The sequence below is a fragment of the Balaenoptera acutorostrata genome, chromosome 1 (assembly GCF_949987535.1).
Source record: "Balaenoptera acutorostrata chromosome 1, mBalAcu1.1, whole genome shotgun sequence".
Lineage (NCBI taxonomy): Eukaryota > Metazoa > Chordata > Mammalia > Artiodactyla > Balaenopteridae > Balaenoptera > Balaenoptera acutorostrata.
The window spans coordinates 116,853,089-116,925,177 of NC_080064.1; the positions used below are offsets into that span (position 1 = coordinate 116,853,089).

Sequence of the window (72,089 nt, forward strand, 5' to 3'; positions counted from 1 at the left end):
AAACACCACCCAGATCCCCAAACCCCACAAGGAAAGCATTTATTCCTCCAGGAGTATTGGCTGCTGACAGCTGAGTTTGTCTCCTGGGATTGCTCAATGCTGAAGGAAGCTGCCTTGCCCAAGGTTACACTCTCGTATGGACAGGTTCAAAGTTCCAGCCCTCCTGCCTCAGTTAGGGACCACTAGAAGCCATCCCAACTCTAAAGTAACAGAAGGATTGGCTGCATCCCCATTACAATTGCACTGCGGTTCAACTTCTTCCTCTGCCCAAGCTGCTTCCCTCTCTCCTTTCAAGTGTTTCCAAGAGCATCCTCTAATAAGTCTCTCACAGGCAAATCTTGGAGTCTGTTTCTCAGGCAACCAACCTAAGATAATACTCAACTCTTAACTTGAATTATATTCACACATACTGTCACTTTAAATAAGGTGCAGGAGTGCAGTGTAAAGATATATATCAGAAAAGCACATGGATATAAAGTTCAGAAACATACCAGAAAGTAAAAGTCATATATGAATTAGGGATCAATCAATCAGTCCTCATATGCTGCTAGAGTATGTGACCACTTCACATTTCATAACTTTGAAATTGCCATCATGCCACTTGAATTCCTTGTCCTTCAGTTTTTTAATCTCTAAATAAAAGGATGTGATTAAGTGTTTTCTATGGTCACTTCAGACCAAGTCCAAAACTTTACCTTAAAACTTCATAGTGAAAACTCTTACAATCTTTCCTACAAGGTTGTGTTTGAAGGTTATTTGTTTGTTTTTGTTTTGACCTTGAGCTCTTCATCTGCTGTTTTGATATGGTGATTAGGGATACAGGTCTTTTCCATCAGCATCAGCATCAAACATGTGTAAGGCATGGTTCAACTCTAGGAAACCTTGGGACAGTAATTGTTGATTCCTCTTTGGGGTAAAGTTCTCTTTTAAGTTGATGCTAAAATTTTTCTTCTAGGAAGAAACTCACTCTATCCACATAAGCATGAAGTGTCTCATTCTCAAAGACTCAAGCTCAAATCCCTCCTGGGATCCCTCTTATTCAGTAACTTCCTATTGACCTTCTTTCCCTTTTAGTTTCTTCTTTGAATGGAGACATGGGAATAAAGGTACAGACTGTCATCAGGAAAGATGAATGACTGTTAAATGAGAAAACTCAATCCCAATGTTAAACTTATGAAACATAGTTTGCATGGTCCTAAGGAAATGTTGAATTTAGGAAGACAGTACAAAATAATTAATACAAGATAAAGTAACTTAAATAACACAGCTAGAGAAAAGAATGATGAGATAGAGGTTAAAGTTTCTATATTCAGACATTCTTGATCTCACAGGTGTAGAGGACAGAAAAGTTTTTCTTCAATCAAATTAATACCACGTGTTGTTATGACCCCTAAAAAAAGCAGGGCAGAATCAGTCCACAGTGACACTTTTGTCATGGTGTGCCTTGGCAGGTTCTGTCTTTCCTTTTTTATATTATAGGCTGGGTCCCTTTTCATTATTCCCATCAAGGAAGAAGAGGAGGAACTCCTGTGAGCCTTAAAGATTCACAAGTTACAAGACCGTCCTATATGCCTGAGGGTGGACACCATGAATAAAATTATATACTTATAAAACACAATCGTTATATCACTAATCATTAGAGAAATGCAAATCAAAACTACAGTGAGATATCAATGTCACCTCACACCAGTCAGAATGGCCATCATCAAAAATCTACAAATAATAAATGCTGGAGAGGGTGTGGAGAAGAGGGAACCTCTTGCACTGTTGGTGGGAATGTAAATTGATACAGCCACTATGGAGAACAGTATGGAGGTTCCTTAAAAAACTAAAAATAGAACTACCATACGACCCAGCAATCCCACTACTGGGCATATACCCTGAGAAAACCATAATTCAAAAAGAGTCATGTACCACAATGTTCATTGCATCTCTATTTACAATAGTCAGGACATGGAAGCAACCTAAGTGTCCATCGAGAGATGAATGGATAAAGAAGATGTGGCACATATATACAATGGAATATTACTCAGCCATAAAAAGAAACAAAATTGAGTTATTTGTAGTGAGGTGGATGGACCTAGAGTCTATCATACAGAGTGAAGTAAGTCAGAAAGAGAAAAACAAATACCGTATGCTAACACATATATATGGAATCTAAAAAAAAAAAAAAAAAAAAAAAAAAAAAACGGGTTCTCAAGAACCTAGGGGCAGGACAGGAATAAAGATGCAGACGTAGAGAATGGACTTGAGGGGACACGGGGAGGGGGAAGGGTAAGCTGGGACGAAGTAAGAGAGTGGCATGGACTTATATACACTACCAAATGTAAAATAGATAGCTAGTGGGAAGCAGTCGCATAGCACAGGGAGATCAACTCGGTGCTTTGTGACCACCTAGAGGTGTGGGATAGGGAGGGTGGGAGGGAGACACAAGAGGGAGGGGATATGGGGATATGTGTATATGTATAGCTGATTCACTTTGTTATAAAGTAGCAACTAACAAACCATTGTAAAGCAATTATACTCCAATAAAGCTGTTAAACAAACAACAACAACAAACACTATCATTACATATATCCTCATTATCTCTGTTTTGGGAGCAATCTGGATGGCTTGAACCAAAGCAGCCAGCTCAAGGTCTTCCTCTCCAGATGCCCTTTTATTTGGAAAATAACTTAGGAGGCTGAAGTATAAGAGAGGTACCAATAAATGATGTGCAAGTGTGTGCATATCTGTGTATGTGTGTTTGTGTATATGTTCATCAAATGCCAGTAATTGCCAAAGTAAAACTGCCTTTGTCCCCCTCTGTTGAAAAGGTCCTCTTTAAGAGGTGACCATTTAAACTGGTGTCACCTCTAAAAGTGTTCTGTCATGGAGGGGCTTCAAGGACACATAGAATAAAAAATGAATGGCATCCCTGAAGTTATGCAGTGTAACAGGAAGCAGTGAGGGTGATTTGTCCACAGACACATACCCTAAAGATAGCTCTATTTCCTTCGTTCAAATTAAGGAAGGAAATGATCAAAAAGTGAAATCCTTAGGTCAGTCTGGATCTTATAGTGAATTAAAGATTCTTCACAAAAGAGAGCAAATAATTATCATCTAGCAATCCACCTCCTGGTATTTACCTTAAGAAATAAAGATGTGAACTCAGATTTAAAGAAATGGCTATTCATCCTAACGCAATTTTAACAGTAAAATACAAAAATATTTTCTGAACAAAACTAAGAATGGTATTGAAGAATATGACGCAGGAAATGGTTCACCATGTTGCGTTATTTGAAAACGGTAAGTTACCACATAATATATACAATAAGTCCCAAATTTCATGAATATATGTTCAGCTGGAGTTTGTGATGGCATATAACCGTTTTAGCCCTAATTAGGCAGAGCATAAGTTAAACCCCACCAAACATGCCCCATAATTATACGGATTAGAGACTGGCTCCCATTCTCTGCCCACCTTACATTATCAGACTGAAGCAGTCCGAAGCTCTAATCTTCTGGGGGAGGGGTAAAACATGGTGAAGCAGGAGGAGGGGTGGGAACACTGCCCCATGCAGGCAGCTGAGAGAGGGGGAGAATGTATCCTCATGTCCCTGTATTCTCCAGGCCCAACCACAACTTAAGGATAGGAGCAATCACAGTGTCTATGCTCAGAGTGAGACACTGGGGTGTGAAGAGGTTAGGTTCCTTGCCTGACGTTACAAAGGTATAAGTAGAGGGTAAGAATTTGATCCCAGGTAATTATTCTCTAGAGCCTAAAATTTTAACCAAATACCAATCTGCTTCTGCATAAATAAATTACTGGAAAGACATTAACACACACTCACACACACACACACACATACACACACACAGCTCCATGACATTTACAAATGGAAGGGGGTATTAGTGATGGCATATATAATTCTACAAGGTCTAGCATATTATTTCAATTTACCTCCCTGGCTATACAATATTAAAAGGCATCTGAATTTCCTGAGGGTCAGTGGAGGGATGTAGCCAGACACATTAGATTCTGGAGTGGCGGGGTGGGAGGGGGGAATGTATTTAATATTTGCTACAGATAACCTAGAAAAAATAAGTTGATGATATTGATTAGTGAATTTGTAGCTGCTTTAAAAGGTACATCTCTAGAGTTTTGATTTGTGAATAGAATTCAGCTTGGAAGAACAATCTGGAGAGGCATGCCACAGGATTCTGTTCTGATGGAGCTTTTTCATCATTCACTCAGAAGCAAAGAAAACACCAGATTTGTTGAAAACACAAAGATTCAAGGGAAAGCTTATATCTATTGGTTAACACAATAGATATCTCAAATAGCCTAAAAGGATCAGAAAAATATGCACAATAAATTTGCAAAATCAATTTTCATAAATTTAAGTTTTGGAATATAGAAAGAAAACATCAAATGTATAAATGTATAATTGACAGGAAAGAACTATATTAATAGTCATTCTCATAGTTCCATATGAAATGAAAAAACATTACACATAAATCAGCTTCAAGTGGATTGAAAACTGAGAAAGAAAATACCATAACACTTTAAATTTATTTATTTATTTATTTATGGCTGTGTTGGGTCTTCGTTTCTGTGCGAGGGCTTTCTCTAGTTGCGGCAAGTGGGGGCCACTCTTCATCGCGGTGTGCGGGCCTCTCACTATCGTGGCCTCTCTTGTTGCGGAGCACAGGCTCCAGATGCGCAGGCTCAGTAATTGTGGCTCACGGGCCCAGTTGCTCCGTGGCATGTGGGATCTTCCCAGACCAGGGCTCGAACCCGTGTCCCCTGCATTGGCAGGCAGATTCTCAACCACTGCACCACCAGGGAAGCCCCTATAACACTTTTAGAAGAACACAAATAACAATAAATTCATGACAGAGGAGTTGTAAAGGGTACAGAATGAAAATCATGAAGGAAAAGTTGATAAGATAAATTAGATTAAAATTGGGACCTTCTGTTGACTAAAACATCAGAGAAAGTGGAAAAACAATCTAAAAATTGGGAGAAGATATGTGAAGGCCCATACAACTGACAGAGGTTTAGTATCCAGAATATACAGAGAAGTCCCATAAATCTATAAGAAAAAGACAAACAACCCAATAGTTACATGAGCAGAAGATCAGAGCAGCACTTTACCTGTGAAGAAACACAACTGGCAAACTAATATGTGAAAAGGCGCTTAAACTCATCAATGGTAACCAGGGAAATGAAAATTTAAACCACAGTGAGATGCCACTTAACCACCACCAGAAAAGCAAGTATTAAAATTTGACAAATCCAAATATTGGTGAGGACATGGATAATTGGAAATTAGTCTTTTTTTAATTAATTAATTTTTTTTTTAAATTTTTTTGCCATGCAGCGCAGCATGTGGGCTCTTAGTCCCTGACCAGGGATCAAACCCATGCCCCCTGCATTGGAGGCACGAGTTTTAACCACTGGGCCACCAGGAAAGTCCCCCAGAAAGTAGTCTTATCCACTGCAGAAGTATAAGGAAGTATAAATTGTTTGGATCATAATGTGGCGTTATCAATTAATTTTGAACATACACATATCCTATGATACAGCACTCCCCATGCTAGAAAAACTTCTTAGCAGCCCTGTTTGTTAAAGCAAAAAAAAAAAAAAAAAGAAATAAAGAAATAAAAAGTAACCAACCAGGGGCTTCCCTGGTGGCTCAGTGGTTAAGAATCCGCCTGCCAATTCAGAGGACACGGGTTCGAGCCCTGGTCCAGGAAGACCCCACATTGCCGTGGAGCAACTAAGCCCATGCGCCACAGCTACTGAGCCTGTGCTCTAGAGGCTGCGAGCTACAACTACTGAGCCCATGTGCCACAACTACTGAAGCCCACACACCTAGAGCCCGTGTTCTGCAACAAGAGAAGCCACTGCAATGAGAAGTCCGTGTACCACAACGAAGAGTAACCCCCGCTCGCTGCAACTAGAGAAAGCACGCGTGCAGCAACAAAGACCCAATGCAGCCAAAAATAAATAAATAAATTTATTAAAAAAAATAATAAAGTGACAAACCATAAAATGGACAAATAAATTGTGATATATTCATGTAGTGGAAAATTACACAACTGCAAAAGTGAACTACAGTTAAAATAACAACGTGAATGAATCTTAGCAAGTTGCAGAATATATATAATATGATTTCATGTATTTAAGGTATAAAATGTACAAATTAAACAATATATTATTTACTGATACAAAACTTAAAAGAAAAGCAAAGGGATAAAACCTCCAAATTCAGAAAAGTAGTTACTTCAGGGGAGTGGGAAGTGAATGGGACTGGAGAGGCACATGGGGCTTTGGAGCTAATGATCATATTCTATTTCATAAATTAATTGGGTGGTGGGTACACAGGTATTTGTTGTGCTTTTATAAGTCTGCATCTTAAACATGTGCTTATAAATATTATTTTGTGTATCTATGCAGTAGTTAACAATTTTAAGACATCAAATATTCTCAGTGAGGCTTTTTTTTTCTTTTTTTAGTATGGGTAACTCGGCACACCATGAAGCTCTTTTACAATTATTTATGATGGTTTACATTTTTTAAATAATTTTTCCAAAATTGAGGATTTTGTTCTACTTTTTCATTTTGTGTGTCTAATGTATGTTCAGTGTTATTCTCGCTCTAGGCTGCTTGTGCTAGCAAAAAGGGTAAAACAACCTGACTATCAAAAAATATACATTTTACTATTTCTTTCATTAAGCCCAGGTTTTTTTTCTTTTTGTGCTGTGACAGAACAATGTAAATCATTACTGAAAATCAGAAAATGTAGCCAAACAAAAGTAGACAAAAAAACACAATACTCATAACCCCATAGAGGCGAGCACTCCTGACACTTCTGGGAAAATCCTTTCAGATCAATTTCCTTGCTGGCTATGAGTTAATAAAAAAATGGAAAGAGTAGTACTTTGTTATACATGTTTTATAATCAACCATCATTTAGTCAATCTACATCAGAGAGCAGAAAACCCTGAATCTGCCCTCTCTCTTTTCCGCTGTATCCTAAGGGATTTATAAAATAATTCAATCCTTCCCTCAAGGCAGCACAAAACAAAGAGGTTGGATGGAGAATAGTGTTCATTATGAATGTCAACTCCGATCAGTTGGTGGCAGTTGCGTGAGCTCTGTTTTGAGACACTTTCTGAGAATGCAGCTGAGCAGTGAACTCTGACTGTGCCAAGAGCTTGGGAAGAGAGAGGGAAGAAGCACCCATGCCCAGTGTCTGCCATCGCAGCCTACAGGGCTTCTTTGTTTACATGACAGCTTCCTTGGTGATCTCTATTTTCCCAACTAAGTTCTCTAGAATACTCTCTACTATATTCTGCACCTTTCTTTGTCTTCCTCCTTTACAGACTATGTTGAAAGGTACCTAGTTTACTCTAATATCAAAAATGTATGTAACTTGAGATCTTTAAGGTACCACGCTTGCTTTGAAGTGGAAAGAGCTACACCTAAAATATCATAATGGATGCATGGAAATCTATAATGGCTAGAAGCATTTAAAGTTTAAGTAACTTAATTGGCATATTGTACATTGTATACTACCAAGAATTCCCTACGAAGGAGGTAGGAACACTGAAAAGGAAAACATTACAGCTTCAATTTGTACTTTATACTGATGACCATAGGTGTTCATTTTCAAGTCAAAGCTATTATGATGATACGAGGGGACTAAATTGAGAAGAATTTGCAGAGCATATGGAATTGGACCAGCATCTCATTTATTAAATCTCAATAAAATTGAGCCATCATATCACACCAGCCCACTTTTATAAACTCTCCCCCGTTACAATAAACTAGATTGTAATGTGTCTTGGTAGAGTAGGTCTGGGCTCTAAGAAGGCTCTTCTACCAAAGGAAAGGGGCTAGTTCCTGATACAACATAAGCTTTCTTTTGAAACTAATGCACAACTGTGATGATATCCATCCACAGTGTTACTACTCGCTGAAAAGGTCCTCCTTTAACTAGTTTTTAACTTTAGCCCCCACCCACACCTTCTCATTTGAGATTTAAGAGAGGCAACTTGGTGTAGTGGAAAGGGCAGGAACTTTAAATTTTTTTCACGTCTTCATTTCTTGGTTTCTCTCATTCACTAGCCAATGACCTTGGGCATGTTACTTAGCCTCTCTGAGTCCTATCTGCCAAATAAAGATATAATGTCCTCCTTGCAGGGATGTTGTGAAGAGAAATAGGATAATATGTCAGTATGACCTATTGCAATGGCTAGTTCATGGTATGAGCTTAATCAGTGTCAGTTGTGCCATGTATATCAGGGAAATAATAATCTAGGATCTAATAAATAAATTGCCATTTATTTTTAATTTCAAAAAATTTTAATGGCTTCTGATGCTACTTATCCACAGTCTCCTTTTCCAGCTTTAAGAGATATTTTAAAACTGGTTTCCTGGGCTTCCCTGGTGGCGCAGTGGTTGAGAGTCTGCCTGCCAATGCAGGGGACACGGGTTTGAGCCCTGGTCTGAGAAGATCCCACATGCCGCGGAGCAACTAGGCCCGTGAGCCACAATTACTGAGCCTGCGCGTCTGGAGCCTGTGCTCCGCAACAAGAGATGCTGCGATAATGAGAGGCCCGTGCACCGCGATGAAGAGTGGCCCCCACTTGCCGCAACTAGAGAAAAAGCCCTCGCACAGAAACGAAGACCCAACACAGCCATAAATTAATTAATTAATTTAAAAACAAAAACAAAAACAAAAACTATGGCTTCCTAAGGCAACCTCTCTGAACTTTTCCTAACTTCTATGGCCTACTAGTGCCTCCTTGAAGTATGATCACAACCAGAACCGCAAGTGGTACTCTCAGGCAGACAGACCGTGGCAACAGAGCGCTACTCACTAAAGAGTTGGAGCTGGAACCAGCCAAGAATGCATGTAACTCTTTGTAGGTGTTAGCAGCCACGAGAGCAGAGGTATATATAAATGGGCTGCTTGAAGATTTTGTCTCCTGGAGGGGCTACAAGGGGACTGCATTGGCCTTTAGTCATACACACACACACACACACACACCCCACCACCACCACCACCACCACCACCACCACCACCACCACTTCCCTTCATCCTTTAACCCCTTTCCTGCTTGTGATCTGGGTGATTTCCAAGACATTAGGTTGTTCTGGGATTGAAGCAACTCTAAGACACAGAAAATCCAAAATTGCAAGAAAGCCCTCAAGCCTCTCTTTCACCCTCCAAGAGGATGAACCCTTCAACTGCACGATATAGAAAAGTGAGAATTCTCCCCAAATCTTAGGCAAACCACTAAGTCCTGTAGCTGTATTATCTCTGAGATCTGGCATTCCTTAAAGGTCACTGTGCCAATGTTTTATATTCTTAGGCACCCACCCTGACGGAGCCTTTTACACTTTATAAAGCCCTTTCAAATACATAGTACATGTAATTTTAATAACCAAATGAGGTGAGTAACATTTCCCAAAACTCCATAAGTGAGAACACAGTAGCTTCTAATCCCAAGGTGAATTCTTTTCCACTGGCCCATGGTTACATCACCCCAGGCCTTGTGCATTCCGGTCCCCTAACGTCCCAGGCTGCAACACAGAACTACCTTCTTCAGGAAACACTCACCACACATGCACACACAAATTTCACAGCCATAGCAAACCTGTTTAGAGTTATGAGAAGTATAGAGAGACACAAGTGATTATACAAGAGGCAATACCAGTGAAAGTGGATTTTGAACCAGAGCGCCTGGGTTCAAATCCTCCTTTCCCCACTGAACTGAGTAACACTGGGCAAGTCACTAATCCTATGCTTTAATTTTCTTATCTCTATAGTGGAGATAATAGTAGTACTTGAGAATCACATAAATCAATGCATAGAAAACACTTAGATTAGTGCTTGTTATGTGGCACAAACTAAGTGTTAGCTCACATCACTAAACTGGCAAATCAATTCTCTTAACTCAAGAATCGCAGGCACTACAACCACACATCCATAAAAGAGAAATAAAAGAAATACTCACTTCATCCTGGTAGTATTTCATTCCCAGGAGGGGTCCCCTTCATTTTCCTGATTTTGTAGATCTTCAGACAATTTATGAAAATACATTTTTTAAAATTTCTATGACATAGTCGAGAGCTGAGACAGAAGAAGAATTTCTATCACAAATTCAGCTACCTGAAGCTTAGCCATTGTCGCTAGCTTACATTTGAAGACCTTTCACACACACAGTAATATGAATTTAATCTCTTAAAATCATCAGCACAAATATCCAACCCTTTTTGAAACAGAATTTTCTCACATTCCACCTCCTTCTCACCATAGAAGGCATCAACCTCTAAGTGACACAAAATCTACAGATTATATGCCCTTTTTATTGGATGTCATATGCCAGGCACTGTGCTGGTCCTGAAAAATACAACAGAAAACCAGACACAGTCCCTCACCTCACAGAGCTTAAAATTTAGAGTTGCATGTGCTCTCCAACATGGTTACCATGAACAATGTTTGGCTATTTAAATTTAAAATTAATTAATTAAATTAATTAAAATCAAATAAAAGTAAAAGTGTATTTCCTCAGTCACACTAGCCACATTTTTTTTTTTTTTTTTTTTTTTTTTGGCCGTGCCGCACGGCTTGTGGGATCTTAGTTCCCTGACCAGGGATTGAACTCAGGCCCTCAGCAGTGAAAGCACAGAGTCATAACCACTGGACTGCCAGGGAAGTCCTTAGCTACTTTTTAAATGTTCAATAGTCACATGTGCCTAGTAGCTACTGCATTGGACAGCACAGATATAGAATATTCCCAGCCTTGTGAAAAGTCCTACTGGAGGGTGCTGATGCAGAGAAAGATAAAGGTAAGTAAACAGGCAATGGGAATATGGCACAGAAAATGCTATGACAGAGAAACAGGATGCTAAGGGAAAAATCCCTAACTCAAACTTGATAGGAGACAGGAATTCTGGAACAATTCCTAGAGACAGTGACATCCAAGCTGAGGCTTGTTCATTTGTTTAACAAGCATCTATCATGCACCAGGCACTGGGAGTAGAGGAGCATATAATATAAACAAAGGTTCTTTTTCACAGAGCCGCAGTGGAGGAAGACAATCAATAAACAAATACACTCCCCAAATAATTTCTGTTAGTGACACATGCTATGGAGGAAAACAATGGCATAATGAGGAGAGGCTACTTCAGTTTGCTGAGAAGTGAAAACCCAGCTGAGTTTGGGAATCTTAAATATATACTATTGATACTACGTATAAAATAGATAACTAATGAGAATATACTGTATAGCACAGGGAACTCTACTCAATGCTCTGTGGTGACCTGAATGGAAAGGAAGTCCAAAAGGGAGGGGATATATGTATATGCATGGCTGATTCATTTTGCTGTACAGTAGAAACTAACACAACACTGTTAAGCAATTATACTCCAATAAAAATTAATTTAAAAAATAGATATAATGACACAAGCTTCATGTTATGTGATTTTTTTTTCACCAGTGCTCAGTAACCCCAAAGTAGGTTCAAAAAAGGCAGACAGTTAGGATCTTGCAGCAGAGGATGGTTGAACAATAGAATTAAGGATAAGGGGAAGAGTTAATGAAGTTCTGGGCCATGCAATTCAAGTTTCATAGAAAAATCAGTGAAGACAGGTGGGGCTAATAGGCACTGAGAAAATAGGTCCAAAACTAGAGATCCAGATGAAGCAGAAGGAGACAAAGGGCAGGGACAACTGGGTGATAGAACTGGAAGGATAGAGAGACATGAAGGTGTGGTCAGAAGACAATGTGCAAATTTTATTATTCAGAGAAAAAAAGTTCCTATAGGAGTGGCGAAAGGACTAGATGGATACAGTGAAATAGAGGTGAAAGCTGATGTAGGTGAAATACCTAGGATCTGAAACTCTGACTCACCTCTATAATGTACAGCTCACAACCATGTTCCACAAGGTTTTCATAGACCTGTTTTGTTTTGTTTTTTTCTCCCATAGACCTACCATATCACTCTGTGTCTGATTATATTAACGACTTTTCTTTTTTCATATCACTTGCTTGAATCAAGAGCAGGTACACAACCACAACTTCCTGGTGCACTAGGTCCTCACTGGCATGTCCTACACTGACTTTCCTTAGTAAAGGACTTCCTACAGCTCTGCGCTCCTCCCATGTTCCTTAGAAAAGCCAAAGGATCACTTAATCTTACCCTTGTGTGCCTGAAGTAGAATTCTAACCTGGCAACAGGTAAGCACAACCTTAGAAACAAGGTTAGGTTAAACTAAGGGAGACTGATTTGAGAAATGGCAAGGAGTACACTGGCTTCAAGTGATACACCCACCAGTGTTTACATTTACACATTGGCCTTAATAATTTCCTTCTTTGGGGATATAAAACAAGAGCAGAGTGTAATTCTTACTCCCAGTCTTAACCATTTATTTTGGTTTCTACCATGGAAATCGTCTATGTTTCAACCAGGGACCCACACTCTGCCATCAAATTATGAACCCTTAGGACATGTCCACAATACATAAAAAGTGAATTGGTAGATAAAACCTAGTAAAAGTCAGAATGCATCACTATCGGTAAACTCTTTACAGAAACACGGACTGCCCTTTCTCTACCTTATAATGTCTGAGATACTCCAACTCACCCCTCCAGACCCCATTCATTTGACTCTCCATGTTCATGAAGCCTTTCCAAACCTTCCCACATCTTCCCCCCATAAAACATTCTCACCTCTGGGCCACCACTGTTTGTCTCTACTGCAATTTGTTTTTTAATCTGTTTCCCATTATAAACCACATATTTCTTGAAACAAAGAACAATATTTTATTCATCTTTGTTTTCCTGATTTTTATGTATTAGGTAGTGCCTAATACATAGAATATGCTTAATGAATGTTTGAGGGAGGGAAGAAGAAAAGGGAAATAGGGAGGAAGGAAAGAAGGAATATGTGAATTAGGAAGGAGTGACATTCAGGCTACAGATAACTTGATAAAATCCTGCATGTTCCTATTACAAAAGGGGAAAGCAGGGATAAGCAGAAATGTGACTATAAGACCCTTCCTGAAGCTAAGCTTGTGTTTATGCCTAAGCACTAGATCAGTCCAGAATGTTCCTCTACAACAATGAATCAGGATACATGCATTCTTCTTCATACCTTTTAGCCATAGATGAGACAGCATGCTTAGTGAAGAGGGGGCCGAAGTCAATGACCTGGTTCTTGGCTCTGTGGCCCTGCATGAGCTCCCTAACCTGTCTGAATCTGAGTCCTATCTGTAACACCGGGCTATTAACATCTGCTCTATGACCTATGCTCAACTGAGATAACTGAGCTGAAAATCTTCATAAAATCTAAAGGGCACTGTCCATGGATGAGATCACCGTCATTGGATCTAGCTCCACTTGGTTTCCAGACCTACCCTCCCCCAGGCCAAAGTGTATTCCAGCTGTTGTAGGCTGTCTCATCCACATGTAGCACAGGGAGTATACTCGCTTTCATCATATGTTAGCTGGATGATATCACATATGCTCACCGTTTTACCACATTATATTTTCCCTGTCTACTGTGCTGGGCTTATGATAATCATCAGCTTAGTGTTCATCTCAGAGAGACTGTCAGTCACTGCAGCAAAGCTTGCCTGGGTCAATCTGGAGAGAGAGTCATCTCTCTACCTCACCAAGTTTAGAATTGGAGAAGATAAGATGGAGGTAGGTTTGCTTAGTCCTCGATTCATAACTTCGTGGTCCTGGGACGGGCATAGATGAGTAAGGTGGCTGGACCAATCATTTTCTAGAGTCCCGAGTTAGTGTCTACCACTGATTGAAATGTGAGAGAAGATGAACTCGCTCCTAAACCATCCTCTTTCGGTTGCTGTACAGATACTTTTCTTCTCTTGGCTGCAAAGAGGCAACAACGCCTTCCCTGAAGATCAGATCTAAAACATGAAAGGAAATTCTAGGTGTAGCTTTCAATTCCTTACCAATCATCTCCCTCTCCCAAATTCGCCCACACCAATACCAAGAGGATGCGAAGGAGCTATTCTGGAACCCAATTAAGCAATGGGGGTTTGACATGAAATCTATTCTGGCTAGTATTTCCTCCCACAGTTGGTAACAGATAGCCCTACCTCATCCTGAATTTTCTTATATATTAAGCAGAGCTAACAGAGAAAACTTACATGTTCTTTTTGTTTCATGAAGTTTCTCACCTTTCCCCAAGTAGGATATAGGATCTGCGTCATTCAGGGCATTTGAATGTCAATGTTGAGTACGAAGATGAAGATTATGGGCTGAATGTCAGAAGATCTGAAAGGCTCATGAGGAGAAGATGGAAAGAAACTACCGCAGTGACAGGAGCATTTCCCCTCTGGCAAAAAAGGAGAGTGGTTTTGGGTTTGGGTTTTTTTTTTTTTTTTTTTTTAATTTGAGAGAATAATTTCTTGTTATAATAACAAAGGATTTCACTGAAACTGGAACAGTTGACAGAATATGGTTGAACTTAATTAATCCTTCAAGGGGGAATAAGAAGAAGGTCAAGCAAAGTCAATGAATGGAGAAGCCCAAGATTGGTCTGGAATTAAATAAGATAGTAAGATTGAGAGAGCTCTATAAAGTACAGAGTATTGTGCCAATGTCAATTCCTTTTTACTTTTAGAAACATTACTGCAGGCTTAGCCTTTCTCTTAGATAAAACAGATAGTTGCTTCTGTGGGATTATGTCTAAGGATCCTGAAGACCTACCTGTCTTCCAAATTGCCCCTAAACTGATTTGTAATAAAATGGTCAAATCCTATGCCACACAAAGTTCCAATACTACTTTGGGAAATAAAAATGAAAAATATCTAGTTTAGGAATAAATGAATGAGTCATAAAACCATCAGCTATTAACACCATGGCTCTTTATAGCTAGCCAGTCACCCTGCAAGGTTTTGAGGAAATGGGCCACAGATCACGTAACTTTTCACTTATTGTTTCTCTCATTCATTCAGCAAACATATATGGAGTGTCTATTATGTGTGAGGCATTACGGGCTCTTCTACTACATGGTAGAACAAAAAAGACAAGGTCCCTGCCCTGGAGAAGTTCATATTCTAGCTGGGGGAGAGGAGCAATAAACATAATAGATATGTAATTGAGATAGTATAAATATCAAATATATGTAAGTGAGATAGTATACTTATAAGAAATGCCAGGGCAGAATAAAGGGGGTCAGGGATCCAGGGGAAGTGAGTGATGGCAATTTTAAATTGGGTGGGCAGTCTATGTCTCCTTGAGAAGGTAAAATTTAAGCAAAGACCTGAAGGAGTTGATTATGCAGATATCTGGGGAAGAGCATTCCAGAAAGAGAAAACTCATGTGAAGGTTCTAGGGCAGTAGCACACCCATGAGTTCAAGAATCAGTGAGGAGCGCAGAGTGATCACAGCAGAGCAAGAAGCAGGGAGATAATACAAGGTGAGGTCAGAGAAGTATGTTGAGAGAGGGGTAGACAGATCATGTAGGGCCTTACAGGTAGAAGGGCCATATAATTTATTGTCCAGATTGGAATCCATGTAAGGATAAAAGAGGTGTTACTAATAATTACACTGGGGCAATAATCTTAAAGCAGGCAAACCCGGATGTTTGGTGGCCCTACTGATAAGCCACTATCTGGCCTCTGGTTTTTACTTTGAAGCAAATGGGAAGTCACAATATATACACTACCAAATGTAAAATAGATAGCTAGTGGGAAGCAGCCACATAGCACAGGGAGATCAGCTCGGTGCTTTGTGACCACCTAGAGGGGTGGGATAGGGAGGGTGAGAGGCAGACGCAAGAGGGAGGAGATATGGGAACATATGTATATGTATAGCTGATTCACTCTGTTATAAAGCAGAAACTAACACACCATTGTAAAGCAATTATACTCCAATAAAGATGTTAAACATAAATAAATAAATAATAAAAGGTGGGGGGGGCGGGGGGTGGGGGGGAGAAAGCAGTGTGCCCTGAGGTTGAAACTGGAAGATAATTTGTAATTTAGATGAAAAAAAGTCATCAAAAACTTAACACTTCAGGCAATTCCAACCCCAAAAGCCTCTACTTTTCCTATCAATACTGACTGTATGCCAGGTTTTCTGTAGATGTGAGTGGGAAGAATCTGCTTGACCCAATTGGCAAGATGACTCCTTAGAGCAGGAGGGGTGAGCCTGCAGGCCACAGCAGACATCAAAGAAGGCAATGTTACTAGTCAGTCCTTTAAAAGAGGGACAGAAGGGGACCATGGATGGGCAGAGGGAATCTTTGTTTACTCTCCCTCAGAGTATTTCACCCCTACTACCACGGTTAATCCACCCCAGACAAAGAACCACATCTTATTACATTTTAGGTCCTCTACTTCCTTCCTACCCAGAGAAGTTTACAACTCTCCCCCAGTCTAATGGCTATCACTCTTGTTGCATATTTTTACTGTGATAAAATATATATGACATAATATTTATCATTTTAACCATTTGTAAGTCTACAATTCAGTAGCATTAAATACATTCACAGTGATGTGTAAGCATCCCCACTGTTTATAATCAAAACATTTTCATCACCTGAACTCCTGTCGCTTTTTAATGTTTATTCTAAACCCAATGATTACCTCTCACTCAAACCTCCACGGTGATGAAGACCACATGGCTGACAAATTCACATTTCTGAAGGCAAAGTGTTCAGGTTCTGAGGCAGCTCAATGTTACTGAATGTTACACAGTGTTAAATCTTCACTCTTCCTTTCTAAAATTATCCCATGTGGTCTCAATGTGTCCAGTTTACAAGCAAGCAAAGAGAGAGAAAAACACTACAAAACAGCTCTCACCTTCCCCAGCCTCCCTGATGCATAGGGAGGGCCACATGACACAGTGTTAACTCAGCAAAAGTTGTGGGGAGGATCTCACAGCAAAGCTTGTGAAGGAGTGGGAGGGGAGGCGCAGACAAGCCCTTTGCCCATCCACTTCTACTGCTTCGAATAGGACACTAACATGGAATCGAAAGAGCTATTTTGTGGCCATAAGATGACAAGCACACCCTATGTGTGACTAAGTGGAAAAAAAGAAGTATCCTGAGTCCCAGATGGCTTTGCAAAGCTGCTACACCAGCCCTAGGTGGTTGACTACCAGACATAAAAATAAGGCTTTGGATTAAATGTCTGTTAAATCAATGGTTTTTTTGTTTGTCCGTTTGTTCATTCAAGTCTCTGTTTCTTTCAATTGAATACAAATCAAAAAAACTTCTCTGTCATGGGATCATCGTCGCTTTAATATGGTCTGTGCCAACCAATAGCAAAGTTGTCCAAACTCTCCAATTGTGTCCTGACCATTTCTAACAGGCAGTATTAAATTTTTACAAAAAATGTATACTGATAAAGATGTTAATCACACCTCTGGACTTAAAAATGAGTAGACGAGCCACATAAAATAAATTATCTTCCTTTTAAAAAAGCCATTTCAAGAGATTTTCTTCAATAGCATAAAATATTTTCATGGATAAGGGAGCTTGCAAACACACATGTACCTTTGGACAAGATTATTTCCTCACCTCCACCCCTTACTCCCACATGCAGGTGGAGGTGAGATTGGAGAAATGAATACAGGAGATGGAAGAGATGGGGAAAAGGTTGATACAAAGAACGGACTATAACACTGCGTTTGGTTACACTGCTGTGTCCCAGCAGAACTGCCAGGGGTTCCCTTCAGCCTAGCTTCCCACCAGCACCCCTGCAGACGCACCAACATGCTCAGCTGCTTTGCTTCCAAACCTCTGGTCCTCAGTCAGGTTCTTCTACCTTCTCTAGAAACCTCCCTAGCCCTTTTCTCTTTTGGAAAATGTTAAAGTCTCTAGAACTGGCTAGGGACCTGAAGAGAGGCATGATTTAGGGGTGAAAAGAAAAATCATCAAAATTTCTTCATATGCAGGCTTCAAGGAAAAGATGAGATACGTGAAAGAAAAATGAGAAAATGGCATAAATAAGTACCCATTTGTTTTATTTTTCCCCTTGATACTGAGCAGGGCCCTGGGGGGCTCCTGGGCACAAAAGCCTTTCTGTGTCCCCCATATCTCTGATTACAGGAAATAGGCTTCATTCAGCCTCCATGACCTTCCCTGAGTTCCAACGGGCAGATTCAAGAAGTTGCTAATTAGGGAAGGGAGGGGATGCCAGACCAGGGAGAAACAAACAGTCAAGAGAAACCATAGTGCAGCCTTGGGGCAAGGTCCTGGCTCCTCATCAAGGGATACACACAGCAATATCTTTGAGCTGTTTTGCACAGACTGAAAGCCCCACCACGTGGGAGAAATTAATGGGTAACATACGAAGGAATGCTGCCGGCAAGCAAGTAGACCCCAGACCAGTTGGAACCAGAAGGTTGATGATGCTGACTCCCACTTTCCTCACCACCAACCAATCAGAAGAATGTTCATGAACTGATCACGCCCTCTTTGAACAATTATTATAAAACTCCTCACTACCCCCTCCAGGGTGGGTCACACAGTTCTGAGGACATTAGACTGCTACGGCCCCCTTTGCCTGGCAAAGCAATAAAGCTATTCTTTTCTACTTCACCCAAAACTCTGTCTCCGAGATTTAATTTGGTGACAGCATACAGAGGCCGGATTCGGCTTCACCCTTAACCCACAGTTTTTCTTTAATAGGAAGTAATACTTCACTTCCTCCTCTATGATGGATTAAGGGTACATTACAGGAAGTATAGAAACTTTATCAAAGAAATTGAAATTAATTAATTACTACCATTTTATGCCTATTAAATTAGTGAAGTTAAAAACTACAGATATATTTATGGAGACTCTGATAACTTGACGGACATCCTAGAAAGCAATTTATTAATACATATCGAGTCAAAAAATAGTTACGACTTTGACTTAACCATTGCACTTGTGATGTATCTTGTGAAATAACTCGAAAGAAGATTCCACATCAGAGTTACACACAATGAAAATTTGAAGATGCTCACTTCAGAGTTACTTAAGATAGCAAAAGAAGAAAAAGGAAACAATCCTAATGCAATAAATATTAATGACAATGTGCCAGGCTGTGTGCTAAGCAATGGAGATACAATTCAAAAAGACAAACAAACCCCATGCCCAAACGGGGCTTATATTCTAGTGGAAGAAACAAATAAAAACATGTGTCAAGTAGTGATCACATCAAAAAAAACTAAATGAAGCAAAGAAAATCATTGAGCTTCTAAATGATGGAGCCAGAAATTAAACACAGGTCATGTGAGTTATGCTCTTCTCAATGCTTTACCAACTTACCTCAAAGCAGACCCAGGAAATTCATTCAGATCTGCTGCTCTAAATTCCCCCATGGAGAACAAGAAAGGAAACCATATTACAGAAGCTATGAAGAAGAGAGAATTTCAGGACCCCAAGTTGTTTTTCCTCCCAGGAGGGCAGGTGACTTTGTGAAGCCATGGGAGTGACCAGCTCACAGGACATAGGCCAAGGCAGTGAGTGGGGTTTCCCTTCAGCTTCTTCCCTGATCTCTGAGTGTGGCTGAGACCAAGACCATGGCCCTACTTCCAAATAAAACTTGCTTCAGGAGTCATTTTACAACATCTTATTCAATGGAAGCTCTGAGAACCAGAGTCTGAAGTGTCACCAAATTGGGGAGCACCATTTATGCACAAAAGACCCAAATTCTATGTTTCTTTAGACCCTCTTGCTCTGCCCTTGGTATACAAGGGCCTATGGATCTCAAAATGTCATTAAAAAAAAAAAAAACTATGATGATTTTCCGATGCAGCTATTCCCAACTTTCCAGCAAATTATCTGTGAAGACAAAGATAGATGTGAAGATTTGCAAAGAAAAATCTTACACCATCAGTCAACCTATTGCCAGAATGTGAGAAACTGATGGTAATGACTTGATAAGTGCAACCAGTAGCCTTAATATACTTTACTACCCAAAACCAAAATCAAAAAGTATGGAGACATTTTGTCCCTCCCCGCAATTGCTGCACCTCCAGATTAGAGAAATTGAGTCTGTGCCAAGTAGAACTGAGATCAAACCCTTCTTTGCATGAATATTGATATTTTAGTGGCCAAAGTGTCACCTGTTCTCATCCTCCTTCTTTCTACATACATTCATGAATTACAATGTCTAGAAAACATCAGGGAAAATTTGGGGTGAGGGTGGAGGTGCTGGATCCTGGCAACACATTCCATTAGTGGTCCAGGGAATTATACATCCTCACTATAACATGTTGTAGGTGGGGTAGAGTCAGGTAGAGCTCTAGTAACAACTCGTACTGGGGATTGTGGTTTTCTTGTAATCCAGTGTTCAGCATCTATAATAAACAGTCAGTACACCTGAAACTAATATAATATGTCAATTATATCTGAATTTTTTAAAAAAGCAAAACATAAATGAATAAAATAAACAGTAGGACAAGACTCTTATCAATTAGAAGAAGCCACACAGTACTAGCTCGTAACAACAACCACAGTGAGATCAGGTAGAACTGGGCACATTCATCTGCATTTTTGACCTCAGATTAGACTGATGATTATTCTAATAGCAGAGTAGACAGGGAATGAGGCCTAGGTCAGTCCACATCTCCTTTGGGAGATGCTGGGGATGTATAGAACTCTTCTTTATCAAGAAAATTAAAACAACCTGGCATGAGGCCTAATAAAACACCTTATAGAGCAAAGCAAAAGAGATCTTGTTATATTTTGGAACTAGATAGAATAGTGCTTGCACAACACCGTGAACGTTGTAAAAGCCGCAGAATTGTTCACTTTAAAATGGTTAATTCTATGTTATGTGAATTTCACCTCCATTTTAAAAAAGGGGTGAGAAAACATGTGGTAGCAATTTACTTGGACTCTAAGAAAATGACTTGTCCCCACAGAATTAATGACATAGGACTTATGAAACAAGAAGCAAGTGAAATATATAAATATTGATCCTAAAAAAAAAGATGTTTAAAAAGGAGAAAGCAAACATAGAAGAAGTATAATATGAAAATAAAGCTAATCACACCAAATCCAAATATATCAATTATCTCAATACATGTAAATTAAACTTGTCAGTTAGAATGTCAGATTGGATTACAACACAATCCAACTTCTGTGCTACTTACAAAAGACACATCTACAGCATGAAAATAATGAAAAGGTGAAAAGAATGAGAAGAGATACATCAGCCAAATACTAACCAAAAGACAGCCAGTATAGATATAGCAATATCAGCCAAAGAAGACTTTAAGACAAATAGCATCATTAAGGACAGAGTTCCTATGCAATGAATAAAGATTAAAGTCACTAAAGCAATGTAACAATTCTAAACATGTACGCACATTATTAAATAGACTCAATAGATTTAAACAAAAATTGAAAGACCTGCAAAAATAAATTGACAAATCACCATGATGGTGGGAGATTATAGCATGTCTTTTTTCAATCAATTATGATTCAAGCAGCCAAAACAGTTCAGCAAAAATATAGAAGAGCTGAATAACACAATTAACAACTTCATCTGATGGAACATTTAGAAGTATTTATTATGTATTTAATAGGGCTATAAAAGATGTCTCAACCAATTTCAAAGAATAGTTGTCACATGAATCTAATTGGTTCCTCAAACTCTAGGAATTTAGCCATAACTGTGGGAAAAATGGAGTTCAACCTTAAATGAACAGAAATAAATTTTCTGCCATGTAATACTATAAGAAATAGAAATTAAAATGTGTAATAGAAAAAAAGTTTAAAAGCTATATTTCTTGCCCTTCTGAATCTGTGAAGAGTTTTATCTGCTAGGTATTTTTTTAATTTCAAGAATAATGTATAATACAGTTTTGTACTCTGCTGCTTTTAGCCTAATATTACATCATAGGCATTTTGTCATGCCATTGTTCTTGTCTTTTTCTTAGAAACTGATCCCCAGCCCTAAAGTTTTTCCCTCCTTCAGCCAGAAGTCAAAAGCCTCTAAAAATAAACTCACATCAATAAGACACCTGCAGACCAACACATCTAGAAAATCAGAATTCCTTTTAAACTCAGTCTGGATCAACCTCCTGCACAATATATTCTAATTCCTGCCACAGCCAAATGCATTTCCTTTTGTTAAAGTCTCAGTTGTGGTGAAATAAAAGCTAACTTCTATTCCCTCAGTCAACTGAAGATTTAGAATCAGACTACCCACAGCTTTTCCTTTTCTGGAATATAGTCAGTGCCACTCCTTTTTCCCACCACAGAAACCCACAGCTATTGTTTCTTTCTAATTTTTCAATGAGCAAATGGTTCCCCAGAGCTTTTTCTGGAAAAATTCCCACAGGCTTTACCTCACTGGAATTTCATTCCACAGCAAACTAGTCCTTGACTCAATGCTGCAGGGATGACTACTAGTCTTCTTAGGGCAGAAAGATAAATCAGGTAAAGCTCTTCATTAGTTAACAGTGGGACATGATAAGAAGAGGATTTGAAAGGTAACAAGGAAAAAGTGCCCCTGGCTAGTTTCACTTGGAAACTGGAGCGGTCCTTGCTGTTACCTGGGTGCTAAGCCCTGGAAAAGAAAAGGCACAATTATTACAGGATTTTAAGACTCCTCCCACCTAATTCTTAGTTTCCTGTTTCCTTTTCCAGTCAAGTCTGAACAGTTTTTTTCTATTCATTTGAGAACTCAGCCAAAGATATTTCAGGTAGAGGGAAATGAAAGCAAGGAGGTCTTCCTTTATTTTGTTTCCCAAATTTCAAGGGAATTCACATCTGGAGTAGTGGGTCTCAAAGTGTGGCCGCTGGAGTGGCAACATCTGCATCACCTGGAAACTTGTGAGAAATGCAAATTCTTGGGCCTGACACCAGACAAAATAAATCTGAAACTCTGGGGGTGGCACCAGCAGGCTGTGTCTGAACAAGCTCTTCAGGGTGATTCTGATGACAGTGAATTTTGAAAACCACTACTCAGAACATTCCTGTCTAACTGTCTGCCAGCTGAGCCAATAAGTTCTTATAGCCTTGGGTGAAGTTCAGGTTGCAAGTTTAACCAGATTGCCAAGCAGAGAGTTGAGTGAGCAAACAAATCCTGCCAGAAAATCAGGGCAGTGGAAGTGGCTGAAAGAGATATTGGTTAGAATAATGATCACAATAGTACCACACTGAGGCTCTTAGAGCAGGCATGGGCAGGTCTACTATGGAATCCAGATAATCTCCCAGCTCCAGGGCTGGGAGCAAATAAAGTAATATCTCGGTTCTCCTAGGACCACTCCCAACAACAATTGTTGAGCCTTCATGCAATGATGTCCAACATGGTATCAGCTCAGATATAAGGTACAAGAAGATGTGACAGACCATATGAGGGATAGGAAATTAGCATTAGGGGCTCACCAGACTGACACCTGATAGAAGCATAAGACCTACGTATCAACTCTTATTCATTCATTCATCTTTGCAATCATTCAACAGATATTTGTTGAGCACCTATGTGGTCAGACACATTTTTTAAGTAGCTAAACTGCTATAGCATTTGCATACAGCCATTTTTTGTCATACAGCCATTTTTTAAAAAAAAAATTAAGTAGTGAACTGCTATAGTGACCTCTCCATTCTTCAGAAATTTCTTGGAGGTACTTATGGTTCTTTCAGAGAGTGCTGAACTAAGCATTTTTAACCTTGCTTTGAGTGAGTTCTATCAACTCTAATGAATACAATAGGGTTGAAAGCTGGGTTATGCCCCTGGACATTGAGGACTAATACTTGGATTGTCATACCACTATGGATCTGGACATTTGGGCCACCTGGTATGCACATCATCTGGAATTCAAATCCCTATAAGAAAATAACTCATCACATCTGGCAGGAACTGAACTTTTCTTGACCACTACCGTGATCATGCCTCAGGGTTAGGAATGCAGGCCCCTCAAAGTAGAGTCTCTATGCAAACTTAAAAGTAAGCAGTTATTTTTCCCATCCTAGGTAGATGACCTTGGCAAAACCAAATGAACAAGTAGGTTTGAGGGTAGAGCTTTCCCAGATGGCATTTTCTTGAAATAGGATGGTACCCATTTTATAGTGTGATATCTGTCTTTAAGAATTAGAGGGACTTCCCTGGTGGCGCAGTGGTTAAGAATCCACCTGCCAACGCAGGGAACACGGGTTTGATCCCTGGTCTGGGAAGATGCCACATGCTGCGAAGCAACTAAGCCCGTGTGCCACAACTACTGAAGCCCGTGGGTCTAGAGCCCGTGCTCCACAACAAGAGAAGCCACCGCAATGAGAAGCCCGTGCACCGCAATGAAGAATAGCCTCTGCTCACCACAACTAGAGAAAGCCCGCATGCAGCAACGAAGACCCAACACAGCCAAAAATAAATAAATAAATAAATTTATTAAAAGAAAAAAAAAAGCATTAGAGAGGACATGATGTACTGGGTTAGGTTAAGATTTGGGCAAGGAAGACTTCCTGAAAAAGAAGAAAAAAAAAAAATGCTGGTGCTGTAGCCAAGTTTCAGGGAAAGGTGATCTTTCTTAAGGAAACTGGAAAATGGACAATAAGGTGGTTAATGGGATACGATCTTCTGGTAGTGCCTTCAAACCCCCAAATGGGCTATATTCCTTTTAGTCTTGGGGGCTTACCATTAAATATAGAGGATATCTTGTCTTATATTACGGAGGTAAACCTGTTTGGAGAACATATCATCATCATCCAGAAGTGAGGCGTCTAAGCTCTCACGCATGTATTGTGTGTGTGTTGCACTAGTTGGCCCAGGTCCAAACACACCAAGGACTGTTGTGAGTGAGGAACAGTGTGGGGAGTTTTTGATAGATCTTCTGGATAGCAGTCACTCTCACTCACTGGATTATGAAGAATCACATTTATTGACTGCTGAGATACTAAAGTTGTATCCTGAAAAGAACGCAATTCCTTAATATTTCTGTGTCCCTAAGAGTGTCTGGAAGGCTTTTCCTATACCACTATCCCCTTTTTGAGTGGTTATTTCCCCCAGCCCCAAGACCGAGCTTTGTGAATACTCCAGCCTCACAGCTGTAAAAATTTCAATGAGTGAGAATGGATAGTGGGCATGTACTGACATAAGGCTCTAGCCATACTGTCAGAGTTTGAATTTCCATCCTTCTTCAAGAGGAGGGCAGAGAACCCAACAGGATTAACTGAGGCACAGGAACCTGTTTTAGGACTAAACATTCTTATCTATATAATCCCAGAAGAGCTCTTCTTCTGATTCCAAGAGTAAATACTGCATATAATGAAAGGCACAGCCACATTCTAATGTGAAGGTAAGTCTGCAACCTGTTGTGAAAAGACCTTTCCCTTGATCGACTATACGATTTGTTAACACCCAGATACAGGCAAAACAAGTAGGGAGGCTGCCTGTGACAGTAGGCAATACTGGTGAGAGTATAGGTGTGCTGGGGATGACCGCAGCATAGGATTCCAGCCAGGATGTCCAAGTGCAGAAGGAAGCCATATCATAGATGAAAGGTCATCCACACAGAGTGTTACGGGCGTGACGTCATAGGGATGGTTCCTGTAGTGTGTGCATGGGCTCAGTAGGTGGCTGGGGCCACTGAACAGGCCAGATATAGAAAGTATTCCCAATGGCTTGAAACTCAACTTCACATGGAATCTATAGTTATGAACCAGTATCCAAGGCCGTGGTCTTAAGAAAGTTGAAAAGCGGGATGAGTAGACCTGAATCTGACCATTTATCTCATTCCTTCTCAAGAACAGAGCATTTCTTCCCTGGGATGTGCTTCATGGAGCCACCAGGCTCTCCAGGGGCACAGACTCTAGGACTGAGGCTACTATTTGATGAGCATCAAAGGGAAATTCCTTCCCCACTCCTCCACAACTTTCACTGATTCTCTATTCCCTTCCTCTGGAGCCATCCCTGCTAGGAGCCCAGGTGAAGCTGTCTGGAAGGTGTGGCCTTGACCAGTATTATAAATCCAGGTTAGTGGGACAAAGATGGTTTTCACCAGCTCACAGTATTAGCCCAACTGACCTGCATGGCTCCTGAGACTGTTTATTCACATTTCCCTAGGGGCGCGTACAATCTCATGTCAAATCTTAGAAGAGCAGACATAAATCACTCTCATACAAGATGCCTGATCATTCTCCTCCAGTGGATCCTGAGAATGGCTGTGGCCCACGTGGACCATGTCTGACTGGGAAAGTGGCTTCGTAAAGACCACATGAGGCAGCCAGGGATCCTGCATAGTTTGCCCTTTTAATCCAGCTTCTTGTGCAGTGGTATAACACACTTTTCAGTCTCCTCTTTTAGGCAGGATAACAGAAATGCCATTTTTAAGCCTCTCCTCAAAATGTGAGTGTCTGTACCTCCACTGATATTTAAAGCTGAATTAGGAATCATATCTTTTTCCTAGGATTGTAGAAGTTGGGTCTGTAGGCACAAGATAAACAACTCTATCCCTGACCTTTGAATTGGCTACAAAGCCACCAACCAGACACAGAAGCCCAAAGAACTACGTTTATTAGGCAAAACTGCTGTTGTGCATGATTACCTTTTATCAGAAAGGTGGGTGTCCATTATACTCGGCCCCATGTGATATTCTGGGAACCTGAATGCAATGCAAGAGTGAAACCGTGGACTTCAGGATGTTATGAATGAATCTGAAACAGAGAGACCCAAGAGACAGTATAACAGGATAAGCTCAAATCAAAGCTAAGAAAACATCACAGATAGTCAGGATGAAGGACTACACGGAGAAGCAGCCCAGGCATAAGGCAACAGAATGGCAATAGAGGGAAAACACACATGAGCACAAAGGGTTTAAAGTGGAAAGAGGAAAACTGAGCCTGGAAGAAGAGAGCGGCCTGAGTTCATAGAACCCCTGTGGCCTTGGGTTTGATAGGAAAGGGTCCAATGAAGTGACCAGTCCAGCTTGGAAAAGTCCTGTGCACCTCAGGTCTTCCATAGTCACTTGGCAGCTTCTGAAACTGTAGTAAGGAATCTGGATGCTGCAGAGAAAAAAAACTTAAGATGGAAGAGGTACTGAGAATTTTTTTTAAAGAAATTGTAGAGAAAGAAATGCAGATGAGTACAGAAAATTGAAAAATTGGTTTCCACTCTCAAGTTGCTTTTTTGTGTTACTTCAGCAACAGTTGTTTCAGAAATGAATGAGAATAATGAATAAGTAGCTAGGGATGGCAATAGCTTTTATAGACAGTAGCTAACAGAAATTTTGCCGCCAAGGGAAGAACAGAAATAGGTCAATCCATCTTGGGAGGCTTAGTAGATAGCAGAAAAATAAACTATGCTTTATATGGAGGTGACAGGTGTGTGTGTGTGTGTGTGTGTTAGGCTGAAGGCCAAGTGTCAAAAGAAATTTCATGAAAGAGTGAGAGTAACAGAAGATCAGATCAGGGTCCCAAAGGCATCAGGAAAGGATGTGCCCTGCAGCAAAGGTGACATTAACTATAAAGAAGAAGAGAAATGCTTCATCCTATGAGGCAGAAGAGCTGCGAATATGGGAAAAATAATAACACACCAAGTTCGTGCATTTTGTATATAAATGCTTATTTCAAACTGAGAAGCACTGGGTTATCCAGTAAAATATGGTTTCTCCAGGTGGGTCCTAAGTCAAGTAAAGTGTGGTTATTGATCTTCTTCCCTAAATCAATGGATGGTTCTTTGTACAAGGGAAAAAAATGGAGGATGCCGAAGGTCAACAGCAGTGGTTCAGGCTCAGAACCCCTAAAATAAAATGGCTCAGAAGCAAGTAAAAGAAAACAAATCGAGGTCACATTTATCTTGCTAGACTTCTGGATCAGGATGACATTTTGAGCACAGATTTGAATTCCACCCTCAGGTCTTTGATGTGAAAAATTTTATATAAAACATTTCAAATATAAATTTGAAAGAATAAGATCATGAACACTTGTATACCCATCACTTCGATTCAAGAAATGTTAACAATTTGCCTGAATGGTAAACATTATGTTGGTGTTTATCTGTATAAATTTACTGCTGAACCATTTGAAACTGGGTTAGATATCATGATATTTAGCCACTAAATACTTCAGCATACATCTCCTATAGGAAAAAAGTCTTCTATAGAGCCTCAATACCTTTATCACCACCTAGGAATATTATCAAAAACACCCTGTCATCAAGCAACTACTGGGCCATATGGTCAAATCTCCCAAACAGATGAACAATTGCTTTTATAGTGAGTTTTTTCACACTAGAATCCAATCAAAGGCTTAGGCACTACATTTGTTTTATATCTTTTGTTATTTTTAAACCAGAACAGCCACCCACACACACATATTTTTTTTAATACCCGTGACATGGGGATTTTGAAGAAATTCTAACAATCACCTTATAAAATTACCATATTCCTGATGCATTGTCTCTTGCAGCATTGTTTAACATGCTCCTGTGTCTCCTGTATTCCCTATATATTGGAACTCTGGACTAAAATCTTGATTAAATACAGATGAAACATTTTAGGCAAGGGCATTTCAAAGGCAATGCTGTTGCTTCACATTGCATCACACCAAGAGGCACACAATGTCAGGTGGTCCACTATCAGTGAGGTAGTTTGATGCCAACAGCCCTCTATATTTTAAAGGTACACTTAACCCTTTGCAAACAGGAAGTAATATATAGGATGATACTTAGCATCATACAAACATTCTATTTCCTAACAAACTTTCACCTAATGGTTCCAAATTCACTGATAATAACTGCTGGAATTAATTTATTTCAGGATGGCAAAATGGTGATTTCTAGTGGCATCATTCCTTCCATATTTATTAGCAGGCAATCTGCAATACTCACATCACTTCCTCCTTTAAAAGGCAATGCAGTGGTCATTTGGGTTACCCACCAATATTCCATTTTTTTCTTCCTTCTGAGTAGAAGGAAGAAATACTTAGAAGGAAGGACTAATCCACGATGGGTGGATTAGTCAGCTTTTGCTTCAGTAACAAACAATCCAAAATCTTACTGGCTTATAACAACAAACATTTCTTGCTCACAAGTCTGTGATTTGCCTGTGGCTCAGCTGTAGCTCTTCTGGGCTTTGCTCCAGGCTCCAGATCAGTGTAATGTGTCTCTCAAACCAGGAGTCTGAAAAAGAAGCAATGGCTCCTGGGGGCCTGCTCTTCTCTTGCTGGATGGCATGAGCTCTAAAGAGAGAGTAAAAGCCTGAGATGCCTTGTAAAGCATCTGCTCCAGGCCAGTGTGCTGTCACTTCCACCCACATGGCATCAACCAAAACAAGTCACAAAATCAGTAGAGGGAGGAAGTTTACTCTGTTCCTGGGGAAAAGGGGAGAAGAAGGTTATTTCCTAAAAAAATTATACAATCTGCCATCGTGGGATTGAACTTTTCTACCCTCCTAAATTGGGACATGACCATATAAATTGCTTGGGCCATGGAAATATGAACAGACATGTGGTGTATTTTCCAGCACCTTCCTTTCCACTGCCACAGCAGCATTCTAAATTATTGAATCTCTGTCACTTTGCGTCCCTAAGTGAGGATGACATAGATCAGAACACCTGCTAACCCAAGATAGACATGTAGTGAAAGTGAAAAATAAACTCTCTTGTTTCAAGCCACTAAGATTTTGAGGTTGTGGCATAACCTACCTATCCAGACTAATACAAAGTAAAGCTTAATTATTTTTTAATTACTAATTTTCAGAATAAGGAGTTGGTGTACTAAGAATCTCCACTGTAGCAAATAAGCTTTTTATTTCCCCCTTTCTCTTTTTTATGTTTTTCCTTTTCTTTTCTTATCTTTTTTTTGAATATCATTATGGACTCATTTTGATTGATATGATCAATCATAAGTTTTATTCTTTCGAGGCTCATATTGTCCCAAACTTGGCCAGTGAGAGTTCTGTCATTTTAACAAGACGATTAATCTTCAGAATTTCCTTCTATTCTGACAGAGTAAGACATCTTAAGCTCACTTTAAATTTTCCCTGCTTCACACCTAGAACTTGCCATTTCTCTAAGGAGCCTTGGTTCTTTCTAGTGAGAATCGTATTTCAGAAAACAATACCTGAATGCCAGGTGCGCTCATTGCTACTGGAGTATATTGATTTCTAAGCTCTTTCATTGAACAGAGCATATTCTCACATTTTCTTTCTCTCCCTGTCCCTCTCAACACACACATATATGTATATGTGTACAGATAGAGATAGAGATATATAATAGACTTACAGATTATACGCAGATAAATATAAATTACACAGATTATATTGTATACATGCTATATTTTATATAGACTACATGTAGATGATATTATATATAACCTTGTGCTCTTATTGATATTTCCAACTCAGATTTTATATTATAGGGTTCTCCCCATTACCTTCTTTGTTTCTTTTTTTTTTTTTTTCTTTTCTCAGACACTGAAAAACTTGAATCCTAACACCAAGAACAGTTTTGCTTATTTGCTTTTTGTTTGTTTGTTTTCAGGCCACGCCATGTGTCTTGTGGAATTTTACTGCCCTGACCAGGAATCGAACCCAGGTGCTCGGCAGTGAAAGCACAGAGTCCTAACCACTGGACTGCCAGGGAATTCCCTGCTTATTTGCTTTATTCTACGACACGCATACAATAATTTCAAAATTATAACATCAACAATAAAACAACTGAGTGAAGTTTAGGATTCCCTTGAGTTCTTTTTGTCCTTAGAAAACCTGCCACCAAAAGATGGATTCTGTGAGTCAGAGTCTTGTGTGCAAAAGACATTTGAAATATTTCCTTTTACTGTATAGTTACATGTTATCTATTAAATATGCAATTTGGTTAACTGGTTACAGTTTTTAGTTGAGCAGACAAGATATGTGCAACTTGTCTTGCACAAGGATCCTGGAGCAGCTTGCTCTGCCACCTCTTCCCGTCTTTCTGATCACCTGTGTCATTATCACAGCTACTGGCCTGTCTTTTGTTTCTAAACTAAACTGTCCTCCCCTGCCAAGGAGCTGGCTGTGAAAAATGTTAGGTATTTAGTATCCCTACACCAATTTCAAAGAAAATCCTTCTTTGTTATAACTCTTGGGCCAGATGTGGAAGACTGGGCTGGCATGTGTAGAACTGCCAGGGAGGAGGACATGATTGCAGGGAAGACAGAGAGAATCAATGAGGAGAAGATGAAGGGAGAGAGTGACAGCTCAAGAGAGAAGGAGGGAACTAGCTGTGACTTGGAAGGGAAAGGCTGGTCATGGACACTAGTGCTGTGAGGATCCTCCAAATAAGGCTGAAGGAACCTGAGTCAGAACCTTAATATCTGCAGGCAACTGATTCTTTTTTAGCAGGTACTGTTCTAATGACTTACTCCTATTGGCTCATTTAATCCCTCTGGCAACTAGATGGTAGGGTGTATGATTATCCCCATTTTACTGATGAGGGAAATGAGGCAGAGAGAGGTTTTGTAATTCACCCAGAGTCATAGAGATATTGAGTGGCAGAGTCAGGATTCAAACAACAGAGCCTGGTCCAAACTCCAGCACATCATAAGAAGCTCTTCCTCCAAGAGCCAGGTAACCGGCTCTTAGAAAGTTAAAGGATTATTCAAGACCGGTGAGATTCCCTACTGCCTGCATAAACTGGTGATAGAAACTGTAAACGGAGCCCTCCAACCATGTTATCATTCCAGTGAAGCCCCTTAATCCCTAAGTGACTGTGGAGTAATTTTCTTGTTTAGAAACCACAATCTTACCCAACACCATGACTCAAATAACAGGCTGTGACAACCATTTTAAGTATAAACTCTGCTTGATTGTATTGTGGGGGGACCTGTGAGCACAATCTGTATACGTGGGAAAATTATGAGATCTCAGACACTAGTTTGGTGTGATTCTGTAAGCTCCTATTTTTGTTTGTTTTTGTTTTCTAGGTTTTTGTTTACTTGCTTTGCATGTGTAACGTTATTCTCCTTCAACACATGGGCTCTCAGTTTTTCTTCTATTCAAGTATATTTAAACCTGGGCTCCAGGCTCACAACATGGTTTTAGGTTTTAAACAACTCTCTGATCTCCCTGTGCTGGTTTTATAAACCAGATAATGACCATAGGGTACTTACTCCACTGACAAATCTTATATTTCAAGGGCACTCTGCCACATGGGAAGTAAGAAATAATAATGAAGCAAATTCCATGGATGTAAAGTGGTGAGAAAGCACTCTTCCTTTGGAGTCTGAATTTAAAATCATGTCATTGAAACTTATGGTCTTTACTGTTTATACATTTTTTTATATCCAGGACAAGAGTTTAAGCCAAGAGCCTACATACATCCGTCTTTGGCTCCCATCCAACACCTGGGCTACTATCATGCAGTTGAGTCAAGCAGAGAAAAAAAACAGGAATGAATGCGTGCATGAATGAAATAAACATTGTTCTTCTATTCTCCTTGCTCTTTGTTGATGTTATTATTCATCTGAAGACATAATGGCAGGAAAGGTAGAAAGGACCTAGGGAGAAAAGAGAAAGGGCTACAGATCAAGAGAAGAGGCTAGCTGATCACAATTTGTAGAGAACAGAATAGTCTGAGAAGGTTTGCTAATATCAGCAGCTGTATTCATCCAAGTGATACCAGAAAACCCGGAAGTCCCAGTGGATTATTTGCTCACATTCCAGTCTGATGTAAGTGTTCCTGGTGGGGTAGCTTTCCTCCAAGCAGTGACTCAGATGTCCAGTTTCCTTCCATTTTTGTGGCAGTTCCATCCTCAAGACTTGGTTTCCAGTATCACCACTGGTATTAATATCCAGTAAGCAGACAAGAAAAAAAGAGAGTGGAGAAAGAGCATTTGCCTCTCGACCACCTCATCCTATAAGACATTCACATTACATCCACACACGTGCCACTGGCACCCAGTCCCTTCTAGATACAAGGCAGTCTGGAAAGGTGGCCCCTGGAAGGGGGAGCATGAATTCTTGGTGGGATGTTAGCTGTCTATGCCATAACTCTAGGAGCGTTAGTCAGGATCCTGTCCTGAGAACACTTGTTTAGGAAAAAAAAAAATGACACTGGGAAGGAATTCAAAGGAAAAAGGATCACAAGCTGCCATCTCTCAAAAAACCTAGACATGGGCAGAACAAACTAGCCTAAGTCAGTCAAAACTGTGAAGTCGGGCTTCCCTGGTGGCGCAGTGGTTGAGAATCTGCCTACCAATGCAGGGGACACGGGTTCGAGCCCTGGTCTGGGAAGATCCCACATGCCGCGGAGCAACTGGGCCCGTGAGCCACAATTACTGAGCCTGCGCGTCTGGAGCCTGTGCTCCGCAACAAGAGAGGCCGCGATGGTGAGAGGCCCGCGCACTGCGATGAAGAGTGGTCCCCACTTGCCGCAACTAGAGAAAGCCCTCGCACAGAAAGGAAGACTCAACACAGTCATAAATAAATAAATAAATAAATAAAAGAACGTGAATTTCTTTAAAAAAAAAAAAAAAACAAAACTGTGAAGTCAGTTGCAGAAGACCATTCCTCTCTTCCTTAATGCCTTGCTCTCCTCTGATGTTCAGACAGGCATTCATTCAGTGCTCTCATGGTGACCCCAAGCTCTTTGGACCCTTCTATTTAATGGTAATTCTGCCCCATTCTCTCAAGACATTGCTAGAAGACCAGCTAATCAAGAGCTAAGATGTACACAACTGAATTGATCCTGTCTTTAATATATCTGCATTTTTACTATTCTTTATTTTCATAACCTAAAGACTGTAGAAACCTTGGACCCCCACAAAGGTGATTAACTCATGTTATCACAGTCCAATTTAGGAGAAATTTGACAGGCAGCTAGTCCTTTGGAAGCCCCTCAATCATAGTACACAGCCTGCTCTATGAGTGAAGTCAACCCACTAATAAAATAGTAATAAATAATAATAAAATACTAAAACTCATAAAATGTCTGTCATTATCATAGTTCCTAATATTTTACAAAGGCCTTTAATATGTATGTACAAATCAAAACAGCAGTATGAAATAAGAAAAACATATGATCTCCATTTTACTGATGAAGAAACTAAGACTCAGATAAGCTAAATGACTTTCCTAAAGTCACATAATCAGTACAGAGCAGACTAAAAACTAAAGCCAAGATGTTTTGATTCCTACTTCAGTGCTCTTTCATAATTCTGAGGCAATGGGCCCTTTCTTGTGATGTTCAGTATTTCTTGGGTATTTAGAAGTCTCTGCCTTTCAAATGATCTTCCAGCAAAAATTAGCCTGTTTACCTGTCTTCCAGCCTGGTCTTACATTTGAGATACTTTTCCTTATTTTCTCTTCAACATGTATTACCTCTACATTCATTTTCTAATTGTGCTCTTTCTCCACCTTCAATATTTTCTTATGGTCAATTATCTGGGGGGAAAAAAGGTTCGTATTTTGATTAAAGTGCCATGACATATTCCTGCACTTATTTCCCAATCCACAGAAAACTTTCCACGACTGCCATCCTTCACAATCACCCTTGCCAATCTACTCTCCGTGGCAGTAATGCACTCTTTCCCTCCTTTTTTTTCTTTTTAATCATGAAAGCTGATTGAACAAGCACTAAACTAACAGTGTTGGATTGTGGCAGGAAAGCAAGTAAAGACCTATGACCCGACCCATATGGTTAAAAGAAGATTGTAGTGATAAGCCACAAGATGGGAGTAAATTCCTCCTTAAATCCCCATGCAAATCCAGTCTGTTACACAACAGGGCTTGTGTGTATTTGCCAGTAACTATGCTTAGGAGAAAATCTGCCTTGTTTACTCCATTTTCCCAGACTCTACTTGATTCAAGATACTCTCCGTTCAATTTTCATCCTATATCCTTGCCTTTTTTCCACATTTCTAATTCCTTTAAATAATTTTCTCACAATCTCTGTTCTTCCCTCCCTTTACTTTCTTTTGTTCATTTTGTTTTCCAGATTATTTCCTAATTAGTCACACTTGATCTTAATATTTCTGCTCATTGCTTCCTCCCAAAATATATCATATTAAGTCTCCAGAAGTTTTTTCTCTATTATCCAGCTGCTCTAAAATTGAAGATGAGCTTATAGGACTGCAGTTGGCAAACTACAGGCCAAATCTAGCCTGTGGTCCATTTTTGTAAGGCTCCTAAGCTAAGAATGGTTTTTACATGTTTAAAGGATTGTAAATCCAAACAGAGACAGACAGGCCCACAAAGCCTAAAATATTTACTATCTGCCCTTCTACAGAAAAAGTTTGCCAGCCCCTATTCCAGACTATGAAAAACTTCTGGTCTCTCATCCATTGCTATCCTCAGTAATCTTGATGATTCTTTGAGATTCTCTGCCCAGTTTTCAAGTAGAGGACACAGGATAACAAGGCAACCAACTGCAAAAAGGAACCATAACCCAAGGCCCCTAATATTTTTCTTCATGTGGCATGACCATTATTAGAAGGGTGTAGAATTTCTTTTTATCTCAATTTATTGTCTTAGGGGTAGAGTATTTTGGGTCATAGAGAACAACTCAGATCATGGCCTTCACATTCCCACTGTATCAGGGCTACAGTGGAGAACCAGCATCCTTCTCTCCAACCAGGAGAGTAAGAGAGAAGCAGGGGAGGTGGACCAGCATGCAAGGCAGCAGGGAGGTTGTCCAGGAGAAAGGTCTGAATCATTTAGCCTCCCGGTGCATCCTAGGTGGTGGCGACTGGGTCTCCCCCCAGCCACACCAAGATAGAGACTGATTTGAATCTTTCCCGCATTTGTATTACAACTCCTGGCTCTGCTTCTGATATCCTGTTAGCAGGTTGAGGTGCCACTAGAGAAGTAAAGAGCCTGGGAGGTCGTGATAGCAGTGTCCCCGGGGTATTGATGGGTGTGCTGGTTGTGCTGACAAGCCTGACTGCTTCTCTGATGCCAGAGCTAAGGTGTGTGTGAGTTTGTAACAGCAGATCTCAGGAAAGCCTCCACTAAAAACCCTAACCGTCATGAGGGGAAACGCTCTCTGCCCGCAAAATAGGATGAAAGCAAAATAACAGACAACCAGCAACACACTGGAGCAAGCTTTATAACCAAAACCTACCTAATTGTAGGCACACACCAGCTGTAGAACAAGCTAAACTCACATGTTTAGATCCAGGCTGTGAGAGTAGATTTAGGAGACACATATAAAAACAATAACAACAATACCAATAATAAGGTAGAAAGGAGAAAGACCTTTTGCTGGCCCAGAACGTTACTCTTACTAGAATGTAAGATGTTCATAGGGTGATTTTCATTTTTTAATAAATGTTTATTAAGCCTATATGAACTGCTAATTTTTGATCTAGAGCTCAGACAGGAGAAGACACTCATTCAGGACCACATGGTTATAAAAAACAAGACAGAAAATAGAAGAACAGGGAAAGCACAGGGAGGAAGAGCACAGATGAAATTAAACAGATGTGACTTCAACTCTCAAGTCTATCACTTAGAAGCAATCTAATTTGGGGTGAGTTACTCACCTCTCTGAGCCTCAGTTTTCTTATCTCTAAAGTTGGAACAGTATGTACTTTTCAGGGATCTTCTGAGGATTCGAGGTTGTTTTTCTAATGTAATTGGTTCATGAATGATTCCCTAGAGGGAAAGAGGACAGAGAGAGGAAGCTGTAGGTAGTAGGTACTCTTACTCCAGGAAACATGGGGCCAAGGTGGCCTGAGTGTCAGGATAGCAGAATTTCAGGCAGGGTTATATCCCTATTTCCATATCCTTAGGGGATGAAAATTAAAAAACTTGCAGTTCTCACAATCCATACTATAGTGACCATGGGAATTCCTAGCTGCAAAAAGCATTTCAAGTCTGGGGCCAAGATTTCTGAACAGAACGTTTGCAAATCAAGCCCTTCCTTCATTGCTTTCTGGACATTCCAGACCCTCAAATATGTGTGCAGGGCAATGCCCCCTTCTTTTTCTGCCTCTAACTTTGAATCTCCTGTTTTCTGACATTCTCAGCCTCCTGGGAGACTCCTAACCACATCCATGTGATAAGAGATATTCTTGTCTGAGAATGAGGGTTAGGGAAGGAGGAAGTGAAACAAAGGAAAATGTGCCACCAAAATTTCACTGGCCTGAGAGTGCCCACCCATTTCCTGCACTGTGGTTATCTCTAAAGGGAGAACCAGGTAATATCCCTGCCTCGAGGTTTGCAAAGTCTCTGGTATTATCAGTAATGAAAAGACAACCTAAAATTGGTAAAAAAAAAATATCACTTTGGAAAGCAATAAAGTATACTCTGATGAGGTTGACTAGGAATATAACCTATGATTTAGCAATCTTATTCCCAAGTATATAGTCTGAAAACTCTTGCACCATGAGATACAAGAATACTCTAGCAGCACTGGTTATAACAGAAAAAGCTGGAAACAAATCACATGTCTGTCAAAGGCAAGGTGTATTAATAAATTGTGGTATATCCATATCATGGTGCACTACACATCTGTGGACATAAATAAACTGTTGTATGTCTAAGGACATGGATAAATCTCAAGAAACACAATGATGAGGGAACCAAACAACACAAAAGAAGGTTTCCACTTATATACAGTTTAAAAATAACCAAAACTAGGTAACATATTATTTAGCTATAAAGAAAATTAAGGGGGTGATTTGTTACATCTGGAGGCTGGAAGAGGGGTACCATTGAGGAGGCTGACCCAAGCATCTTCAGAGGAACTGGCAATGTTCTCCTATTAAGCTGGCTGGTTGGAACTTGAGTGTTTATTTTATGATCATAATTATACATTTTAAACTGGATATTTTATATACATCCTTGGCTATGAATAATTTATTTCATAATAAAAAAAAATTAATGTAACCCAAATGTGCATGGGGCCCCTTGCAGAGTAGCCTCTGCTCTTACTCTACACTGAGCCCAGGAAGAGCACCAGTGTCAACCTTGACAAATAGGACAATTTTTTTTAAACGTTTTGTAGAAGATGGAAATGAGTGTTATATATTGTGTAGCACATGGCAAAAGTTAAACTTTCCCTTTCTTTAATCATCTCTATTCTTCCTTTTTTCCTGCACAAATGTTTTCTCTTTCTCATACGTCTGTCTCCTCCGAAGCCTTGAAGAAGCCCGTCTAGAAACTATGACAATCAATTCTTCCCTCCTCACAGAGCCAGCTGTCCTGGCCAGCCCTAGCCCCCGCCACGTGATTGGGGGGCATTGACTGATACAGAATTTTGAATCTCATCAAAAAACTATTGACTACCACAGCAAACTAATTTCAGAAAAGAAAAAGCACAGATGAACAGGAATCTGTCCCTGTCAAAAAGGAGTTACAAAGCCAAAGGGTACTGACAAGAGAGATGTTGACTATCTTAGGAATTGGCAAAATTAGTTTCATGCCATGAGAAACAGAATAGGTCCAATCACTCATTCACTCATTCTTAGTTCATGGTTTCACCTCATTCTTAGTGAGAGAATAGAAGCCACTGGATATGAAGCCCCACATCTTCTGACCTACAAACCCACCTACTGACCTGCACTCATCACATCCTTCCTCCCTCTCGAAGCTCAACCTTTCCCTTGGGTTCTGGACTCCATCTTTTCTTAAATCCTAGAAGATGTCAAGCCTTACATTATCTTTCTTCTCCTGAACCTCCAATTTCTGCCCCTCTCCTGGATTATCTTCTTTGGCCTAAAAACATAATCCACTATCTCTCTTTAAGAATATAACAACAACAATAATCCTTCATTGATCCACACCTCTCCATACCTACTGGTCCATTTCTCAGTTCTCTTCTACAGCCAAACTTCTTGAAAGGGTGACTTACACACACTGCCTCCGTTCCTAAATTCTGAATTTTATACCACTGAAATCTAGCCTCTGACTTCGCCGCTCACTGAAACTGTTCGTGCTGAAACACCCACCGACTTCCATGTTGTGCAAAGTTCAATGGACACTTCTCAGTCATGTTACTGAACTTCTCAGCAATGGCACTCCCTCTTCCTTAAAATTTTTCTTTTTTGTTTCCTAAAACCACTTTCTCTCTTACTGGCTGTTTCTCCTCAGTTTTCTTGAATGGTTCCTCCTCCTTTACCCAAATTTCAAATCATGGGGGTCCAAAGATCTTGTCTGAGCCCTCTTTGCTCTTCTGTCTACATTTTCTTCCCTAAATAACCTCATCAATTTCCAGAGGTCTACTACTTATGATCTTTATGTGGAGGCCTTTTAAATTTACACGTGAAGCCTCTGAGCTCTTCTGAGCTCAAAACTCATATCCAACTACCTGCCTGGAGCCTTCTCTTGGAAAATTTACACACATCTCAAATGTAAATAGAACTCTTATCTTTCTCTTGAGCCTGTTTTTTTTTTTTTTTGAAGTATATAGTTGATTTACAATGTTGTGTTAATTTCTGCTGTACAGCAAAGTGATTCAGTTATCCATACATATACACTCTTTTTTATATTCTTTTCCATTATGGTTTAATCTTAGGATACTGAATACAGTTCCCTGTGCTATAACAGTAGGACCTTGAGCCTGTTTCTTTCTCCTTCTTCCAAATCTTCCCAGATCAGTACATAACAATCCATTACTTCAGTGAGAAACATCCTTGATTCCTTTCTTTCCTTCATCATTCACATCTAAATCATCAAAATATCTGATCAATTTCTGTCTTTAACATATAATCTCACACCTACTTTCTTCTGTCTTTACTGCCCTTGCATGACTCCAAGACAGTACTATCTCCTTCACTGTGATGGTGATGTTCCTGCAGCACTTTGTCACTCATCTCCCAAGTCCTCCCTTCTGAACTCCTAACTATGGGGCAACATCTCTGTGTGATCTCACTCCTGTGTCTGTCCAGGATGCCCAGCTCATTCTATTCCATCCATATTTAACTCAGGGCCTCATTCTGCCCTTTCCTCTGCCTGGAGTTCGCCCCCCTTTCCCAACTGGGAAAGGCTTCTTGTTCATCTTACCCAAAGTACCTCCACCCATCAGCCTCTGTCTCAGTCTCTTATTTATTCCCTTCTTAACAAACTAATTACAAATGGTGGCTACTTCATTTATTTATTTTTTTCTGCTGCTTTCCTTTTTGTCAATATCTCCTACCTGAATACATGTTTCACGAGGGTCAGGGCCTCCTATGTCTTGTTTATTATTCTTCTTCCAGTTCCTAACACAGTGACTGATATAAAATAGTTGCCAGACATAGTGACAGAAGCAAGATAATGACAAATGCATCAAAAGTCCACAATAAAATGACTTCAGTATAAATTAATTGCCTCTTACGTGTCAGCCATTCTGTTGGGGAGACAGAAATAAAAGACAAGTAAATATGGCATGGGGAACGCCACGACAGAGGTACACACAGGAGGTTACAGGCAGTCAAAGGTAAGGCACCTGATCTAGATGGGGTGGGAAGCTTAGCCAAGAAAGGCTACACAGAGGAGTTTGACATTTCAGAGGTTGTTTTAAGTCATCCAGTGAAGAAATGGAGGAAGGGCATTCCAAGCGGAGTGAATAGATAAAGTGTATCAGTCGGAGAAGACTCTTCTCCATCTAACTCCTCCAGCTGGAAATGTGTAAACCAAGGGCTCTGCTTACACTCTCCTTTCCTTAACCCCAAACTAGACAAATGTGCCACACTTCAAAATGTCATCTCATCCCCACCCTCTGCTTCCAGGAAGTACTGTCTTTATTAATCTCAGGCACACCTACTTAAAAAGATATATTTAACCCACCTGTAAAATGCACAGATCTCAAGCAAATGTAACAACTTGGAATACACTGTCTGTGTGCAAGTTTGCTACATTAACCTGAATGACAGACTCACCTGAGACGATGCTGCCGTGTCACAATATCACTTACTCCACGCTCAGCAAAGGCAGAGAACAACCCAGAACTAGGATCGTGGTCCAGGAAACTTTTGAAACTGTGTGTTAATGATGGAGAAGTTTCTGTGGCTGTGCTGTGTTAAGTTGTTTTCTCAAGACTTTTATAGTTTAAAAAAAAAGCAGATAGGTAGTGAAGATTAGCCAGACTCCGGGTATAATCATTCGTTTCTAAGACCTGTGGATTCACAGGAGTCATTTCGAGGTATATTTAATTAAGGAGAACTTTAATACGATGTTTCTTTCCACCTTAAGGATTTGAAATTACACTTTAAAACACAAAAGTTAAAATGAGAAGCACTTTTAGGAATAATCTTCTTCACCCCTTCATTTTATAATCCAAGAGACTTAAGACCAAAAGAGTAAGACCATTCATGTAATCAAGGTGATTGTGGTGGTTAATTCTATGTGTCAACTTGACTGGGCCGGGGGTGCCCACACACTTGGTCAAACATCATTTCTGGGTGTGTCTGTGAGGGCGTTTCTGGACGAGACTAACATTTGAATCTGTAGCCTGAGTAAAGCAAATTGCCCCTCCCAATGTGGTGGGTCCCATCCAATCTGTTGAAAACCTGAATAGAATAAAAGGCTAAGAAAGAATTTTTCCTCTCTGCCTGACTGTCTTCAAGCTAGAACATCAGTCTTCTCCTGCCTCTGAATTTGGACTTAGACTGGAACTATATTATCTGTTCTCCTGGGTAGGAGTTTCTCAGCCTCCATAATCACATAAGCCAGTTCCGAATAATAAATCAATCAGTATCTCTCACCCTCCCTTCCTTTCCGTACACACACACACACACACACACACACACACACACAAACACACATTATTGGTTTTGTTTCTCCCAAGAATCTTCACTGGGGGCTTCTCTTGTGGCGCAGTGGTTGAGAATCTGCCTGCCAATGCAGGGGACACGGGTTCGAGCCCTGGTCTGGGAGGATCCCACATGCCGCGGAGCAACTAGGCCCGTGAGCCACAACTACTGAGCCTGCGCGTCTGGAGCCTGTGCTCCCCAACAAGAGAGGCCACGATAGTGAGAGGCCCGCGCACCGCGATGAAGAGTGGCCCCCCGCTCGCTGCAACTAGAGAAAGCCCTCGCACAGTAACGAAGACCCAACACAGCCAAAAATAAATAAATAAATAAATAAATAAATAAATAAATAAATAAATAAATAAAAAAGGCAGATGCTTGCTTTAAAAAAAAAAAAATGAATCTTCACTAATACAGTGTTCAATGTCATCCCAAGGGAACCACACATCCGACCTCAATAGCTTCCTCCAACCACCAAAGTCCTGGGGTTCCAGGTCAAACGCCACACCATTAGCAGCATTCGCCACCCAGGTCCTGCCATTTTCCTGTGTGACTCTCTGTCCACATGGGTGGCCTGTCCTGAATCCTACCTTCTCTTTTTTTTAAATAACTGAAGGATAGTTGATTTACAATATTATATTAGTTTCAGGTATACAACATAATGATTCAATATTTTTATAGATTCTACTTCACTTAAGGTTATTATAAAATATTGGCTATATTCCTTATGCTATACAACATATCCTTGTAGCTTATGTATCTTATACACAGTAGTCTGAACCTCTTAATCCCCTACCCCTATATCGCCCCTCTGCCTTTCCCTGCCCCCACTGGTAACCACTAGTTTATTCTCTATATCTGTGAGTCTGTTTCTGTTTTGTTATTTTCTTGCCTTCTCTTTTCTTTGACTTTTCCATTCCCATTAACCTTCTCTTTGCTTCTGCTGCAAGCAGATTCTTTTCCTCATGTAAATTGATACAATCAAATACTCTATACTCTGAGAATAACCTTGCGGCATCACAGCTAGTTCACTGAACTGCTCCCAGCCTCTCGCCTGCTTTTTGACCCATCCCTTAGTCCCCCTCTGACTTCATTTCCATGCACACCCAGCTTTGCTCCTAGGGGCAGTAGAAAACCCCCACTTGCCAGTATCCTAAACCTCCTCCGTCTCTGTCCTTCCTCCACATCCGTTTCCCTCCCCCCAGACTGTAACTCCAGTCACTTCACCTGTCAGCTTTCTCCACGCTTGTACCCAGCTGCGAATCGCTGCTAGAGAAAATCACACAGCTATGAATTAATGATAAACTTTATCTGCGTTCTCCACGCTGCTCCACAAACATACTGTGCTTCCTACTCAGCTGACTCTCCACATTTCAATAATAATTACTTCAAGATTTCTTCACTCTCTTCAGATACTTGACCCCTCTACATCTGAGTTCACTCTCAGAAAATTACTCTTATTCTACTTCATAGAAGATAGAGATCCATCAGACCAAACTCCTTCAACTTTCTAACTGTAGTGGATTGAATAGTGTCCCCACTAAAAAAAATATATATATATGTCCAGATCCTAACCCTCAAAACCTGTGAATGTGACCTTATTTGGAAAAAGAATTTTTGCAGACATAACTAAGTTTAGGGTGACCCCTAAATCCAATGGCAGGTCTCTTGATAAGAGAAAGGCAGAAAGAATTCTGAGACACAGAGAAGCTGGTCATGTGATGATAGAGGCAGAGGTAGGAGGTATGCAGCCTCAGACAAGGGACCCCTTCAGAGGGGGAGAGACCAGATGATGCCTTAATTTTTGGACTTCTGACTTCCAAAACTGTGAGAGAATAAAGTTCTGTGTTCTTACACCACCCAGTTTGGGGTAATTTGTTTTGGCATCCCTAGGAAATTAATAATGCCAATCAAGCTGGCACTTACCTGCATCTGTAACTGCCCCATATCCTTCCTCTTTATTTACAAGAACAAAGGGTGGATACCTCCTATTTATGTCTCCAGCTAGGCTGAGGATCCCACAACAAGGCCTTTGTGATTAATGGTGCAAGTCTCAAGTCAGATGCATGGTTATGAATCCCAGCTCCACCATGTACTGCATGGCCTTGGTACCTATCTGTGTGTCAGTTTCCTCATCTCAAAGAAATGGGATAATAAAAATCGTACCTCTCAGAGAGGCTGTATAAGACTCAAATGAAATAGTGCTCTCAGAACGGTTTCTGCACAAAGAAGGGCCCAGTAAATTATTATCTTTTAATTAGCTCTGGTTATCTTCTTAGGGACTAAACTATTTAGTGAGTACTTCCTTTCTTGTTCCTTCAGCCTTTCTTTCATGGGATAATTTCCATGAGTGTTGAAACATTCTCAACCCTTTCATTTCCAAAAAACAACATCACTCCCCTAACCATACCTCTCCCACCAGCTCCCACCCATCCCTAAACTCCATTTCACAACAAATCTGCGCTCACTGCCTCCACTTTCTCATCCCTTCCTCATGCCTCAGTTCACATGTGAACCAACTGAAATCAACTCTGGCCCTCCACTGCACCTGCACTGGACAAGGCCACACATGACTAACTTCTAAAGAAAACATCAGTTGTTATCAGCAGGCTTTGCCACTGCTGCCCACACACCCTTTTTCAAGAGCTTCTTTCCATTGGCTCTGGCACCTGTCCTCCTGGTTGTCTCCCAGGCTCTCTGGCCGGTCTCCTGTGTTGGCTTCCCCCTCTTCTAATGATTCCTTAAATGATGGGTTCCTCAGGGCTTCTTTTTAGCCATTCTTCTTTCTGTACCTTCAGTGAGATGTCGACCACTCCCAAAACATCAATTTACTCCCAACAGGCTGATGATTCCTGACTTGTCTCTCCAGCCCAGATTCCTCTTCCTCATTCCAGGCTCACATATCTCATTGCTCACTAGACATATCTACCAATACGTCTTAGACAGTTCAAATTCAACATGTCCAAGGGGGAATACTCACCTTCCCTGACCATTTCGAGAATCTACATCTTGTCTAGTACACACTGTCTCACTAAGCGGCACCTCCCCTCACCCCTTGGTTCAAGCCAGAAAGCTGTGAGCCATCCTGGACTCGTCTCTTCCTTTGACCGTAAAACCAATTTCCACCAAGTCTTATCCATTCAACATCTTAAATATCTCTCAGATTCACTCACTTCTCTCCTTCTCCACTGCCCTAATATAAGCCAATGCCACACCACACATACCTTGAAACTAATGTCCCATCGGAGGTTATCCTCCAGAACTTCTCCAAATTTCAGCTAGAATAATCTTTCCAAAATATAAATCTGAGTGTGGTCACCCCTACCCCCATACACACACAAACAGTTAAAATTTTTCATTGCTGGTATTTGCTCTTACAATAAAACCCAAACTCCTTAAAAAGATTTATCAGCCCCTCCACAATCTGGCTCTCAGCCTTTGGCTCCCATCCTGCCTGGTGTCTTTTTGTTCTCCCTTTCTTCCATGGCTTCATACCACTTCTTCCAGGAAGACCTCCATGACTCTCTGTCCTCCAGATATTCCATGACATTCTCTGTACTTCTTTTAGCAGAGAACTCACCAGAACATGTTGGGATGCCGTAATTAATGTCTGCTTTCCACACTATGTAGCAAACTCTGTAAGGGTCAGAATCATGCCTGTCTTGTTTCCCATATCTCCCCAGTGCTTCTCAAAGCTCCTGACACACAGTAAGCATTTAATGAAGACGGGCTGAGGAAATAGACAAATGCTTTTCTAAGAGGGAGGGGATATTTGTATACATATAGCTGATTCACTTCACTGTACAGCAGAGACTAACACAACATTGTAAAGCAATTATACTCCAATAAAAAAAGTAAACAAATGCTGCTTTTCTTGTGAATAACTCAGTACTTTATACGGCATTTCTCTAAATTCCCCGTGAATCATGACTGAGTTTGTATATGTAAAATGACCATAATTAAAAGTTATTGACTGAATTAAAGGAGCAATTAGAGTGATTTATCCCTGAACTCTCCCATACAGTAAGTTAATTCAAAGGAAAGGAATTATTTGAAGAAAACCTAGAAACTGGGAGCCGTTTAGTGGTGTGACCTGGAGACCTTGGAGAAACGGTTTTAATGGCGTCGTACTCAGATTAAGATAGACCATGAAAAGGATCCTTTATAGTAGCCTGGTTTCCTGAGGGGTCAAGTTTGGAAATTATAAAGAAATACATATAGAGGAATTTAGGATAGGAAGCCATGGACAACATCCAAATTTGAGGGATTACTAAATAAGACATCTCTTAACCTGGTCAAAGTTGGACTCTATCTTTTATACTTTATACACCTTTAACTAATAATCTACTTCTTATTCGCGCCACTTCAGATAAGTCTGACATCTTATTTCTCTTCTTTCGTATATGGATCATGGATGAGGTTTACAGACAACGCGTGCATTGAAATGGGATAGATGCGATCTTTGACCAAAATCAAGTCAGAAAAGAACACATTTTAATGTTTGTGATTTGACATGCAAATAAAGAAAGTAAAAGAGTATCTAATAAATGAGGCTAACATACCATGAGGGAAATGCCGTATGCAGGAACACTGACTTTCCAGAGAAGAAAGGTTTTAGATTTTGCATTGGAAAAGCCTGGCTGGCATTGTTGAGCAAGATTTCCAGCAGGTGGCGCCCTGAACCAATTAATGGGAAACACAAACGCCAATGTGCTGTTGGACATTTTAAGAATTAAAACGTTTTAAGAATTAAATCACCTCCCTTTTTGAGATATATATATATACTCTGCTCACACACTCACGAGATTGTGGAGTCCATGCCTTCTGTGCAGACACATATACATGCGCCTAGATACATTCCTCCACTGGGGAATAGAGTAGCATTAGATATACTACTACTATACTATGAAGGCTAACGTTAACAAGCCAGACATACAAACACACATACATATGTATGTGAATTGGATCTGCTTCTCAGGGCCAATCCATCTCCTCCAAATTGGTCCTTTAACACCATCTACTAAATAGTCCACATTTCTCTGCTATATTAGCATTCTCTCTCTCTCTCCACAATAACTAATCCAACTTTCTATGCTTTCTTCAAACACGCAACACCCTCTTTTTCCCAGTTATTCTCACAAGATGACATGATTACTTACTTTAAAAGAAGGAGGAGGAGGAAGAGGAGGAGAAGGAGCCACCTCCATCGTCAGGTGAAATTTTCTTATCTTCCAGATGTCAACATGCAAATCTACATCTGCACACATGCTACCATCCTACAGCAAGAGAGAAGCTGACTCCACAGCTACCAAAGTGAATCCCCTCACGGTACTCTACATCATATTCCCACCCCCGCTCCACTTCCTCAGAAACCTTGGCTATCATTTTTGCCTTTTTCCTCTATTTCTCTCTCTTGACTATTCAAACTCTCCTTCTCAATGGCTTCCTCCCCAGTGGTTTTCAAACAGCTCAAGTCTCTCCCACTGAAAAAACAAATAAAATGGGTGGATGTATAGATACAAGTTTGGCCATGAGTTAATCATTGTTGAAACTAAGTGATGGGTACATGAGGGTTCGTGATACTACTCTGTTGAATTTATTTACATTGGAAAATTTCCAGAATTAAAAGTTTTAAAATAGGAAAAACAGAAAGATGTTCTTGTTTGGCTCTTTCTGCCATCCCCTCATCCCTTCTCAGCCAAACTTTTAAGAGTTGCCTCTCTGTGTTCCCTCCATGTCTTCCTCTCCCCCTTCCTCTGCACTCCAATCCAGTTTCTTGCCCTGATACTCCATAGAAAGTGAAATAACTCCCACCACTGGCTTCCACGTCACTGAATCTAACAGATAAGTTTAGTTCTGCTTATTCTTGACTTTTCAGTAGCATGTGGTACTCAATCAAGTCCCATCTTGAATGCTCCCTTCCTGTGAGTTCAGAAATGATAATATTCCAGTTGCCCTCTTATTTCTCTTGCCATTGCTTTTCTCTTTTTCTACTGTGCCATTAAATATTAGAGTTCCTCTTAGCTCATTCTTAGGTCCTTCTCACTCTACACTTTCTCCCAGGTGATCCCATTCTTACTTTTGGCTTCAAATTCCAACATGCAGATGACTCCCAAAATCAAACCATCAGTTTAGACCCTGACCCGGCTCTCAACTTCATAGCACCTCAAAGTTAGAAGCTCAGAGCTGAACTCACCTACCCCGAACCTGGTCTTCTTTCAGTGTTTCCTATCTTAGTCAATGGTAGGCAAGCCAGAAATCTTGAAGCCATACTTGACAAGTCCTTCCTCTTTGTACCATTTCCAACCCACCACCAAATCCTGCACATTTTAGCTCCTAAATATCTCTAAAACCCACCTACTTCTCTCTGTTTGCACCACTACTCCCCCCCCCCCCCGCCCTATTCCAAGCTAACCTCACTTTGCACAACAACTACTGAACTGCTATTCAGCTCCAGCATCTATCCTGGCACCCTTCTACCCTGTCCCCTGAGCAGCAGCTGTAGTAATTGGTCTAAAATGCAAAACTAATCATGTTATTCTTTGACTTAAAACCCTTCAGTGGTTTCTCCCTGTTTTTCAGATAAGGACAAAACCCCCTGCAGTCACAACAAGGCCCTGTGGGGTCAGCCTCCTGCCTCTCTCTCCAACTTCATTTCACGCCACTTTCTGCCTTCCTCTCTGTAGTCAAACCACACTTGCTTTTCAGTCATTTGTCCTCCCTCCCACCACAAGACATTTGTGCTCCCTGTTCCTTTGTCTGGAAAGCTCTTTCCTTCATTCTTTGCCTGTTTCCTACTGATCTTTCAGATTCAAGTCAAGAGACATTTCCTGGAAGAAGCTTTCCTTGGCCCCTCTGAGGAGGTCAGCTCCCTCTGCCATAAATGGCCTTGGCTCCATCGACCTCTCTCACTCACAGTTGCAATTCTACATGTATTTGTGTGATAATCTCTGTCTCTTTTTGCTTATCCTTGTATCCCCACACCTAGTTCGATGCTTAGCACGGAGTAGGCACTAAATAAATATCTGTCGAATGAGTAACTGAATGAATGTTCATTCCCTGCCAGGTTTCTATCTACTTAACCAGTCTCTAGGCTATCTCCCCCGTCACCTCTGAGTGAATACTCAGGGGTCACAAACTCATTTTTAGTATTAATATATCTCTGTGATTTTATAACTGATATATACCAGACACCCATATGTAGGACATGCCAGTCATTTTTATTATAAGGTTTGGAGCCAGATAATTATTTTTGTACCTAAAAATGCAGATATAATGAAGTAGAACCCCAAATTTGTACTAGAATGTAGCATAAAGTATGAGACTTCAAAGCAATGTTGTACTTGGCAAAAGCCACTTTAGGCTCTGCTTTGTGACACCTGGGGGTAAGCAATCACTCTCCTCCACTACTTGGGGCACACTTAAGTACAAAAATTTTAAAGTACTGTTGGAAGTTTGTGCATAATTAGAAAAGAAAAAAGTTGCATATTCCTTCAAAGTAAGTATAATTGGCTCTAAATTGTCTGCTATTTTGGATGGTACCATTTCCCTAAAAGGAGAGAAGGAAGAAGAATATTTGGGGTTGTTAGTGATTCCCAGATGATGCTTCTCTGAGACTCAGGACTGAACTGGGTGCATGGCAGGCAACACTCCCAGGAAGTACCCTGGTCAGGAACACAGCAGCCAATCTCTGGTATCCTATCTCCTCCCAGCTCCCCAGGAATTTGTCTTTAGTCTCATCCCACCTTCCCTGTATAGACATACTTGCCCTCATACCTAGCTTTAAAGCCTTGCATTGCTCCTAGCAGAAAAGGCTTCACATGACCCTCTCCACAGGGCCTGTGAAACCTTGTCCCCAGGGCTGGCCTAAGGATTGCTGCAAGGTTTCGATGCTCAGAGCCCTAGAGCGAAATCCAGGGCTCCCACAGTGACCACAGGGGAGTGAGTCCTCTTGAGGGTAACTACTATAGAAGATACATTGTGCACTTTTTATTTCCCTTGGCACTCTACTATGTCCAAGCCTTTTCAAGGTGGAGAAACATGTGGTCCATGGCTAAGTCCCCCAGAGCCTCACACAGGATCTCCAAGAAAATAGCTTGAGGCATGCAGTCTGAAGAAGTCTGGTTGGACAAACGGTCCATAAACAAAGGAAGCCAGTGTTTGTTTTTGCACCTACTATGTATCTACGTATCCAGACACTTTTCCATTTTACCTTATTTAATTCTAGATATTATTTGGCTCATTTTCTAGATGAGGAAACCAAGGCTCAAGAAACCTAGTGCATGCCCAAAGTTATGCAAGTAAAGAGGAAGCCCTCTGATGCAGACCCAGGTCCGTGTCACCCCCATGCAGCTTCTTCCTCCCCTGTGCTCGTGTTTCCAGCTTCTCGTATCACGTGACTCTGTGCCTCGCCTGCTGTCCATTCTCTCAATGGGACCACCACAGGAGAACATTACCATTGCAGACGCAAAAAGATATGTCTTCCAAGGAAGACATGGAGAAGTTTCAAAACATTCTGTTCCATTATAATGCATAGGAACTGCAAAAGACACAAACACTGAAATCACGATTAGGAGAATAAGTTCCATTTCCTACGGCTCTTAAGTACAAACAAAATGAACATTTTTTTTTTTTTTTCCTAGTAAGTGGAATCATTGTAATGACAATAAATAAAAGTAGTTCCTAGACAAAATATAAATGATCCGTGCCAGGTTAGCTCTCCAGGGATGATAAATCACTTTTGTAGGTGGGCGTTGTTATAAAACCCTCCAACTTCTGGTGGTACTAGCTCCACCACTTGGGAACCACAGTGCCACGTCCCGCTGCTTCTAAAAGGTGTTGGGTCCAGCAGACCTGCAAATAGTCCACTCCCTCCAATCCAGTCTATTCTTTACCAACAGCCAAAATTATCCTTTTAACATCTAAATCAGATTCTACCATTTCTATGCTCAAACCCACCAATGATTTTCATTAGTATGAAGGAAAGTTTGACCTACAAGCCTTATGTCAGCACTTGCCAGTTGGTCTGCAATTGCCCCGAGGTAGTGGTTTGAAAATTTAGTGGAGTATTTTTTGTTTTTGTAATGATTGGGGACCACTACTAGCCGCAGAGAGGAAGATTACCTGGGATTTGTGTGTCCTGCAATGTGTAGATGCATCTCACACAAAGAAGACTTTGCCCCATGTTGTGCACTTCTTTTGAATGGCCTACTGAAAGGCTAGTTGTTGGTGTCTAGCCCTAGGTTCTATCTTATTTTTCCATATAACTACAGTTTCTGCATGGTTTAAAACTTCCTAAAATATTCAGGAACGCAAAATGCTGCATACTTTGCAAGAAGATTTAATTTGTTTTGACGATAAATTTATCAAGTGTGCACCAGCTTGGAAAATCACAACACTGCTTGTGACTGACATTCCTTGTGATATTTAAAACATGCCTGCATTTTTTTTTTGCATATATAACATCTATAGCTGTTGCACTGAAGGTGATTCTTCATATAGGTATGACTGCTAGTGTGGCATTTATGTATTAAAATACACAGCATTTATTTCCTTATATTACAAAGAGGATATTTTATTGATTTGTTTTAATTATGTGCGTAGGAAGTTATATAACCTATAAATTTCACTGCAAGAAAGTAAAGGAAAAGTGAGGAGACACTGGACTTATTACACAAGGCAGAGTTGGCTGTGATAGGGTTGAGTACATTATCCTATATGACATGCCCCATATTTATCTCTGAACTTTACTCTTCATCACTCCCTCCCTTCCAACCACACTGACCTTTGTGCTTTCCCTCAAAGCCATCAAGCTCATGCCCAACTCAGGTTCTCTGCTCTTGCTGTTTCTCTGTTTGGAACACCCATCTTCTGGATCTCACTGAGCTCTCTTGCTTCATTCAGTCTTCACTCAAATGCCACCTCCTGGGAAAGTCTTCTGTGACCACCACACTTCACATCACTCTATCTTTAATCATTAGTTCCTCCAGCAGGTATCCCTACCTACAATTCTATCATAATATTATTTACCTAACTATTCTTTATCTCGACCACGGGAATATGCATTCCATGAGGGAAGTGGGCAATGCTATTTTGGATCCCAGTGCCTGCAACATGGAAAGTGGCATAAAGTGGGCACTTGATAAATATTTGTAAAGTGAATGAATTAATGCATGAAGATATCTCCTGTGTTCCTGATCCCTAGGAGCTCCGTCTCTTTCTCTTTCCTATCTACATAATTTATAGCCAGTCTAAGTCAGCATTCATTCTTTCAAATATATCCATCAAACGCCGACCATATTTCAGGCAGTGCGAATACAATAATAAATAAGATATATCCTGCCTGCATACTTTGTAATTAATGATCATCGTCAGCACCCGTGAAGCATTTGAGTCCTACAGTGAAATGAGTTTATTAAAAAAAACCCACCCATTTCTATTTTATATTCTGAGTATCTTTAAAATACAATAATTATGATATTCATAAATTAGAAGTTATCTCTCGTATGTTAAGAAGAAAGTTTTTATCACATATAAAGGAATTTTTACCAATGTGGAAAATCTTGCTTCCGGTGCTGGTGATGTCCTTCTTCAAGTCCCCAAAACATTACCCCTCAGAGGCTGAGGGAGCTAAAGGCGGATGATGTTTGAATAAGTGGAAGCTTTTATTTCCCTTCAGTGGTGTAGCCAGCAGAGGCCTCTACCCACCTGGCTGAGATGAACCCACCTCTGTAAGGCACAGAGGGACCATCTGCCCTCTGAAGGACTCCACTAGCTAGAAAGTCCATTCCATCCTCTTTGTTAGGGTGGCACAAGTCAGCATCAGCCCCAATTGGTGGCATACAGCCACAGTGGAGGTTCCAGGCAGGAGCTGATCATTCAGACCCTTTCATTTCCGTACTCTCTGGCCAGGCATCTTTCCCACATGCTGAGGAGAGAGACAAAAGCAATCCCAAAACTAACAGAGCCTATATACTTGTACAGAGCTGTACAATGGACTTTCTCATTCATTTTTATGTTTGGAGGATAGGTAGTACCATTTTGTATTTATAAACTAGCAAATTAAAGTTCAGAGAGGTTTAGAAACTTGGCAAAGCTGCGACTTAAGCCAAGGTCTTCTGGTTCTAAGTTAGAAAATGGAAATCATTGGCTAAAATAAGTTTGGGGGATTATCTGTGGGGTTTCATTCTCACTGGTATAGAACTTCACGTAAGGAGCAGCCTACGTTCCACCCTGATCAAACACTTGAACAAATCTCAATTCAGTGCCTACTTGGGCACACATTCCCTCCCAGTTCCCACAATTTCATAAAAACGACATTCCTAGAAAGCTTCTAGAATTGAGAAAACCTTAGAGTAGGCCATGATGAACCTGTACTCTTACCCCAAACTTTAACAGTGACAGAGGAACAACCCTCTTAACTTTTCAAAACTGTTACTATTGAGCAGCACAATTATAATAGAATGATGCAGGGGCGGAGGGGGGTGCTAAAAGATGTAGGTAGTATTCTGAATTAAGGCTGAAAACTCTGATATGCCCCTTCCCTAAACCTCCCCCCTACACGCCCTCCCGCCACACACCCCCATCCACACACACAGACCAATTTCATTTCAGGCCTGACCTTTAAGCAAAAATATCTAGGATAAATTGAGCTAAAAATAGGCTCCAGAAGGGCTGCCCAGGGATTTCAGGTCCACACCAGTATCCTCCAAAGGGCATATCCATGGGGCTGGTAGGAAAGAGTTAATATTCGAATTGGTGTTCTAGCAAAGTAACTCAGGAAGGTAAAGCTGTGTTGGTTCTTACTGCAAGAATCCTAAGTCCCTTTAAAGTACCAGACTGCTTCAAAAGAATTTCAGGAGTTTCAACTTGCTACAAACATGTATGTGTCCTAAAGGCTTAAAAGACATCAGTCTCCTTCCAGTGTCCTCCTGTCTGCCCTGTCAATTCCCCACCTCTTGGCATGGCTTGGATTCTCCTCTCTCAGCCCGCCCCAGCTTCCTTAGAGCAGGAGTGCACGGCTGGCTGTGTCCTCTGGTCGCCCGTCCAGAGCCCCGTGTGGGAGAGATGCTGACTCGCCAGCAGTCAGGAGGAGAGGTGTGTCTTCTCAGGTTTCCTGAGTTCACCTGAGGTAGAGGTCAGTTCCTGGCTTGGATGGCTCCCTCTAGCTAATAGACTGGAGGCTGCAACGTGAAAGGGAGAGAGCCAGGCCAGCCCAAAGTAGAAAACCAATCTGACCGAGCTCCCAATCTTGCTGAATATGGCCCATTAGATGAGATAGGGAAAGAGAGCAGAAGTGGATGCAGGGTGAGAGAGGTGGTGAGAAAAAGGCTTGTTGGAAACCAGGAATTATGAAAATAACATTCAGATACAAACTTCAAACTTTGTCCTGTAATCAGGAAAGGCTGCAAACTTTTCACAGCAAAGAGCATTTAAGACCTTGACTTTCTTGTACAAGTTTGTCTGCTGCTGGTAATTGGCATGCTGTTGTGTAGTTTATTCCACTGAGACAAAGAGCAATGATTACATCTCACCTTGTAGATGAGGAAGTCGGTGATGAGCATTAGCACAAAAAGCCCACCCTTTGGAATACAAAAGTATAGCCAACAAAGATAGCACAAGAAATCATCGTCTGCATGATCCCATCCATCTCCTGACCCACCTTGGTCAAGGTGATTGTCACCTTGGAACACAACTGGACCTTTCCTCATCAGCATATGGGACGATCTGCTTTTTTGTTTTCTTGGAGGTAAAGGGATGGAACCATAGTGGTTCCAAAACCTATGGCCAGGCGTCTCCGTCCCTCTGTGCCAATGATTTTTCTATGAAGCAAAGGATTCAAAGGCTGTGTCAGTCAGGCTGAGCAGAGCGATGCAGCAGACATCTGAGCCTTCATTAGGCAATGAAAATTAGTAAGGGAGGAACAGAGAAAGAACAAAGAAGGAGGAGACAGAAAAAGAGGGGAGGTCCAGGATTCCCAAGGAAAGCGGTTTCCTTTCTCTTCCCAGAGCCCCAGGAAGGAATAAATATAATTATCGACCTAGCATGACAGCATACAAAATAAAAGAGGTACCTGCCAGGTGACCATCTCTGCCGGGACTCGAACCCGGAACCTCTGGATTAGAAGTCCAGCGCGCTCGTCCATTGCGCCACAGAGACCTCACCACACACACAGCATCAGCACCAGAACTGAAAAAGCACATACCTTCTGCATCACCGAGCCATCTCAGCATCCTGCTCTCTGAGCGGTGGGGGGACAGGGACAGCTGGAAAATCTGGAGTGGAGATCTACCAGCCGGCTCCATCAAAGCTTTTCTCAATACCGTGGGTCCTGGGGTCCTCAGAGGATTGGAGAAATGTGAAGGTGGTCATTTTCCCAGTCCCAGAATCTCTGATGGAGTAGGACAGAGCTACAGCCTTTGCTCTTCTTTCCTCTCCATCCCTAAGGGAGGATAGGGAGAATGCCTTTCTATTCTCATGCTAATTAAGCAGAGCGCACCCAGCCCAGCAGAGAAAACCGAAGCCTTCTCTACCTCCACCCCTCTCCCTCGCTGTGGTTTCATCCCATTCCAGCTATTCTCACACAGGGGCTGGGCAAAGCTGGGAGATTCAGGAAAACCCTCGATCCCTGAGACAAAGGAGCTGCCTCCGTAAAGAAACAGTGTGAACGGCAGCAGCGGCTATCAGGGAAGCTGGGCTCCAGGAGACTGGTCCAGTTCTCAGCTTTGAGAGCTGCATCTGTCGAGTCTGGGGAAGAGGTAACAGGAGTCTGATATGATGTTCCTTTAGCATCTTCACTAGAATTAAGGATGGGAGTGGCGTCAGAGCAGCAGTGAGTGTGTGTGTGTGTGTGTGTGTGTGTGAGAGAGAGAGAGAGAGAGAGAGAGAGAGAGAGAGAGAGAAAGTGAGAGTGAGAGAGAGAGAGAGAGAGAGAGGGAGGGAGAGCATACACAGGGAAGAGGGTGAGAGTGGCAGCTCTGTAATGAAATACAGATGGTCTTCAAGCAGCCCTCCACGAATACCTGCTTCCCTTCCCCCACCTTCCCCAGCTCCAAGTCTGCCTTTCTTTCCTCCCAGGACTGTCTCATTTAAAGAATGAGTATTTCTCAGCTGTCTGGGCTTGCTAGAGGTGTCCCAGGACAATCAAACTGACCATCCCTCCACAACCATACATAACGACCTCCATACCCAGCCCAGACCCAATAACACAGTTCCTATTTTTAAAAGCCTCCTAGAGAAGACAATGCCATAATCACTGTTTCCACTATGCCAGTCCTTCTGAAAGTCTAATCTAAGCCCTTCTTACCTCACCTTCAGCTCATTTTATCTTATTTGATTCCCAGATACATCAGGGGACAATGCATTGATCTAAAGACTTTGATTCAGTGTTCAGGACCCCACTCCCACTCAAAACATTGCAATAAGAGCAAAGCGCCAGCTCAGACTCCCCTCCTGCTCCCTCAGTGTGTGCTTCTTAGGGCCCACGGCTCTGGGCACTGCCACCTGACTCCGATTATAACTCAAGATCTAGGTGATGGCCAAGTGAAGAACAATATGACAATATGAAGGGCTTCAATTAGAGGAATCTTTAAGTGCTCTTCTAACTCTCAGACTACATCCTAGTGCAATATCTCACACTTCCCTATCCGTTCCTATAGCCCCAACGATGGGATCTGGGAGAGAACGGACCAAGGTGATTCAGTCAGGCTGGGATGCAAGGGGAAGACTAACACCTGGGGAAAAACAGCCACTCCAGTCAAGCTTGCCTTCCATCTAGGACCTAGAGATAGGAGCTCAGAAAAGTGAAACAGATTATGCATACTACAAACCTAAAGCAAGGAGGCACATGATAGGCCGTTCTTAATACATTTACCCTAGACAACTCCAAGAACCTGACATATAGAACTCCATGCTGGCCAGAGATTGTATTACTTTGAGTGGCTAGTAGCAAGGTCAAGTCAAGGAATTCACCGGGAGATCCGTGTGCCTGTAAAGGGAAGCTCAACCCTTAAGCCAGCCATGAACCCCTTGGGCACGAGGAATAGGAAAGCCTAGGTTCTCAGGGTACTTCGCACCAGGCTCTGTCCATGTTCTTTGAGACACGATACACATCCTTTGCTCTTCATAACAATATAGCCCTACACCCAAGAAATCTATCAGTCCCAAGTTTTGCCCAAAGCTTCACTACCTTAAGAGATCATGTGTTCTCCATTACCTGAATGAAGAGCCCCAGCTCTCCAACTCCCTCCAGGACCTTCATTCGCTGTTTGTAATGTTCTCACTTGGGGCTGGGGATACAATGATGAGAGATAATAATGACATGGTCCCACCCTCAAGGGTCCTGTAGGCAAATTCTAATCTAGGAACTACTCTGAAAGACTTACAGGAAAAGATGGAATCAGTCTTATTACCCACCAAATAAGGTGTCCATTTTCCAAGTTCACACCAAGACTGTAACTCTGGAAACAGAAAGATCCAGCTTCGGTAGCAAGCTGTGCAGCTTACTTGCTTCAAAACCCTGGGAAAATGACTTATTTTCTCTATCTTCCATCTCCTTATAAACTGAGGCAAATAAAAAATGCTGTTGAGAAAGATGATCTGAGACTTCATGGTACACGCCGTTGTCCCCTTCCTTCCTCTGTCCCATGAGTTATAATTCTTGACTATCTTGCCTGGATTGCCTCCTTCCTCTCAAATACCCTTCACCCCCACAGCAACTTCTCCATTCTAGCAAAAAAAAAAAACCACCCTTCCTCAACAAGAGTCTTTCCAGGACCCCTTATACTTACAATCTATATCAATAAAAATACCCTTGGACTTTGTCCAAGGGTTTTTATCAAATAAGGAATGTCCCTCTGACATCTGTTATTTCATTTTACATCCATAAATCAGATAAAGCTTCTTGATAAGTGTGAATACTGTCTCTCAACTAAGTTTTTAATTTAAAAATAAGAAGGGAAACAATCAAAGAAAGTGATAGTTTTTAAAGAGGCAGGAAAGATAAGGTTAAGCCATTCAAAATGATTAAAGAGAGTACATCTTTTTTCTTCTTTTAAACTAGGTATGTCATTTGTGTTTACGTAAACCCTTAAGAAGATGAGTACATTCTCCTTCCAAAAGAAATTTTGTACTGATTGAATTCTCCAAAGATCTGTGACTCAAGCATTACTCATGCCTCTAATTGAATACCACCCTTTGACCCCACAGACACACTGGTGATGCTCATACATTATTTCATTCACAAAGTGTTGCTGGGATACATATGATAAATGCCAAAATAAATTCTCCCATTGGCCCAGAAACAAATACAATTAAATCCCACATCCTACTGTGGTCCTGCTGACAGCTTCTCTAAAGGTACTTATACCAACTCGTCCATGTTTTAAATACTAGGGGATATTAGATGGAGTAAGACAGTGTAATAGTCATTTGGATATCACAGCCTTTAAACACTATACTTTCATCTTTCAGTCCCTACAATGATCCAAACCTTATTCATTCACATGTATGTGGGCACATCCTCCAGAAGTGGTTTCCATATACCATTTTCTAGTGTCCCTAATGACTAAAAGCTCCCTCTTACTTTTTCACCCCTACAAGTCAGCCCACCTCATTCCTCTTGTCAGCACCTCCCAGGGAGCTTGAGAAATGTGTTTTGCAAGGTCAGGCCTGTGGGGCTAGGCCCATTCTGCAGAAGTAACAGATGCTCAGCTCCTAACTCCCTACCCCTTAAAGAAGGGCAGCAGAGACATATCCATAAGGCTGGCAAAAGGCCTTGAGTTCTTTTCCAGATATTGCATCCTTTTTGGGCCTTGCTCCGTGTCATTTGTCTATTCCTCTCATGCATTTTTCTAACCCATGATAATAAAGCATTTATGTTCCTAAAGCCTTCTATTTCCTTGCTTCTTCAGTCAAGGAGCTTGACTGAAGATTGCTTTTTCCATCCTCATCTTTTTCCTGTTCTCTAAGCAGAAAGAAGTGAGTTAATGCAGGTAATAATTGAGCCTGAGATCAAGCCAAAGGAGAACAAATACTGAGAAAATTTTGCTTTAATCATCACATCCAACTTTCAGAAACCATTTCAGGTCTAGCCCAGTCCCATTGAGTTACCCAGCCCTCTCAAGTTTCCCCAAAGGTAGACCTAGAACCAATCTATCTTGACAACGGGCTGGACTTCCAGTGACTAGTCAAGGTCGCAATGGAGTCCACCCAGGGTCAACTTCCTACGGGAGTCTAAATAATGCCAAAGAATCTGGAGATAGAATCTCCCTATCCTGGTTGCCTCTATCTCCCATCTTTCTCAACCTTCTCTAGGAAACTGTCTACAAAGTTCAAGAGGGCATGTCTCCAAGGATATGAATTCTCCGTTTGGTCAAAAAAGATGAGGCAGCTAGCAGTGTCTAACAAAAGAAGAGGAAGTGAGTCGATATGTCCCACCAGATCTTTCTGGGAATTTGCTGGAAAATGTTCCCCCCAAAATGAATTAATTTCTGGTATTTCCTCTCTAGTTCAATGCCTTTTCTTCTTTTTAAAATCCAGGGTCTTGCAGACATAGAGAATGGACTTGAGGACACGAGGAGTCAGAAGGGTAAGCTGGGACGAAGTGGGAGAGTGGTATGGACATACATACACTACCAAATGTAAAATGGGTAGCTAGTGGGAAGCAGCCACATAGGACAGGGAGATCAGCTCGGTGTTTTGTGACCACCTAGAGGATAGGGAGGGTGGGAGGGAGACACAAGAGGGAGGAGATATGGGGATATATGTATATGTATGGCTGATTCACTTTGCTATACAGCAGAAACTAACACACCACTGTAAAGCAATTATACTCCAATAAAGATGTTAAAAAAATTTTTTTAATTAAAAAAATAATAATAAAATCCAGGGTCTCTATGCCTCCATTGCTAACCCCAAGCCATCCCCTTCTTGTGTGTTCAGTACTAACTCCCCCATCGTGTTTTCTTACAGTTTCTTCTCATCATCTCCATCAATTTCTCCTTCTTCCTCAGAGTACATCAACCTTAGTCATTTCCTGATTTAAAATGTCCCTTCCCCCTCTGCCCACACCACACCTCACTCGTGTTCATTTCACTTCTTCCCACATTCTGTAGTTGACATTCCCTCATCTTTTCCCACCCAGTCCCTATCCCCTGCAAGGCTCAATTTCTTGGCCATGTTCCTACCTGTTCTCATCTGCCCTTGGATTCATCTATTCTAAGGACTATTGCCCAAACTCACTGTGCCTGGTCTCTCCCGGATTCAGCCCACTGTTTCTCTCTGTCTCTGTCCCTGTAGCCACCATCCTGAAGACTTTCTGAGTTTTGCAGGCCCCCAAGCTCCTCGACCCTCACCCTCAATCATTATACTCTGTCACTTGGCTTCAGAGTCTTGGTATTGTCTTTCCTTCATCCTCAGGCTTTTTCCTTCCTCTAGATTTCATTCCCCAGATCTCTTTATTTTCCTCCCATCTTTTCAGCCCAGATCTCTTCTCCTTCTTAAATCTTCAGTCTATAGTACCTGTTCTGAATCTCCTCCTACCCAGTCCATATGGTGCCAGATTTCTGAAGGTTGTCCAGAATGACTTGCTAGTCCTTCCCTTCTTCACCATGTTCACCTCCAGACATCCTGGAATCTTCCAGTCTCTACAACACACCTGTGTCTCTTTTACTTCTTTGCCTGGGACTCCATGCACCACTGGCTTTAAAACTGGGAGACCTTGAATAGGGCCCTACTAATCCCCACGGCATTGAGTTACCACGGGGATGGGCTGGCAACCAGGATCCTTAATCTTCACAGTGACCATGGGGCCCTTGGTCCTTAAAGGGGCAGATGCTCTAGGAGAGAGGCCAAAGAATAAGAAGATGGATCCTCAAAAGGCCAATTATTCTGTAGTCATTGGCCAAGGGATTCAAGAACCTTGGTTTTGCTTAATACTAGGAGTAAACTGAGCTTTCTTTCTCTTTCGCCTACCTCAGCTCCACTTCCCTTTCAGCCTAGAAGGAACCTTGAGGTGAACACAATAAAGCAGGCTCCACAATGGCCAGAGAAGAAAGGTATTCATCTTTTACAATGCATCAGTTTAATTAAACAAAAAAGTACAACCATGAAAGTTTCAATCCCAGGAACTAAACTTGTCCTTACATAAGGACCTTCTGTTTGACAAACCATAGCAACATCTATATACAGTCTATCCTTACACAACAGTTCATCACTGCTTACAGAGGATTGGGCCTTCTAAAGTCTGTCCTAAAGAGTGTTCAGTCCCCACAATGAAAACAGGGTCAAGGGAAAGCATTTTACCTTCAGTAAGCCAGTTAATCTCCTTCAGGCTCAGCTTCTCCTCCTTTAAAAGGTGGTAGCTGAATTTTCAAGGTCCTTCCTCATGCTACCTGTCTACGATTCTAAGAAACTATTAACAGTAGTCATAATGATGATTAAAGGTTTTGGAATTCTTTATCTCATTTCATCATCAGAATGACCCTAGATTGTGGAAAAAGTGATTATCGTTATCCTCCTTTTACAAAGGAAAACTTTGATCAAAGACATTAAGTGGCTTGGGACTTCCCTGGTGGTGCAGTGGTTAAGAATCCGCCTGTCAACGCAGGGGACATGGGCTCGAGCCCTGGTTCAGGAAGATCCCACATGCCACGGAGCAACTAAACCCGTGCACCACAACTACTGAGCCTGCGTGCCACAGCTACTGAAGCCAGTGTGCCTAGAGCTCGTGCTCCACAACAAGAGAAGCCACCACAGTGAGAAGCCCGCGCACCGCAACGAAGCGTAGCCCCACGCACAGCAACAAAGACCCAATGCAGCCAAAAATAAATAATGAATAAAATAAATAAATAAATAACACAAACTTTTTTTTAAAAAAAAGATATTAAGTGGCTTGCCCAAAGTCACTCAGCTCAGAAGCGGCGGGGCAGAAGAGCCACCGGTGCCATGTTCTGACTTCTGCCACCACTCCAGCCAGCTGTCCACAGAAGAGATCTGCTGATAGGTACGGGCTGCCCGTAAGACTTGTCCCAGGAAGTGAGATTCTGAGACCTTTCCCCGCCTTTGCATACACAGGGTGGTGGCCCAGGGAAGGACAGAAGGGCCAGGCAGGCCTGGAAAAAGCCACAGGGGGGAGGAAGAGGCTATGGTGCTTAGAAGACAGACAGCAGCATTGGGTAAGGCAGCTCTCTACGGGTTCCCCTTTAGCGGCTCACTCCCCTTTCAGTTACTTTAAGTCAAAACACAGGAAACATTTACCTGATATTCAGATAAATAAAATAACTTACTCAAGATCAGTCAACTAGTCATTCACAAGGCTGGCACTCAATTCTAGGTTTTCCGACTCCTACTTTAGTGCAAAAAAGTAGGAGTCAGAAAACATCAAACATCTTTTAATGAAATACATCAAATAACAGGTAAGCAAAAAAAGCATTTTAACAGATTCAATCCTTAGATAAAATACAGTGCTCATTCATCTCATACAGATACAATTTTTTTTTAATATATTTCCTTGTGCTGAGAACTCTCAGGATTTGCTCTCTTAACAACTTTCCTAGATAACACACAGCAGTGATAAACTTCAGTGCCCTTTTTATTCTATTATAGTGTCACCAATTCACTCCTGAATCTTCAATATCGTCCCTATGCAGTGCGTGTGGGGAAGGGGATGGAAGACCAACATGCTTAGTATTCCGTCTTAACTGATAAATTAAAAAATCAAAAGTATTGAATAAACTCTTCCCAGAATCACTGAAGGCTCAAAATAGAAAAAGAGTTTAAAATAATTAAGTCTCAATTTTTAACCTTATGCATCAGTTGAATTTTTACCACATGCTCTTATGACACTAATAAATTTTAAAAAACTGATTTGAAGATTAAATTAATAATGCTAAGTGTGTGCACGCTTGCTCTTTATTTTCTATATTTCTGTAGTCTGTAATTTTTGTCAACCCTCTCCATCTGTAATTACATAGATTAGTAAACTCATGACCATAGAAATTAAATTACTTATCCAAAATTACAAAAATAGACTAACCATAATGGTCCAATTGGAAAACTACAGATTTTAAAGTCAGGATTGACCAAGGTTTGAATCTCAGTTCTGCAACTTACTATGTGATGATGGGCACCGAAGGGCACCTAAATGTACCTCTCTGAGGTTTGAATTACTCATTTGATTTTTTAAATGCACACAAGTAATAATGCCATGTAAGGTCATTATAAGGAATAAATGAGATAAAGGATGAGAAAATCCTTAGTAGACTAGTGCCAGGTAGTCTCCATTTTTACAGAGAAAAGCTTACCCAGGCTTTTTCCCTCACCCCCGACCCATGCCACGATTGACTTCAACCTAGCTAATGTGAAAATGTTCTCACTAGAGTCACTAATGGCTTCCTAATCGCCAAATTCAATAGTCTCACTTCACCTTTCTGCAGCATTTCACACTAGTGACCACATCTCTGTTCTCGAAAATGTTCACTCCTCTGGTTTCTGTGACACACGCTACTCTCTTCTAATTTGCCTCCTACTTCTTGCCCCCCACCCCTTTTCAGTCTCCTTCACTAGCCCCTCCTCTTCCTTCTTAAATATCAGTGTTCCACAGAGCAGCGTTTATCAGACTGCCAGTCAGAATGTTAGCAGCGTTTTTATATTATTAAATAGAAGAGAAAAGAAATGATAGGATAGGATGAGACAGGACAAAAGAAAAAAGAAAATATCAGAGGGCATCACCTTCTAATAAGACCATGTACTGGTTCATAAAATTTTGTTTTAGTTACATGTACATGGATTTGTGTGGACTTGTATGTTCTGGGGCACAATAAAAATTAACTTTTTCTGTGAGTTGTGGTCAAAAGTACTGTGCCAAAGTGTGCCTCGCTCTCTTCTTATATTTTCACCCTGAATGATCTTAAATAGCACCAAACCACATACTACCAACTACGAGCTAAAAATTCCCATACCCATATCTTAAAGCCAGACATCTCACCTGAAAGCCAGATTGGTGCATTTGGCTGCCTTGAAATAGCCATCCCTATGTAACTCACAGGCATCTCAACTGTAAAATGTACAAATCTGAATTTATAGTTCCCCGTAAATCTCCTGCTCTTCATAATCCACCAATCTAGCTAATGTTAGTTCCATCCACCTACTCATTTATTCATTTATTGATTTTGCAAACCCACAAACATGTACTATATACCAAGAAAGTGCTAAGCATTTGAGACACAGAGATCATGAAGGTACCATATCTGCCCTGGATAGAGTTACAGTCAGAAACAAAATAAACAGAATCATAAAACAAAAAAGTTGTCCAACTGTAGATATAGGTCCAGCGTCCTGCAATATCAAAGAATATGGGCAAACTAATCCAGGCTGGAGAACCTGAGAAAGTTTTCTAGAGCTGCAGACCTAACCTGAGGTTTAAAGTAAGAACAGTTGTGAATCTGAGCAAAAGAGGTTAGAGCGGGGAGAGTGCATGCGTATATGCGTGCGTGCGTGTGTGTGTGTGCGTATGTGTGTGTTGGGGAAACAGAGAAAGAAAGGCATTCTAAGGAGAGGGGACAGCACAAGCAATGATATAGCTTTGTGTAAGATACTACAAGAAATGAGGGGTTGCTTAAGTCCAAAGTCTCAGGTAGGGAGTTACAAAGAACGTGGCTAGAAAGACCACATCCTGGAGACATTCATATGTCATGTTAAAGGCCTTCGATTTTCATCCTGCAGCAGATGCAGGGGCAGTGACAGATGAGTTTTAAGTGAGGGAGAACTATGATTTGATTTGCATTTAAGATAGATCATTCGGGATGCGGCATGGTGGATAATTTCAAGAGGTCACAGTGAGGAGGCTTTGGCAGTCATCAAGGTAAGTTATGATGGAGATCTGGACCCCAGTAATAGAAGAGATTCCACAACAGTAAATTGACAGGAGAAGACTGATTTGACATAAAGAGTACTGAGGAGAAAGAACTGGTCATCCATTCACTTAAGCTGGAAACATGGAGACTGTCAAGGCTCCTTCCCTCACCTTTATCCTCCAAATTTAATCAGCTACTGAGTTCTATCAATTCTGCTCCTTCTCTAGCTCTCAAATCTATCCCTCACTTTCCATTCTCATCGCTTTTAGTTCATCCTTTGTAACCAGGGCAATTTAAAAATTTTAATAACCCATCTCCTGTCTACCTGCAACCATCCCTGTGCCCCTTCTACCCATCTGCCATACCACCAACAAGAGCAATTGTGATTTTTCTGGAAGGCGAAACCCCTCAATGTTTCTCCATGGCCTAGAGAAGAGCCTAAAGGCCATTTATGATCTGATCTCTGCCCCCCTTTTCAATGCATTTACTAATATTCCCCACCCCTACCCCCCATTTGTGCCATGCCAAAGTACTTACAGTTCCCTAAAATAGAAACAAAATAAACCAGAATGAAAAACCTGTTCCAATCCCATGCTAACATGCTTTGGGATGCAATGCTTCCTCTTTCTGGAAGGCCCTTCCCTTCTCCCCACCCTCACATCTGCCTGGAGAACTGCTCCTCCTGCTTAAAGACTCAACTCCGTCACCTCATTTTCTATCATATCTTCCCTGACCTCCCCCATAGCCCTAAGCAGACTGGATCACACCCATCTTCACACAACCCTGTGCAGATGGCTATTGGAGCACCAAGCACAGTGTACTGCAATCAATTTTGTGCAGGTCTCTCTCCGACCAGATGGTGAGCAACTGAGTTCCTTCTACTTCATCAGTCCAGCAGTATCTGGCACATGGGAGTTGCTCAACATATGTTTGCTGGGCAAAAAAAAAAAAAAAAATGAATAGACAAACAAACTGACTAGAACTGGTCTCTGTCCCACCCCCCAGCCACCCAGAAATTGTTCCTAATACTACAACAATTTTTTTTATAATGGAAATATTAGATGGAAACCCTTAAAATGAGTCCTAAGAACTGGAGACTTTTTCTGCTGTTCTACCTCAAAGCGGTAGTTGGAACTTTCTCCAGAGCTCCAGTTTTTATATCCAGTCTACTGAATACTTATTAGCTGGGTTTCCAGAAGCTTAAACAACATAGTTTAAACAAAACTAACCTCCCTCCATCCCAAAATACTACACCCCACAGAAATATTCTCCTGCCTCCACTATTTCTTTCCAGGGTTCAGCATTTTCCAAGTCAATCACTCAAACCCGCAAACTGAGAGCGGCCCCTGCCTTCTCCCTCTCTCGGCCTTTCCATCACCAACACCAAACACAGAGCCTCCTTTCCGTTCCCAGCGCCATCACCCTAGCTCAGGACTGTTTGACTTTGTTCTTGGATTTCTATAATCATCTTTGGACAACCTCTTTAAAATAAGCTTTTAAAATTATCTTAAATCTGAAAATCTCACTCCCACCCCAAAAATAATAATTTTCCAAGTTTAATATGTGTCTGAATAATAGGAGCACTCATCAAGTATGGCCTATGTGCCAGGCACTATTCAAAGCACTTTAAATCGATTAATTTATTTAAGCCTCACATCACACAACCCTAGGACACATGTACTCTTATTATCTCTATTTTCCATTCAAGGAGAATAAAATACTGAGAGGTTAAGCATCTTGCCCAAGGTCACACAGCCAGCAAGTAGCTATTCATTTACTTAAACACATTTTCACATATGTTATATGTGAAATATAACATATGCAAGAATATCGTTTTAGTCCTTTCTCTTATTTTACACAAAAGGGATAACAGTATGTGTATTTTCTTTGTATTTGCTCTTAACAATACATCTTGGTTATCTTTCCATGTTGGTACATATAAATTCACCTCATTCTTTGTTATATGTTATTACAAAGTATGGCTATAGCATAATTTATTTGACCAATTCACTGTTGATGGATATTCAGGTTGTTTTCCATTTTTCACTGCTGTAAACAATGACGTGATTCCTATGTACATAAATCATGGCACTCATGTGAATAGATTTATAGCACAGATTGGTGGAAATAGCACTGCTGGTATTTCCATTTTTAATTTTGATACATTCTGCCAAAATATCTCCAAAAAAACTGCACCGATTTACATTCTCACTAACAATAAATAAATGTGCCCGTTCTTCCAAATGCTTGGCAGCCTGGATATTATCCATCATTTTAATTTTTAACAATCTAGGGTCTCTTTGTTACTTTAACTTGCATTTCTCAAAATTCACAGGCAGTAAATCATCTTTTCAGATGTTTATTTGACAACTATACTTTTTCTGAAAATTCCTACTCATGCCCTTTGTCCAATTTTCTATTGAATTGTTTGTCTTTTACGTGCATTTATTAAATATTCTACATATTATCAATTTAATACTTTGTTATATATGTTGTAAATAAAATTATCCCAATCTGTAACTTACTTTTAAATTTTGCCTACAGTGTCTACAATTATATCAATCTTTAAAAATCCTGCAGTAACCTACTGTATAGCACAAGGAACTCTCCTCAATATTCTGTAATAACCTAAATGGGAAAAGAATTTGAAAAAGAATATATATATATATATATATATATATATATATATATATATATATACAAAATTTTTCCCACTGACATTGGGCTAAAGATAAAACTTTTCAGTGTCTGGTTTTCACGTCCTACCTTCTCAAATTTGGTTTAAATCCACCTCACCAAATTTATTTCCCTTTATTCTTATCCACAAAGTTTTTCAAACAAACTAGTGTACTTGACTGTATCCTAAATAATCCTTCATTACCTTTGCTAGACATGCTTTGCAATTAGGAGAGAAAGAAAGCAGATACATTCTTTGTCTACACATCTTTAGTCTGAGGCACTGGCATTGTGGGTCTATCCAAGGTCCACCACTACCCTTTGGCAAGGCAAGAATGGGTGTATTTTCTCTTATTAAAAAGCTCTGACGTTGAGGGCAAAAAGGAGGGGATTTCTATGATTAAATAACCTATGGCAGCATACCGCTCTTTCAGCATTCCTAGGCCAGAGAACTTGGTGTTAAACAAGGCAACAGATAATGGGATCTGAAACTTGAAGAAACCTTACTGGCATCCAAACTCGCAACATTCAGGATCCATTTCTTACAGAATCTCTGACTGATGAGATGAATATTAGAAAGCAATCAGGAGAGGTTAGAAGAACTGAGATAATACTACCTGAAGAGAGAAGACTGAAGTTAACCTGAAAAATGCTGTATGTATGTGTTCAAAACTCAGAGGAGTTGGGAGCCAGTTCAGCTGAGAAGCTGGGAAGAGGCTGCATTACAGCAAAGTAACCACAGCGAGGGAGCAGAGGACCAGGAATGGTGAGGGGTCAGGGTGGCCACACGAGGGTAGCAGAGAGCAGGCTAAACAGAAACGCTCTGGGTAAGAGTGAACAAGTTATTGGAACCGAACATCTAGACCCAAGAAGTACTTTCTATTCAGACAATGGGCACAGAGCAAAATTGCATGGTACACACAGGCAGAACAGAGAAACATCCCTCACACATCTGCTCTAAGGTGAAGGGGCACAGAGAAAGGTAACTAACATGGATTGAGTTCTTAGCTAGGAGTTTTTCAGAAATGTCTTCAATTAATCTTCACAACAAGATGGAAAATAATAATGTGGAATATTCAACAAGTGAAAAGACTGATCTCAAATAAAAGAAGTGGCACAGTTGGTATTTAAGCCCAGGAAAGTCCAGCTTCAAAAGCCATCCTTTGTCTTGCACTGTTTCTACAAGGAGTCAGGAATAGCTCCTTGCAGCTGGACCCCAGAGCCTGTTTAACTTCCTTAGAGCAGGACACACAGCCTTTCCTGGCCTCCTTCGTCCACACCAGCACTAGCCAGGGCTCCACGTGACGTAGAAAGAACACCCTAATGTACCTGCCTCGGCGTCTGGCTTCATTCGCCACAAGAAGAGCAGCAGCAATGGTCAGCCTGACAGGTGGTGAGAGGTAGTGGGGACAGTAGTCCACAAGGAAGCCCTGGGACTGGAATCTCTGATGGCGAATCTCATCAAGTGTCACCTGGCAAGGGAATACTACTCGAGTAGTAGCAAGCTCTGGAATTTTAGGGCTTAAAAAGGTCTTAGGACCAACATGGACCACAAGTCATCATGAGTTAGCCAAGAAGACAGATTTAAAATCAAGGATAGCAGAAAAATATACAAGAGAGCCTGGAATAGTATCTCATGTTCAACTCATAACCATCAGCCATGGCCTTACTCATCTACTGGGACCTGTTCTGAACTCAACTATCTAAGAGAAATCAGAGGAAAGGTTCTGAAATGAGAAAGGATATGGCAGAAGGTTAAGAATTAGAACATTTCACCTGATATATAGGAGGTTGAGGGGCAATTTAATAACAGTCTTAAAGTCTCTAGAGGGACATTACACAGATGCTAGGAAAGAGAAAGAGATGTCTTCTTTCGTGAACCAGAGGGAAAAGCCTTAAATGACAGTGGGAGGTTCTTGATTGTAAAATCAACGTGTAGAATCAAAGAATGTGGACACTCTTCTCCAAATGTGATGGATAGAGTTCTCTTTCATGCATTCATTCAAACAACATTTAATAAGCACCGATTATGTGCCAAGCATTCTAATGTGCAATATCCTTTCTGTTTCTGACAACACAACTTGACAGAAAAATTGACAGGGCTTCTTTCCTCATGAAGTTTACATCTACTGGGAGAAGGAGTACAGACAACAAATAAACCAAAGATAAATTATTAAGAAAATAGCAGAAAATGCTAACTGATTACAAGGCAATGAGAAGGCTTCTCTGAGGAGGCGACATTTTAAGCTGATATGTGCAAGCAAGGCCAGCTTTGCATAGAGCAGAGAGGGAAGATTCCAGATCAGGAAGGCCAGCCAGTGCAAAGGATCAGGGTGGGCATGAGCTTGGTGCATTAGAGATACAAAAGGAAGAACAGTGTGGGAGGAGTAGTGCGGCCAAAAAGTAACATGAGGTCAGAGGCATAGGCAAGGGCCAGATTGCATAGGGTTTTATAAACAAGGTCAGCAATCGCTGGAGAGGAAGAGTCAAGGAAATTATGTGTTGAAAGACTCAGTTATATTTTTTGGTTTTAAAACTTAACACAAAAGACTATTTACAGACACAGCTCTCTCAGGAGTCAGTGAGCCCCTTATGAGGAGACACAAGCTGTGGTGTGTTGCTTCTCAGGAATGTCAGAACCTAGGCATCATTTGGAAGCACTTATTAACAGTGAGGTCAGGAATCTTTATTATTACCCTATGGAACAAGAATCTCCTGGGCACCTGTATTATTTTTAACCAGTGCCCCCATGTAATTCCTATGATCAGGCACAGATGGATATACTGGGTTTCTGGATGACCAAGGACTCCACCAGTTAATGTGTGACTTGTAGGAAGTTACCACATTTCCTGAGCCTCATTTTCTTCATCTGTAAACTGGGAATAATAATACCGACAAGACACAGGGCCGTGTGTGAAGGCTGAATGATATAGCATGAGCAAAGTGCCAGGCACATAGTAAGCACTCCATGAATGCTGAAGGAATAAATATATGTGTGAATATTTGTCACCCTTCAGTAACCACAAGGAATGGGTTCTAGGCCCCCACCCCTACCCCCAGGATACCAAATCTGCAGATGCTCGAGTCCCTTACAATTGGCGCTCTGTATCGTCAGGTCCCACATCCTCCAACGGAGAGGGCTGACTACATGTATTGAAAAATATCCACGTGTAAGTGGACCAGTGCAGTTCAAACTCGTGTTGTTCAAGGGTCAACTGTATATGAACCCCATGCATGAATGAAAAGCTAAATATATACATTCAATTCATTCTTTGCAACCCTTTCTGTTTCAAGTCTGCAGTGCTCCTTACCACCAGCAGAGAGCCCAGGATCTCAGAGAGAATGGAGGTGAGATCCTGGACCAGAAACCAACTTCCACCCTCTGTCTCCTACTTAGCCTTTCCTCTTCCCTCTTGTTCAACCGGCCTAGCTATTCTGACTCATCGCCACCTCTACCCCTTCCCACTGCTACCCTCTCCTAAAACAGAAAAGAGAACGCTCAGCTTTCCTCCCACTCCAGCCTGCCCTGGAGATGACCCCAGCTTGCCAGGGAGATGGTCTAAGTAACAGGTGCCCCTGAATGCAGGCTGTTTCTGCCAGGAACTGCCTAAGGAGACCAACCTCATCTGAGTTTGTCTGGAACTTTGCCAATTTTAGCACTGAAAGTCCTGGCAAGCGCCTCTGGCAAGCAGGGACAGTTGGTCATGGTACCTAACACCTTTCTCTATACAACTTTACATTGCTGTGCACCACTGTTTGGGTCTGTACACTCCACAGCATTGTCTACACTATATACTGATGTCTGGGTCCTACAACAGTATCCTGGGGTTATCTTCACCCTACACATAGGATCAGACAAGACCACACTCAGTGGGTCCTATTCAATGTCATGGAACTGGATTTGTGGTCCCCAGAAGGGTCAGCCTTCTGAATCAAATGATATGCCTCCTCCAGTACATCCATCCACCACTGCCAGAGTTATCGCTCTAAAATGCAAATGTGGCACTGACATTTCCCTGCTTAAAACCCTTCAATGACTGCTTGTCTGCAGAATAAAGAGCAATCTCTAGCCTAAATTCCCTTCACAATCTAGCCACAACAGGCTATACTGTTGCCTGCTTTCCTGCTTTTGTATATGCTGTTCCCTTTTGCAATACCTTTCATCCTTTTTATACGTGACCAACTCCTAGTCATTTCTTAAGGTTTTCCATAAATTTAATCCCTGCCCCTTCCCTGATTCTATGATGCCGTATATATAATTGTACTGTAGCATTTATCACATGGGGTAGTAATTATATGTTTGCCTATCTTTCCTACTGGACTATGAGTTCCTTGAAGGTAAATTTCATGACTTATCTTTGTATTCTCTAGAGGCCAACACTAGACATAACATTTTTTTTTTTTTTTATTTTAAAGGATTTTCTTATTTATTTATTTATTTACTTATTTTTGGCTGTGTTGGGTCTTCGGTTCGTGCGAGGGCTTTCTCCAGTTGCGGCAAGCGGGGGCCACTCTTCATCGCGGTGCACGGGCCTTTCTCTATCGCGGCCCCTCCCGTCGCGGGGCACAGGCTCCAGACGCGCAGGCTCAGCAATTGTGGCTCACGGGCCCAGCTGCTCCGTGGCATGTGGGATCCTCCCAGACCAGGGCTCGAACCCGTGTCCCCTGCATTAGCAGGCAGACTCTCAACCACTGCGCCACCAGGGAAGCCCTAGACATAACATTTTTTAACATTCACTCCTACTTTATGATTCTAAAAAGTAAGCCATTACTGTCAGATTGGTCTTCATCATCATGAACTTTGCATCCCTTAATATTATCCTGACCCTTGCATTATTCCTTGCAGATAAAGTGGGGCTCAAAAAACAGGGTGGGAATTGGGGATGGGGTAAGAGCATCCACTGATCATTTTGTTTTGTCATTATAAAAATAAA

General features: G+C 41.1%; 1 long non-coding RNA gene and 1 other non-coding gene across 2 annotated transcripts; both read right to left on the reverse strand.

Moving 5' to 3' along the window:
• Nucleotides 1-32,664: 32,664 nt before the first annotated feature.
• LOC130707354 (uncharacterized) lies at nt 32,665-55,084 on the reverse strand. The gene is made up of 3 exons (XR_009007250.1): nt 54,831-55,084; nt 36,437-36,548; nt 32,665-32,733 (listed from the first exon to the last, which is right to left on the reverse strand). It is a non-coding gene; the product is annotated as an uncharacterized LOC130707354 (long non-coding RNA).
• Nucleotides 54,711-54,784, reverse strand: TRNAR-UCU (transfer RNA arginine (anticodon UCU)). Its single transcript has one exon. It is a non-coding gene; the product is annotated as a tRNA-Arg (tRNA).
• Nucleotides 55,085-72,089: the final 17,005 nt, after the last annotated feature.